The 72089-nt window shown below is 43.5% G+C and overlaps 1 long non-coding RNA gene across 1 annotated transcript; it reads right to left on the minus strand.

The window, feature by feature from the left end:
• Nucleotides 1–19211: 19211 nt before the first annotated feature.
• Nucleotides 19212–38773, minus strand: LOC135577118 (uncharacterized). Its single transcript, XR_010468708.1, has 3 exons — nt 38454–38773; nt 37663–37985; nt 19212–20888 (listed from the first exon to the last, which is right to left on the minus strand). It is a non-coding gene; the product is annotated as an uncharacterized LOC135577118 (long non-coding RNA).
• Nucleotides 38774–72089: the final 33316 nt, after the last annotated feature.

Below are 72089 nucleotides of genomic sequence, written 5' to 3' on the forward strand. Positions count from 1 at the left end.
TCATTTTACAAAACTTTGGGAAAGAAAAGACAAGGTGTCTTCCTCCACAGCCATCCATCTTTTCCACCCAAGGTATCAAGAACTAGATGTTTAAGGCATAACATCATCCTTTGTTTTAATTGGGATGAGGGGAGTGCTTCAAGGTTGTAACACCACCCTGTGACTTAAACACTGGTTTTTGCTTCGTAGATGGTAGTGATCTTTATGTCCAAAACATCTTCTGCCACCCATGGTCCAAACAAGCATCATCTTTGGGAGTGGTGATTCTTACATAGTGAACAGAAGGAGAAAAGAGGGAAGAGGTAGAAGAAAGCAAGTGAGAAATCATGCACTTAATAGCTATGCCAACTGTTAGAAACAGCAATCCAGTTATTAGGGATAGTCCATTTTGTAATAACCATTGTCCCCACGCAGTTAGTCCTAATGACTCTAGGACAGAGGAAAACCGTGAGCCTGAACTCCACCCATTAAGGAGATCTCTAGGTTGCGTTGCTAGAAGCAACTCTCCAGTAACATCTGATATCTCTTTCATTTTTTGTGGGGCTTCCTCTACAGTGGTAGAGGCATTGAGTATAGCCATACAACATTGTCCTTCTGTAAGATTCAGTATTCCACAAACACCACATTCTTTTAACAACATCATATCTAGGGCTAAACGATTCTATAAGGTCATTTTGGATGCTTGTTGTAGTTGTAAATTTAATCCCCCAAAAGCAGTTCTCGACCAATTGCTGAGAACGTGAAAATGTCACATCAAATTTTCTAACACAAGTTGATGTCTCTGTAGTGTAACATACAGGGCAAAGAAATTCTCAAGAAAGAGGGACATTTTCATCCCAGAAGTATAATAGTTAGGTGTTTTGACTCCATATACTGCACAAACAGGTCATGCTTTTGGTCCTTCAATTTCTCGGCGTTTCCTAACAGGGTGGGGAGCTGAGAAGTGAAACGTTTCATATGGACACATGGTGGGAAGACCAACAGAACATCTTAGCCCTGTCATTTCATAAATGTTCAAATGTGAATATGCTTTCCCGTCAGAACATGCCCATATGGTTCCCCATGGAGGAGGATACCGAGTAGTGGAACAGGTAGTCCCTCCATCACTTGCCCAGTGTGTTGTTCCATCAATGGATCATAAGAATGATGGTTTCCCACGTTTGCCTCTTCGTGAGGTTATAGGTATTCCACAATGACAGACAATTTTGTATCCATAAAAATCCATTTCTTTGTCACACAACATATTGTTATTTTGAAACCCCAAATTTGGGTATCCCTAACAGGTACACGTCTCATATAAAAGTTCTCAGTTCTGGAATATACCAGTTTTCTATGGAATTACCAGCTCTGGTAGTACAACTCAAGACATTTTTACAGCTAAATTTGTCAGATTTTGTCCAATTTTTGCATGGTATCGTTGAGAGACGTACATCATCAGGGTTGATCTCCATACTCACGTAGGTCTTCCAAGGTCAAACCCATTTATAGTTGTTGCGTTCACCATGATCGGTGATTTCTGGGCCTGCTGTGTCAGGGATTTCAATGCACCATTCAGTGTCTCATTGAATAGTAAACTAATGATCGTGAAAATCACTCTCAACGTAAGGAGGTCACCATTCTACATAGGTACACCATGTACTGTCCTGGTTTTGTTAAAAACAAGACCAGTTTCTTTTTTAGTGAATTTTCCTCTCGGCTAAGTTCTTCTAAGTGCCTTCTAAGTAAGTGCATATTTTTCTCGGACACTGTGCTCGGTGCTGATAAGAGGACCAATGGAATGCCGAAGAAGCTCATGTTTAGATTTATTGCTATAACAACTAAGAACTGATAAAATTCCACCGTGAGAGGGGCGTGTTTGAGGAGGGGTGGGCAGAACAGGTGACTAAAACTGACCAACTGAGTATTCCATCCCATAATCATCATACATGCTATATAAGAGGGTGATCATGAGGGTCTCTTCCCTCTTCGACCTTGGCCGGCATTTAGAGAGGATCCTGTCTGCCTGTGATCTATAGGCCTCAGGCCCTGCATCCCTGAAATCCAGTTTCTGGTTTGCTGTGAAGTCCCACCCATGACTTCTGGGTACCTGCCCTGCAGCTCCTGGAGCCAAGCCAGCTCCTAGCTCCGTCACTGCTGGAGTGATACCAACTCCATATCGGGAATTCAAGATTGGTTTTGTATAATTTGTATATTTTCTCTATTTTTAGTAGCATTAGTAAAGCCTTTAAAACCTTTCCAACTTGAAGTCTAAGTCTTCCTTCTTCCTTATCTTCCTTATCATCTTTCTGACCTAAAGGAGATGGTGGAGGGAAGGTGAGCGGGTAACAGAGAGCATCTGTCATGGTTTATTGTCACCTTGCTTTAAACCTTGACACGTACTAACTCTCTTAGAAGCATGACTAGAATTAGATGGGTCTGTCCCACTGTCAGAGGATGGCCATTCACAACATGTTTTTTCCATAAATCAATCCAAGTAGAGTTTCTTGGGAGAACGAATCAGGTCCCAGAGGGACCAAACCATGTGCTGTTTTTATCAAGGTGGACGTTTTCTAATTTCTTCGACAAAATTTCAGAAAGGTTTAGGTTAATCATTGCAAACCTAAAACTTTCTCCTGCAGAGGTGGGCAATGTAACACATATTCGCTGGTCAGCTTGATTCCAAAGGTGGACAAATCCTTGTATTATTTCCCAAGCCAGGTTTCGGTTAGTTACATTTTTTGGAATTTGTCCAGCAATGCATCCATACAGTATATATCCATAACACAAAACCCACAAGTTTCTCCCAGCCATTTTTCCCCCCCTTTTTTTTTTTTACTCTACAACAACAACAACAACAACAACAGGCATTTCTTGTCTATGAAGATTTGGTATCCCAAAAAGATGTTCCTGATCAATGAAATATTCCCTACCAATAGCATCCTTCTCCATATATAACTGGAGTTGGCTTTTCTGGCTAGCTAGCTCCATTCCGGTTCAGTTCCGTTCGGGAGTTCCATTCCATTTGGAGTTCAGTGCTAGTTCAGCCTTTTGCTGTTCTGCCATTTTGCAGTTGACCTTTGGGCTTTCCTTCCTTTTGCCTTTTTGCTTTCTCACTGGGATTGGCTTTTTGGGACCAGGGTGCTTTCCTCTCTTGGACTGACTGTTCAGCGAAACTGGAGTTTCATGAGAGATTGCACTGAGTATAATTTATTTTATTTTATATTATTAGTATATTATTATTTTACCAGTAGTATTATTAGTAGTAGTAATATATTACTATAATTTTGTTGCCTTATTAAACTGTGTTTATCTCAACTCATGAGTTTCTCCCTTCCTTTCTGATTCTCCCCCTTGCTTGCGGGGTGTGTGTGGGGGAGTGATCAAGTGGCTATTGTGGTTCTTAGACACTAGCTGGGGTTAAACCACAACAATCAGGCCAGCTGAATATTTCAGAATGTCTGATGGGTTCACAGAGCAGTAAAGGCAGTAAGCAAAGCACTGGCTTATCTGCAGTATTTGAGTATATTAACCAGTGATATGACTCTTACTGACTACATCTTATCAGCATGTGTCCAGATAAAGGAAAGTCATACTTCATTACAATATTTGGAGGTTATGTCACAAAAAAAAGGATGTGAGTTACTACATCCTTGTGTTTCTATTATCATTCCATTTAAAATATTTTTTTAATTCTGCAGAAGTTCGTCATTCTTGAATCTGAAGTACCTGTGAAAGCTGACCCTTTCTGTTATCAAGTCAGTTTAAAAAAATGCACAATACAAGCTCAGAAGCTCATGGCTAAAAAAAATGCTTATACAAAACACAAAACACTTTTTCAGTCTCTCTTTATCCCAAATATTTTCTGTTTTAAATAAATGAGGTGGGAGGGTTTTAGTAAGCAAAACTGTACTAAGGGTTGAACCAACAAAAGCAAGGATTCCTCTCTCAGATGTAGTGGCCAAGACACTAAGTCTACGAAGATTTGGTACCCCAAAAAGATGTTCCTGATGAAAACACACAAAAATTACAAAAATTAACAGGCTTATAATACAAACAACTACTGTACTAATTAAAAACTCCATAGGTAATACACGATTTAGCTTCTTTAACTAGTTAACTCCATATGCTTTGGTAAAGCTGAAACTCTTGTCAGGCGAAGATCTGCTTCTGTACAAAGATCTGTTTTTCTTCTTTCTGCAAGGAAAAAGAAAAGAAAGAAGCTCAGTTCTTTATTGAACTGACTTTTAAAAGAAGGAACAATCCACCTAGTATTGATTTTATGCTCCCTGCCATGGGCATCAGTGGCCACCCAGGTATATTTGTTGAAAGGGGTTTTTAATAGCGAGGGGACTTGTCCCACATTGGGGATTTCAACTAGGACAGGCTGTCCAAAGTGAAGGAGAAGGTTTTTGGTATCTTCAGTTTCTTTCACTTCAGGGAGTCAAGATGGTGATTTAGGGCAAAATGCAGTAATTCGAGCACATCCATTAAACCCCCAGTGGTCATTTACTTTGGTTACAGCTTCTGAGAGCCGCATGAACCATCCAGGCTCATGGTGTTTCAGAAAACATTTCAAGACACCATTTGTTCTTTCTATTATCCCATTAGCTTGGGGCTAGTAAGGAGTGTGAAATGTCCACTGTATACCCTCTGATTTCACCCACTCTTGGACCACCCCGGCAGTAAAATGGCTTCCGTTGTCTGATTGAATTGATTTGAGCTTTGGTAAGAAACTAAACCACAATTTCAGTTTTTCCACTGTATTTTCTCCAGTTGCCCATGACACTGCTCTAGCTTGAAGAAGTCCCAATACTACTTCTACCCCAATGAGTACGTACTGCTTCCCTCCTGATCTTTTAAAAGGCCCTGTGTAATTAATCTGCCAGGTTTCCCATAATCCTTTTCCATCCCGCAGATGGAGTGGCAAATCCTGTAAAGGGTGTTTCTCTAATCTAGTGTGGCATAGCCCACAAGCAGAAATAACTGTGCTACATGGTTCTCAGGTGACAGGCCATCCTCTACTCACAGCTTGCTTCAGAAGGTCTTTGACACGTGAGTGTTCACGCTTGACATGCAGCCACTCTAACAGGTGGTCCCATTTCTCCTCTTCCCCCTCCTTTACCAGCAAAGCCAAGCGAGTAAGTGAGTATACCTGGTTATTCCAGATGTGTGCTGGGTGATTGCCCCCTTGGTGGGTGGCCACTCACCCCACATATATGGGTTTCTGCTTAGCTACAGCTAAAATCTCCTCCCATTTTCCTTTCTGCCAGACAGGCTCTAGATCAACATCCCACTGGTTCTGTTCCCAAAAGGGGAGCCACTCAGTACATCCTTTGAACACAGCATATGAATCTGTATAAATGTACGCAGGTTCAGAACTGTCAGTTCCCTTCATTATTACACTCCAAACCGCTACCAGCTCTCTTGCTTGCGCAGAACCGTCTCCTTCTGTTGTAAGACATTCCCCAGAATCAACACACAGAACTACTGCCTGATACTTCCATGCTTTTTCATCTCTCTTAGCAGAGGCATCAGTGAACCATACATTCTTCAGGTGAGACTCAAATGAAGGGGCTTTGTTTATGTAGGAAGGTGGTGGTTCCTTATCTGGGGAAAGGGATGATCTCTCCTGTATTTGAAGTGTCTTAGGTGCTCCCTCTTCTACCCGATATATGTGACTGTAATGTTCTAACTGGGCATACCACTTCCTGACTGTTTCACATTGCGCCACTCCCACAGGGGGTGGGGTGCCAGTGAATATGGGTTTTAAAACTTTAAAAGACCCCCCATAAGATGATTAGCTGTTGTTGTATAATTCTTTCAGCTTCCTGCAAGGCTAAACTGACTACAAAAAGACCTTTTTCCCGGGTTGAGTACCATTTCTCTGCACCCTTAAAACTGCGTGAATAAAACCCAATGGAGCAGACTGGAATTTCTGATCCATGATGCCACATGTGTATAGATGCTCCATGTATTGCAAAACACCATTCAATTTGGAGTGGATCTGTTGAATGTATTTGTCCCAGGGCTTGATATGCCCCTGCCTCAAAAACTAATAACCTCAAGGCCTCCTCATGGATAGGGGTCCATTCCCAGGTAGCTTTTTTGCAGATTAAATCATGTGGGGGACCAGCTATGATGGAGAAATCTGGGATGTGCTTCCTCCAGAATACCAGTAAGCCTACGGCATGTTTCAGCTCCTTTTTATTCTCTGGAATCTTTATCTGTTCTAAAGTGGTTAAAGTTTCAGGAGGAATACACACTGCCCCTCCTCTCCACCATATACCGGGCCCTCTTGGCTGTTTGGTCCAAAATAGATGATCCCTCGCACAGCTAATTCTCTCAGGATCTGGATACCTCTCTCCATAGTATTCCATTTCCCTAGTGTGCATATACAATCTTCCTTGTAGGGAAATCTTACTTTCATAGCTGCCAGGAGTCGGGTCCAGAGGGTAGTGGCGTTACTCTCTCTTGAAATTGCCCTATCAATGGTAGAATCTTTTGACAGAGATCCCAGCTGCCTGGCTTCACCACCTTCCAATTCAATTGTTTCTGCCCCATTATTCCAGCATCGGAGAAGCCAGATTACAATATTCTCGCCTTCACGACGACTAAAGTCTTTTCGCAGATCTCTCAGCTCACCTGGAGAAAAGAACCGAGTGGTGGTCACTTCATCTCCTCCCTGCGCTGATGATGCCCCTTGGGTTGATGTTGGCCCTGTGCCATCACCTGCTGCACGGGTAGTCTTTCTAGTGACTTTCTTACAACCGGCAACTGATGCTGATATGGGTTCACCATCATTTGATTCATTTCCAGAGACTGAATGACTGTCACAGTGATTGCTGTGGTTACAGCAGCAACACTGACCAGTGTGTGAAGAAGGGGGGGCTGCCTTGTTAGCCTTTGAGGCTGGAGAAGTAATGTTATCTGCAGCGACCTTGGCAGAGGAACTCTGCGGAGGAGCTGTAGCTTCAGCCTGTGAAGCCGTGGTTGGGGGGGCAGTGGCTGCAGCGGCAGCTTTCGCTGTTTTGCTTTTTCTCGAGCAGCTAGGAGTGCTTTTTGCTAAAGCTTCCGAAGACGCACGGCAAATCTCAGGACTAAAAAGAGACACGAACCTCCTATTGAACCTCATTTCTCTTAACAGTAACACAAACTGACACACATTCAGCAAACCAAATAGCACCATCACAGTTCTCTCAAAGCTCCAAGGATATTCAAAGCTCTCTAAAACATTTTCAAACTGTCCTAGCGAAAAAACGAAAGTATTGTTAGTCAGCCTTTCTAAAGATTCGCTTGACAAATTAGCAAACACAGAGCCGTATTGCTCTCTTATCTCTTCTGGAGGTTTTTCAAGGTAAAGCAGAAACGAGTAGAAATTCATTAGTGGCTGCAGTATTATGAAATAAACCAGAGCCAAACCACACAGTATCATCATAATGATCATCCAGTTTCTTGTTGTTGTATAATGAATACTTTGATTCAGAAAGAAAGCCGTACACAGATAATGGGATCACTGAGAACAATGTAGAAAATAACTGATACAACTTATGCCATAACATCTTTAAATCAATGTAATTCACTTTGACTTAATACCACTAAATAATGTCCAAAGCAAACAGACACGTGAGTATCACAACTCTATGAGTTGGCACCATGCCAAGAAAATGGAAAGGTATGTCAGAGCAGTAGAAAAGCCAAAAATCTTCAATATACCCCTTTCTCTCGCCCCACATTGGGCGCCAATTATCTGTTGAGGGTTTAGATTGCGGGGTGACAATAAAACCCTGGCAGATGTATTGTTAACCTCCTCTCCCTCCCCCCAATTCCCCCTTTTGCCCCTCCGTCTCCCCCCTTCCCACAAAGGACAGGCGATCGGGAGGAAAAGAAGGACAGAGAGAAGAGAGTTGGAAAAATTAAAAATGTTTTACTAATGCTACTAATAAGAATAGAGAAAATAATACAAAAAATAAAAAAACAATCTTGAAAGTCTCAGCAACTGCAGAGCTGGCACCTGAAGTCCTGGATTGGACTCTGCAGCCAACTGGTGCTGGATTCAGTTTCTCACTAAGCCTCAGTTCGCAGGGACGACTAGCAAGATCCTCTCCTAATATCGGCCATAAGCAGAAGGGACGAAAAAGGGAAAAGGGATGAGATCCTCTTGATCTCCCACTTTTATGTGAAGTATTCACATGAATGGAATGTTGTACACAGTTGGTCAGTTTCTTGGTCACCTGTTTCTTGTTGCCCCTCTCGCGAGATGTCCATCCATGCTTATCAATAACTTTGCATTCCATTGCTATGTTTACCAAAACACGTATCTGGTTCTCCAGGAAAATGCAGCTAATATGAAGGCTTTAGCTGACAGGCAAATTCACTAAAAGAGAAACTTGTTTTTTAACAAAACCAGGACAATACCTAAAACCTTTACCTCAGGAGAGGGAAGCTGTACTTTCCCTGCATGAATCTGAAGTCCCAAATATTCCAGGTGAGTAATTATTTTTGTCTGAGTTTGTCCCACAGCATCGACATCAGGCCTGCCCACCAATATATAATCGATATATTTGTAGAGTTTAACTCCCTCTTCTGGATTGATTTCTGCTAACGCCTGGACCAGAACATGATGTGCTAAAGAGGGTGAATGTTTGTACCCTTGAGACAAAAGAGTGAAGGTATATTGAATACCTTCCCACATGAATGCAAATTTATCTTGATCACTTTCCTGTATGGGTACCATGAAGAAAATATCTTTCACATCAGTGGTGGCTAGGATTTGATGGGCTTGGTCCTGTATACTGGAGATCAGTTCAGCTATGTTAGGCACAGCTGCTGTTAAAGGACTAGTGCCTTCATTCAAACACCGATAATCAAATGTTAGTCTCCATTTACCATTTGGTTTGCAAACTGGCCACACTGGTGAATTATAAGGAGAGTAATTCTGAATGATTACTCCCTGCTCTTGCAGTTCTCTTATCACTGGAGTAATCCCCTCTCTCAGCATTTCACCTCTTTGATCTGTTTTAAGTTGGTGACAGTAATACTAGTTCCCTCAGTAAAGTGCTTCAAAGTACACCAAATAATTAATGTTTGTCTGGAAAGGCAGCTTAAAATAGCCTCTCATTTGCTGTTCAGCTGGATAGGAATGTGGCAGGATTCCATATTAGAATCATAGAATCATAGTCAAATGTCGAGGATTAAGATTGCGGGGTGACAATAAAACCCTGGCAGATGTATTGTTAACCCCCTCTCCCCCTCCCACACTTCCTCCTCACTCTCCCCCCTTTTCCACTAAGGAGAGGCGATTGGGAGGAAAAGAAGCACAGAGTGAAGAGAGTTGGAAGAAATTAAAGATGTTTTACTAATGCTACTAATAAGAATAGAGAAAATAATACAAAATATACAAAACCAATCTTGAAAGTCTCAGCAACTGCAGAGCCGGCACCTGAAGTCCTGGATTAGACTCTGCAGCCAATCGGAGCTGGATTCAGTCTCTCACTAGGCCTCAGTTCGCAGGGACGACTAGCAAGGTCCTCTCCTAATGTCAGCCATAAGCAGAAGGGAAAAAGGAAAAGCACACGAGATCCTCGTGATCTCTCACTTTTATATGAAGTATTCACGTGAATGGGATGTTATACACAGTTGGTCAGTTTCTTGCTCACTTGCTTCTCGTCGCCCCTCTCGCGAGATGTCCATCCGTGCTTATCAATAAGTTTGCATTCCATTGCTAGGTTTACCAAAACATGTGTCTGGTTCTCCAGGAAAATGCAGTTAATATGAAGGCTTTAGCTGACAGGCAAATTCACTAAAAGAGATACTTGTTTTTAACAAAACCAGGACATTCCACCCCTTATAATATGCCATTCACTGAATGCTTAAACCTTATCAATACAATCTATCAATACAATCTAATTACTCACTACTACTATATATATATATACATATGTACATATATACACAGGAGTAATTAATCAGTCGACCATCCTTTAAAAAGTTCATTAAGTTCATTTTGTCACGACAGTCTCCCAGGGCAGGAAAAATGGTACAAGTGCATCTCATGACCACTGATTGTGGGTTAAAGATATCAACTTTGAAGAAGTTGTCAGGCGCCACTCGAAGAAGCTAGCTCTGGTTTCATCATCATTGTCCTGATCTGGAAGACACTTATTAAACACTGTTAGCATGGCAATTCACAACATGCAGTTCAGTATTGAATATTTTCACCTAAACTCAAATCCTCTTGGGGTACACACTGAACTTCTCCATCCTTAAGCATCACCCACCAGGTGCTGCCAGGTCCCTGGGCAAAAACAATCCCACGAATGGGCTTGCCTTTGCCTGAGGCAGGAGTAACCCAGACTGCCTTTCCTAACATGTTTTTCATGTGTACTACAGGGACTTTATCTCCTTCTACAGTCCGTAGAATTTCTGATTGGGCAGGCCGGGCTCGATTGGTTGATCCCCTGGTGTTGACCAACCAAGTGGCTTTTGCTAAATGTGAATCCCAGTTTTTAAAGGTTCCACCACCAAGTGCCTTTAGTGTAGTTTTTAGCAAACCATTGTACCTTTCAATTTTCCCAGAGGCTGGTGCATGATATGGAATATGATATACCCACTCAATACCATGTTCTTTGGCCCAATTGTCTATAAGACTGTTTTTGAAATGAGTACCGTTGTCTGATTCAATTCTTTCTGGCGTACCGTGTCGCCAAAGGACTTGCTTTTCAAGGCCCAAGATAGTATTTCGGGCTGTAGCATGAGGTACAGCATATGTTTCCAGCCATCCAGTGGTTGCTTCCACCATTGTAAGTACATAATGCTTACCTTGACATGTTTGTGGAAGTGTAATATAATCAATCTGCCAAGCTTCTCCATACTTATACTTTAACCATCGCCCCCCATACCATACAGGCTTTAACCGTTTTGCTTGTTTGATTTCGGCGCAAGTTTCACATTCATGAATAACCTGTGAAATAGTGTCCATCGTTAAATCCACCCCTCGATCGCGAGCCCATTTATATGTTGCATCTCTACCTTGATGCCCTGAAGCATCATGGGCCCACCAAGGTAGGAAAAGTTCACCTTTATGTTGCCAGTCCAAGTCCACCTCAGCTACTTTAATCTTAGCAGCTTGATCCGCTTGTTGGTTGTTTAGATGTTCCTCGGTGGCTCGACTTTTAGGCACATGAGCATCTACATGACGAACTTTCACAGGCAGGCTCTCTAGCCGAGCAGCAATGTCTTGCCACAGTGTGGCAGCCCAAATGGGTTTACCTCTGCGCTGCCAGTTGCTTCTCTTCCATTGCTGTAGCCACCCCAACAAGGCATTTGCTACCATCCATGAGTCAGTATAGAGATAAAGTATTGGCCACTTCTCTCGTTCAGCAATGTCCAAAGCCAGCTGGATGGCTTTCACTTCTGCAAATTGACTAGATTCACCTTGTCCTTCAGTGGCTTCTGTAACTTGTCGTGTGCGACTCCACACAGCAGCTTTCCACCTTCGATGTTTTCCTACAAGACGACAGGGTCCATCTGTGAACAGTGCATACTGCTTATCAGCCTCTGAAAGAGTATTATACGGTGGTGCTTCTTCAGCACGTTTTACTTCCTCCTCATCTGGAGACATCCCAAAGTCTTTGCTTTCTGGCCAGTCTGTAATCACTTCTAAGATCCCTGGGCGACTGGGATTTCCAATTTGAGCTTGTTGCGTGATCAATGCAATCCATTTACTCCACGTAACATCGGTTGCATGATGTGGAGAGGGAACCGTCCCTTTGAACATCCAGCTCAGCACCGGCAGTCGAGGTGCCAGGAGGAGCTGTGCTTCAGTACCGATCACTTCTGAAGCAGCTCGAACTCCTTCGTATGCTGCTAGTATCTCTTTTTCAGTTGGAGTATAGTTGGCCTCAGATCCTTTGTATCCTCGACTCCAAAAACCTAAGGGTCGACCTCGGGTTTCTCCTGGTGCTTTCTGCCAGAGGCTCCAGGTAAGTCCATTATCTCTGGCTGCAGTGTAGAGCACGTTTTTAACATCTAGTCCAGTCCGAACTGGTCCAAAGGCCACCGCATGAGTTATCTCACGCTTAATTTGTTCAAAGGCTTGTCGTTGTTCAGGGCCCCACTCAAATTGGTTCTTTTTACAAGTCACTCGATAGAGAGGGCTCACAATCTGGCTGTAGTCAGGAATATGCATTCTCCAAAAACCTACAACGCCTAAGAAAGTCTGTGTCTCCTTTTTATTAGTAGGTGGAGACATTGCTGCAATTTTGTTGATCACATCCATTGGGATCTGACGACAGCCATCTTCCCATTATATTCCTAAAAACTGTATCTCTCGTGCAGGTCCCTTGACCTTGCTTCGTTTTATGGCAAAACCAGCATCCAAAAGAATCTGAATTATTCTCTCACCTTTCTCGAAGACTTCTTTCGCTGTGTCGCCCCATACGATGATGTCATCAATATATTGCAGGTGTTCTGGAGCTTTACCTTGCTCCAGCGTGGTCTGGATCAGTCCATGGCAGATGGTAGGACTGTGTTTCCACCCCTGGGGCAAGCGATTCCACGTGTACTGAATGCCTCTCCAGGTGAAAGCAAACTGCGGCCTGCACTCTGCTACTACAGGAATAGAGAAAAATGCATTAGCAATGTCAATTGTAGCATACCACTTAGCTGCCTTTGACTCCAGTTCAAATTGCAGTTCTAGCATGTCAGGCACAGCAGCACTCAGTGGTGGTGTAACTTCATTCAGGCCACGATAGTCTACAGTTAGTCTCCACTCGTCACTAGACTTACGCACTGGCCAGATTGGGCTGTTAAAAGGTGAGCGAGTCTTAGTGATCACACCCTGGCTTTCCAATTGACGGATCAACTTCTGGATAGGAATCAAAGAGTCTCGGTTGGTGCGATATTGCCGGCGATGCACCGTCGTGGTAGCAATAGGCACCTGCTGATCGTCAACCATCAGCAGTCCTACAACAGAAGGGTCATCTGAAAGACCAGGCAAATCAGACAGCTGTTCAGTTTTCTCAGTGTCCACAGCTGCTATACCAAATGCCCACCTATACCCTTTTGGGTCCTTAAAATACCCTCTCTTGAGGTAGTCTATGCCAAGGATGCACAGAGCATCCGGACCAGTCACAATGGGATGCTTTTGCCAGTTTTTTCCATTTAGGCTCATTTCAGCCTCTACAACAGTCAGTTCCTGGGATCCCCCAGTCACTCCAACAATGTTGATGGATTGCGTTCCTTTATAATTAGAAGGAATTATCGTGCACTGAGCACCAGTGTCCACTAAAGCTTTGTACTCCTGGGGGTGTGTTGTACCAGGCCATCGTATTTGTACAGTCCAATAAACTCTGTTATCCCTTTCTTCCACCTGGTTGGAGGCAGGGCACCTCTAATTTCTGTTTTGCACAGTCTCTAGGTGTGAATTAGAGGTTCCTTCAAGAGCATCAGAATCTCTTCTGCTCCTTTTGTAAACTGGAGCAGCCACCTTCCTAGGAGTTTTTCCTTTTAGCTCACGTACTCATTCCTGAAGTTCTGAGGTAGGTCTTCCTTGCCACTTATTCATGTTTTCTCCCTGCTCATGTAGGAAGAACCACAGTGAACCTCTTTTTGTGTGCTGCCTCTGTCCTCTCTCTCGAGATTGGAAACGCCTTTTCCTAATAGCTGAAACATAGGTTTGTGCAGGTCGTGAATGGTATGTGTCTTCTCTGAGTTCTTTGATTTCTTGCAACAGCTTTTCAATCCAGTCATCAGATTTTTCACACAGTTTCTCTACAGCAGAGACACAAGCCCGTAGAGAACCAGCAAGGCTGTCCTCAAAGTTCCGAAGCTGCTCAATCACTTCATTAATCTCTTGTTGACCTCCAGCTGACCAGACCATTCCTGCCAATGACCTAGCATATGCAGGGGGTGCACTTTGTACAAATCTGCGCCACAGAGATCGTGTACAATTGATTCTATCTGGGTCTGTCCCCTCTTGGTTGTCTGATCCAAAATAGATGATCCCTCGCACAGCTAATTCTCTCAGGAACTGAATACCTCTCTCCATAGTATTCCATTTCCCTAACTTGGATATACAATCTTCCTTGTAGGGAAATCTTACTTTCATAGCTGCCAGGAGTCGGGTCCAGAGAGTAGTGGCATTAGACTCTCTTGAAATTGCCCTATCAATGGTGGAATCTCTTGACAGAGATCCCAGCTGCCTGGCTTCACCACCTTCCAATTCAATTGTTTCTGCCCCATTGTCCCAGCATCGGAGCAGCCAGGTTAAAATATTCTCGCCTTCACGACGACTCAAGTCTTTTCGCAGATATCTCAGCTCACCTGGAGAAAAGGACCGAGTGGTGGTCACTTCATCTCCTCCCTGTCCTGATGGTGCACCTTGAGTTGATGTTGGCCCTGTGCCATCATCTGCTGCACGGGTAGACTTTCTAGTGACTTTCTTACAACCAGCAACTGATGCTGATATGGGTTTACCATCATCTGATTTATTTCCAGAGTCTGAATGACTGTCACAGTGGTTACAGCAGCAACACTGACCAGTGTGTGAAGAAGGGGGGGCTGCCTTGTTAGCCTTTGAGGCTGGAGAAGTAATGTTATCTGCAGCGACCTTGGCAGAGGAACTCTGCAGAGGAGCTGTAGCTTCAGCCTGCGAAGCCGCCATTGGGGGGGCAGTGGCTGCAGTGGCAGCTTTTGCTGTTTTGCTCTTTCTCGAGCGGCTCGGAGTGCTTCTTGCTAAAGCTTCCGAAGACACACCGCAAATCTCAGGACAACAAAGAGATGCAAACCTCCTGTTGAATGCCATTTCTCTTAACAGAAGCACAAACTGACACACATTCAGCAAACCAGATAACACCATCACAGTTCTATCAAAACTCCAAGGATATTCAAAGTTCTCTAAAACATTTGTGAACTGTCCTAGCGAAAAAACGAAAGTATTGTTAGTCAGCCTTTCTAAAGATTCGCTCGACCAATTAGCAAACACAGAGCCGTACTGCTCTTTAATCTCTCCTGGAGGCTTTTCAAGGTAAAGCAGAAGTGAGTAGAAATTCATTAGCAGCTGCAGTATAATGAAATAAACCAGTGACAAACCACACAGTATCATCATGACCATTGTCCAGTTCCTTGTTGTTATATAATGAATACTTCGATTTAAGAAGAAAGCCCAACACAGATATGGAATCAGTGAGCACAATGTAGAAAATAACTGATGCAACTTATGCCATAACATCTTTAAATCAATGTAATTCACTTTGCCTTAATACAACTAAATAATATCCAAAGCAAACGGACGCGCGAGTATCACAACTCTATGAGTTGGCACCGTGCCAAGAAAACTGAAAGGTACGTCAGAGCTGTAGAAAAGCCAAAAATCTTCAAATTTACCCCTTTCTTGTTGTCCCTGTTCGGGCGCCAATTATCTGTCGAGGATTAAGATTGCGGGGTGACAATAAAACCCTGGCAGATGTATTGTTAACCCCCTCTCCCCCTCCCACACTTCCCCCTCCCTCTCCCCCCTTTTCCACTAAGGAGAGGCGATTGGGAGGAAAAGAAGCACAGAGTGAAGAGAGTTGGAAGAAATTAAAGATGTTTTACTAATGCTACTAATAAGAATAGAGAAAATAATACAAAATATACAAAACCAATCTTGAAAGTCTCAGCAACTGCAGAGCCGGCACCTGAAGTCCTGGATTAGACTCTGCAGCCAATCGGAGCTGGATTCAGTCTCTCACTAGGCCTCAGTTCGCAGGGACGACTAGCAAGGTCCTCTCCTAATGTCAGCCATAAGCAGAAGGGAAAAAGGAAAAGCACACGAGATCCTCGTGATCTCTCACTTTTATATGAAGTATTCACGTGAATGGGATGTTATACACAGTTGGTCAGTTTCTTGCTCACTTGCTTCTCGTCGCCCCTCTCGCGAGATGTCCATCCGTGCTTATCAATAAGTTTGCATTCCATTGCTAGGTTTACCAAAACATGTGTCTGGTTCTCCAGGAAAATGCAGTTAATATGAAGGCTTTAGCTGACAGGCAAATTCACTAAAAGAGATACTTGTTTTTAACAAAACCAGGACATCAAAGGATCAAAGAATGGTCTGAGTTGGAAGGGACCTTAAACATCATTTAGTTCCAATCCCCCTGCCATGGGCATGGATACCTTCCACTAGATTTGGTGGCTCAAAGCCCCATCCCACCTGGCCTTGAACACTTCCAGGGATAGGGCATCCACAACTTCTCTGGGCAAACTGTTCCAGTGTCTCACCACCCTCACAGTAAAGATTTTATTCCTAATATCTAATCTAAACCTACCCTCTAAGAGTTTAAAAAAGTTACCCCTTGTCCTATCACTACAATGCCTGATAAAGAGTCCCTCCCCATCTTTCTTATAAGCCCCTTTTAAGTACTGAAAGGCTGCTATAAGGTCTCCCCTGAGCCTTCTCTTCTCTAGACTAAACCACCTCAACTCTCCCAGCCTTTCTTCATAGAAGAGGAATCACAGAATCACAGAATGTTAGGGATTGGAAGGGACCTCAAAAGATCATCTAGTCCAATCCCCCTGCCAGAGCAGGAACACTTAGATGAGGCTACACAGGAAGGTGTCCAGGCGAGTTTTGAATGTCTCCAGAGTAGGAGACTCCACAGCCTCCCTGGGAAGCCTATTCCAGTGTTCTGTTACCCTTATCGAGAAGAAGTTTCTTCTCAAATTTAAGTGTTCTTGTGTTCCAGTTTGAACCCATTACCCCTTGTCCTACTGTTGGTTGTCACTGAGAAGAGCCTGGCTCCATCCTCATGACACTCACCCTTTACATATTTGTAAACATTAATAAGGTCACCCCTCAGTCTCCTCTTCTCCAAACTAAAGAGACCCAGCTCCCTCAGCCTTTCCTCATAAGGGAGATGCTCCACTCCCTTAATCATCTTTGTTGCCCTACACTGGACTCTCTCAGGCAGTTCCCTTCTTGAACTGAGGGGCCCAGAACTGGACACAATATTCCAGATGTGGTCTCACCAGGGCAGAGTAGAGGGGAAGGAGAACCTCTCTCGACCTACTAACCACCCCCCCTTCTAATACACCCTAGGATGCCATTGGCCTTCCTGGCCACAAGGGCACAGTGCTGGCTCATGGTCATCCTGCTGTCCACCAGGACCCTCAGGTCCCTTTCCCCTACGCTGCTCTCCAACAGGTCATTCACCAACTTACACCAGAACCTGGGGTTGTTCCTACTCAGATGCAAAACTCTACACTTTCCCTTGTTATATTTCATTAAATTTTTCCCCGCCCAACTCTCCAGCCTGTCCAGGTCTCACTGGATGGCAGCACAGCCATCTGGCATGTCAGCTGCTCCTCCCAGCTTGGTGTCATAATTCCATCCCTCTCATTATCTTCATGGCTCTCCTCTGGACTCACTCCACAGTTACTCCTGGGGAGATTCCAATTGAACACAAGAGGGAAATTTGTCATGATGACAACAATCAGCTATTAAAATAATCATGCCAGGGAAGTGGTGGATACCACAACATTGGACACTTTTAAGTTTCAGCTGGAGAGGGTGCTGGGCCATCTTGTCTAGACCATGCTTTTACCAAGAAAGGTTGGACCAGATGATCCTTGAGGTCCCTTCAAGCCTGGGATTCTATGATTCTGTGAAATTAAATTAATTTTCCCCAAGTCAAGACTTATTTGCCCATGCAGGTAAGTGGTAAGTGATCTCCCTGTCTTTATCTTGACCCACAAATTTTGGCATATGTATTTCTCCTGTTTCCTGGCCCTGTCCCACTAAGGTGGGGGAGTGAGTGAACCACTGTGTGGGAGTTTGGCCTTAAGCCAAGGTTAACCCACCACAGTATGACATATCCACCATTCATTATATTTACCAGAACTCCAAAAGCAAAAGTTATTATGTAATGATTAGAAGAGCAAACTTTTGGAGAGGGGAGGAGGACAAAGTATTTGTGGAAGATGCACTCTGTCCTCCCCCCCGCCCTCAAAGCAACAGAAAGTTCTAGGCTGATGGACCACTACAGTCATGCACATGCCCCTTGGTTGACAGACAAGGCCCTTGACCAATGAAATTCCTTGGTTGAGAGAAGTTTCTGGACCACTACCATAAATAACCACAACTCATATTCAACTAGGGTATAAATGGAGCCTGCTGGAGACCCCCTTTGAGTTGGTCTTCTTCGAAGTGGTGGGTATGCAGTTGAAGACTCTCCTCCTTAGACTGACCCCTGATCTAAGGAATGCTCCATGGGGACTGAGATACCTTACTAACTTGGTAAGCAACCTGGATACCCTTGAGAGTCCTCACTGATACAGAGTGGGAAGATGCTCATTTTGAATCATCACTCTAGAGTTTTGGGATCTGATCTCTTTGAGTTTGGATGTTTTAATTGGGACACATAATAAACTTGTTAGAGAGGTACAGTTGACTTTCACAGCGCTATATATGGTGGAGTCCCTAGCGATTTTCTGAGCCTCCAGTTATTACAGTGATGTTGCATTGAGCTGGTCTGCTTACTTGTTACCGCAAGTCAACTACATTGAACCATCTCTTCACCTGGCAGCTTTAGACAGCTAATCCTTGCCAGCAGGGAGTTGTGCCAGTGCTTGTTTAAATGGTCTGGCAAAAGAGCCCACAGTGCAGTGTCTGCACTTCAGTGCTTAATTTGTCCCTGTGGTATGATGGGCTGAACACTCCTATGACAAAACAGTTGGGGGAGGAGGAGGGACTCAATCAGATGCTGCTGCACAGCATACATCTGCAAGAGATGCTTTGAGTAATCGTTGTCAGCTAAACAGTTTCATGTCAGTAATCATGAGTTGGGGCTGTTGCCAGGGAGGTTGATCATGTTATTCAGAGGCTGGTGACATCCAGAGACAAAAGAAAGGCAGTGAGAGGGTGAGTTATGGATGTCTTTGCAAAACATAATCATGACTTGGGAGGGTGAAAGAGACAGAGGTACAGCACTGAACTGCTTTCCTCTTCCCTTCTGATCTGCAGTACATGCTGTGTCAGACATTGAAATGAAAGAAGCCACAATTCCCTCAGATATTTGATGAATTTTCCTTGTCTTATGTGATGGGTTTACCTCGGCTGGCCACCAGGTGCCCACCAAGCCACTCTATCACTCCCCCTCCTCAGCAGTACAGTGGGGAGAAAATAAGATGAAAAAGAACTCGTGAGTCAAGATAAAGGCAGTTTAATACAGAAAGCAAAGGCCACACATGTAAGGAAAGGAAGACAAAAACATTTTATTGTCTACTTTGCAGCGATTAGGAATGACGCATACCAGGACGCAGACAGAAATTCACGCAGAGGCAGAGATCTTGTTCAGGAAGGAGCGCAGAGCCTGGCCAAGCAGAGAGCTGACCTAGGCCTAGGCTGCCTTTATTCACCATTGACAATTTATAGGATTTACAGGTACAGGCCTGGACTAAGATGTTTACAAAAAGGTGCTTTTCCACTGATTGTTGTTAAGAACACACTAAACTCATGTGATGTTTGTCTCACTTGCTTTTCCACTCATTCACAGACCAGGCCCAAGGACATTCACACATCCCATAAACTTGGGGGCGGTTATCCGGCCCAAGATACCATTCTCACGAGTCTGGGCTATAACTTTTTACAATTACAAGAAACGTACTTCAAAGTAATCTGTCCAATGCCCTTTATATATTATTATTTTAGTATTATGTCTTTGACTGTCCAGATGGTCATGTTAGTATTGATCTTCCTTTATCATCCAGGTGGCTGGAACTGCACATCTTGCTTTCCCACATCTTTCCAACATTTTCCCCTTTTTTGTTTTAAACATCAGGTTCTCAATGAGCGCAGTAAGGACCCTGGCTTTGTTCTTCTTTGCATTCTGTATCATTCTGCAGATGATTTGAAGGACTACAAGAAAAAACATCACACAAGCATATCCAATTCCCACAAAAACCCATATATGCAGATTGAGAGCTGAAAATGAAGTTTTAGGGTCTAACCACTTTATGCTATTAGATAATGTTAGTAATTTTGTCTTACAGTCCTAATTTTTACAAACTATGTAATTATTTTGCACGGTACTGGCTAAATCCTAAATCAGCCCTTGCACATTAGCTAAGAATGTTATTTTACTTCATATCACTCATAAACACTATAATTCAATTTCAACGGTATTACACATACTGAGCACTCTGATAACAGAAAATACAGGTTCAGATATCAGCTAAGGAGATTATTTAAATACAATATCATAAGAATAATGAGGATCCACAATGTGCATGTATTCACTCACAAGAAACAAAACTAGAGGCCTTTTACTTCAGGGTACTCACAAGAAACAGTCACTCACTCAAATAAAGAAGTGAGGTGTCATTAATCCCAGTAAGTTTCCTTAGACGGTGTTCCTGTCTAAGGAAAGCACTCCAGTTTACAGACCCGCCGCTCCGAGAAGACCACTCAAAGGGGGTCTTCGGCGGGACCCCTGTTTCATTGTTTGGCCAGATGTGGCTGTGGGCATTACAACATAGTCCAGAAGCTTCTCAGCTAGTCTGGGCACCTCCTTTGTTAAGCACCCTGTCAATTGACCGAGGGTCCCACCCCTCCTGACCCATCAGTTGGTAGAGGTGAAGTTTATTGACAGCACCTTGGTACCATTCTAGGTGTATATATGTGGGGACAGGCACAGTGGGGCACAGAAGGTGCTAAAGAGCCATCAATCTCCTCATTGAAAGCTCCAGATTTCAGGGGAATGTGTACTGCCTCACAATCCAGCCTGTGACCACAGTCATCTGACAAACTACTTTGGAGTGTTAGTACAGTCACCTCTTGCCTCCAAAGTCAAAAGGGGGCATTCTGTTGGTGAGTTTGAATGCCCACGGTGGATCATCATACCTAATGTGTCATTTTCTTGTTGCAAATCAACCTACAATAGAACAGAATAACACAAATTACAATCATTACAGTTATTAACAAATATTGGAGAAAGCTGGTTAGCCGTACTAATAAGGAAAACAAATGCATTGAAAGTTTTTTCGCCAGTTAGTCCCCAGTCCAAATAATGTAAATCTGTATCATTCTGATATGCTAGTGCCTCTTCCTTTGGTCCTGTTGGAAGAAGAACACAAGCATATCCCCTTTCCCAGGTGATTAACTCTACAGGCCCTTGCCACTGACTGTTGTGCAGGGGATCCCGGTATAAAACCTTTGGTTTCTGAGATAGTGAATCTGGAACATGGAAGTGTTTTTCCACTGCTGCAATAGAGGAGGGAGGCATAGTACGATTCAAAAAATTTAAAGTATATGTTGCATTGTCTAATTGTTCCTGAGGCATCATATTCCCCCTTTTTTGTTTTAATAACATCTGTTTCAATGTGGAATGTGCTCGTTCAATGATAGCCTGTCCAGTGGGAGAATGTGGAATACCTGTGACAAGCGAAACACCCCATTGCTGTAAAAAGTATTGCATGGATCTAGCAGTGTATCCAGGACCGTTGTCAGTTTTAATCTGTTGTGGCACTCCCAGCATAGCAAAACAATGGGTCCAGTGACGCTGAACATCTCTGCTTTTCTCACTTGTATGCGCAGATGCACAAAGCATACCTGAAAAAGTATCTATAGAAACATGTACATATTTCAAATGGCCAAAAGATGAAACGTAACATCAGACTGCCAAATGTCATTAGCTGAGAGTCCGTGACGGTTAACTCCAAGGGAGGGTGAGCTTGTAATCAGACCTTGACATTCCAGGCAAGGGCGCACTATGTCTCTCGCTTGCTCGAGAGTGAGACCACCTTTTTTAAGGCAGCAGCATTCTGATGGAAGAAAGCATGTGAAGCCCTGGCAGACTGGAAACGGACTGTAGCTACAGTATAAAAATCTGCAATTGCATTGCCTTCAGTTATGGGACCTGGTAAAGTTGTATGAGAGCGTATATCATCCTTTATCATCCAGGTGGCTGGAACCGCACATTTTGCTTTCCCACATGTTATTTTCCAACACTACTTCCAATCAGCAGGTAATATCCAGTTACTTCCTTGGAAGTAGGGCCTCAGAACATGTAGCACTTGTTTTGGAAGACCAACATCTAAACCACGAATGCCCCACCCTTCCTCCTCTTTTCTCTGAGCTTTTATTTTTGAGGCAGATGTCATGGTATGGAATATTCCTTTAGTCAGTTTAGGTCAGCTGTCCCAGCTATGTCCCCTCCCAACATCTTGCCCACCCCTATCCTTCTGGCCTTTGGGGAAGAGGAGAGTTGGAGAGACAGCCCTGGAGCACTGCTCAGCAGTAGCCAAAACATCTGTGCATTATCAACACCTTCCTAGCTACAAAGCACAGCACTATGAGGGTTGCTATGGCAAAAGTTAACTCCATCCCGGCCAGACCCAATACAGCTATAGTTATCCCAGGACTATAAGAATGTCACTTCTTATATAGGGAATTGACAATTAACTAATTAACACTTAAAAAACTAACACTTGACACTTAAAGGACTAACCCTACCCCACATCACTAAAGACACTTAGAGAGCTAACCCTTTAACCCACATCACTATTGCCTAGCCTTGCTTAACTCTGTGTAACTTATTGTACGAAAAACAGGACTTCACTGACGCCTTGCAAAAATAATAATCCTTGGGTGCATCCTTGGTGCATCCTTGGGTGAACTAGATTACAGAAACTTGGGCACAGGACAGGAGATATGCCAGTCTCAGCAGTCTGAGACCTAACCAACTCATCACACTGGACCAAAGGTGACCGTGTACAGAGAAAGAGGACCCGGGTTCACGATCACTGCGCACCTGCAACCAGGAGGAGCCAGAGGTGGAGACTCTGGAAATGGTCTTCCGGAACTCATTGTAACAAGAACCGCCTTCTCGGGGACAGGTTATGAATATGTATAGGCATTCCTAAATCTTTCATGAATATGTAACACTTTACTGCATTTAACCAAGCTCACAGGTACTGTAATTTTATACACGCATTAGGTGAAATGATTCCCCGTGTGTCCGGCATCGTAAATAAATACATACCTTCTTTATAACCTCAAGGGCTGTAAGGTCATTCCGCGCCTCATTTTGGCGAGCCAGCCAGGAGGGTGTTCTGCTTGCCTTTTTGAACAATTGGGAAGGGATGTCTTAAGCGCGCCCCGAAGATTTTTTTCAGAAAGATCTCCAGTCCCCATTTTTCATTGCAGAAGCAGACAAAAGACCTCTGGCCATGATAGCGGATAAGGTATGTTGTATTAAATTTAATTTAAATGCATTTAATTGCATTTGGTGGCGAGCCATTAAGGCGTGGAGAGGCGTCTCACGCGTGGCCACAGTTCCGCAGTGGGAAAAGGTACCTGGGAAATGGGGTGAGTTGCTGTCTGTTTGTGGGTACAGCCGCTAGCGATCTTGGGGGTAGATCGAGCAACTCCGCGATTTCTGCGTCTCGATTCCGAGAGCCAGGATGGACTTTTGCTAATGACTAATTTTGCTGTTAGAGGATGTAGGAAGGCAGCTAGGATAGCCAAGGCCTCCTTAGAATTACAGCTGGCGAGAGGGGTCAAGGACAGCAAAAAGAACTTTTTCAAATACATAGCAGATAAAACTAATACCAGAGGCAATGTAGGCCCAACGATGGATGGGGTGGGTGCTCTGGTGGCAGAAGATACACAGAAGGCAGAATTACTGAATGCCTTCTTTGTCTCTGTCTACTCCGCCGGAGGCTGTCCTGGGGAGCCCTGTACCCCTGAGACCACGGATGAAGCCAGGTCAATGGAGGAGTTTGCTTTAGTCGATGAGGACTGGGTTAGGGAGCAATTAAATAGTCTGGACATCCATAAATCCATGGGTCCAGATGGGATGCATCCGTGGGTGCTGAGGGAGCTGGCTGAAGTCATTGCTGGACCGCTCTCCATCATCTTTGCCAAGTCTTGGGAAACGGGAGAGGTGCCCGAGGATTGGAGGAAAGCAAATGTCACTCCATTCTTCAAAAAGGGCAAGAAGGAGGACCCGGGTAATTATAGACCGGTCAGCCTCACCTCTGTCCCTGGGAAAGTAATGGAACAGCTTATACTTGGTGCCATCTCAAGGCATATCAAGGATAAGAGGGTTATTAGGGGCAGTCAGCATGGCTTCACCAAGGGTAGGTCATGCTTGACCAACCTCATAGCCTTTTATGAGAATGTAACAAGATGGATGGATGATGGCAGAGCGGTGGATGTGGTCTACCTTGACTTCAGTAAAGCCTTTGACACAGTCTCCCACAGCATCCTCACAGCTAAGTTGAGGAGGTGTGGTCTAGACAATAGAGTAGTGAGGTGGGTTGCAAACTGGCTTAAGGAGAGAAGCCAGAGAGTGGTAGTCAATGGTGCGGAGTCTAGTTGGAGGCCAGTATCTAGTGGAGTGCCTCAGGGGTCAGGACTGGGGCCAATATTATTCAATATATTCATTAACGATTTAGACGAGGGAATAGAGTGTACTATCAGCAAGTTTGCTGATGACACTAAGCTGGGAGGGGTGGCTGATAAGCCAGAAGGCTGTGCTGCCATCCAGCGGGACCTGGACAGGCTGGAGAGTTGGGCGGGGAATAACCTAATGAAATTTAACAAGGGCAAGTGTAGAGTCCTGCATCTGGGCAGGAACAACCCCAGGTTCCAGTATAGGTTGGGAAATTACATATTAGAGAGCAGTGTAGAGGAAAGGGACCTGGGGGTCCTGCTGGACAACAGGATGACCATGAGCCAGCTCTCTGCCCTTGTGGCCAATGGCATCCTGGGGTGTATTAGAAGGGGGTTGGTTAGTAGGTCGAGAGAGGTTCTCCTTCCCCTCTGCTCTGCACTGGTAAGACCACATCTGGAATATTGTGTCCAGTTCTGGGCCCCTCAGTTCCAGAAGGACAGGGAACTGCTGGTGAGGGTCCAGCGTAGGCCAACGAAGATGATTAAGGGAGTGGAGCACCTCCCTTATGAGGAAAGGCTGAGGGAGCTGGGTCTCTTTAGTTTGGAGAAGAGGAGACTAAGGGGGATCTTATTAATGTTTATAAATATATAAAGGGTGAGTGCCATGAGGATGGAGCCAGGCTCTTCTCGGTGGCAAACAATGATAGGACAAGGGGTAATGGGATCAAGCTGGAACACAAGAGGTTCCGCTTAAATTTGAGAAAAAACTTCTTCTCAGTTCGGGTGACAGAGCATTGGAACAGGCTGCCCAGGGAGGTTGTGGAGTCTCCTTCTCTGGAGACATTCAAAACCCGCCTGGACATGTTCCTGTGTGACCTCACCTAGGCGTTCCTGCTCCACCAGGGGGATTGGACTAGATGATATTTTGAGGTTACTTCCAATCCCAAACATACTGTGATACTGTGATACTGTGTTACTGTGATACTGTGAAGGGTAATGCAGAAATCTCTTTTTTCAGTTGCTGAAAAAGGTGATGGTGAAAAAGGAATAATTGGCCTATAACTTCGTGTTATCTTTTGTAAGTGCCCGGGCATTCCATGCATTCCATTCTAAATCGTAAAGTAACTCTTAAATCCTAAGACCAACCAGCCGAGCTGTGTGAGCTGTGTGAGTGTGTGCTACTTACAATAATTGCTGTTTATGGTGGTATGCTTTAGCATGTGACCTGTATAAAGCAGAAGATGAGCTTAAAACACCTTGATTTAAGTCACGTGACATATGAGTTAAAATTACAGTGCGCACGATGTAAGAAAGTATATGCAGATATGTTTTTCACCCTCCGAAATCAGGGACATAATAACAAAATGGGAACCGGTTCCGTTAAAATACTAAAATACCATCTTGCTCTTCTTAGGATGCATCCTTACACATTAGAGAAACTTAGTGGGGAAACCTGATAAAAGAAAGTTTGAAACAATATTGTATTCACTTGTGGTTGGAATGTGGGGCTATATCAATTAGTGGCAATTAAATGTTGTTCTGCAGAACTTGGAAAATAGGATGAGATACAGTACTTTAAGATAATTTGCTTTTATTGTTATCTAATAATTTGGGGACCAGGAAAGGATTTAAGTTGTTAAACTCTGATCTGTATTGAATTTATGTGCTAGTCGGAGATATGGAAAAAGAACAAACTAAATGTTATGATGGATGTGAGCTTGGGAGACTGTATTTAAAAGTGGTTTATAAGTGGCTAGAATATGAACTGAATTGGATCTAGGAAAATAGAAATAATGGACTTATGTTTAGTATGCTGTTTTTCTGACATCTGAAAAAAGTAAATGGGACTGAGGAATGTAACTATCACGGAGCTAATTGTAATTGCATATGAAGTGTATTATGACTGAAATTAAATGGGGAAAAAAAGAAAGCGAAATATCCCAGGCCTGTGTTGTAACATAAATCACAAGCCTGTGCTAAGCTGTAAAATAATCTCAACCTCCCCTGTCTCCGTGGCCTTGCCTGTGTTTAAACTGCAGCAAGGAGAGAAAGAAAAATATATAGAAAAAAAAAAAACACTGCTAGAAGCGGCAGAGGGGGAAGGAGGTGGGGGAGGACAAGCTGTATGCCTCTCGGGGTAGCCTGACACCTGAAATGGTGCGAGCTCCCCTAGAGAAGTTATAGTAACTGAGGGCAACAGAAAGTAGAAATTTGGAAATGTTGTTAGATGAAGCTTGGAGAGTATTCAGTAACAGGGAAAAGGAAGATTGTTGAAAGGATAAGAAAGTATGGAACTGAAGAGGTTGGAAGGCTTTGGAAGCCTTTAGAGAGAGGTCAGTATATATATTGGGAAAATGAATGTTGGGGAAGGTACAGAGGAAGTAGGCAGAGAGAGAGACGGACAGTAGCAAGTTTTGAAAAAGACTGATGGGAACCTGGAATGAATAGAAACAAATGGAATTTTGGTGGATTGACAATAGGTAACAATTACATAGTAGGTAAAGGGAGTTACGGGCCAAAGTGAAAGGGCATATTTTTGTGAAACTTTGAAATACAAATTGGGTAAACAAGTAGATATTGATAAATTTCTATATATGTCAAATTCCTTGAAACCTTTTTGGGAGAAATTTGTCGGAACAAATGGATGCAGTAATCAGATTCAAAAAAAGGAGAAATTACTCTGGAGGTAAATGATCAGCAATATATGAAAATAATGGGCTTGCTTTTAGCAACTGTTCCCACAGAAGGCAAGATTAATGAAGCAGTCGTGAACCAAGTGTATCCCGGGATATAGACTACTGATGTACCTGGAAGGGCAAAAATGCTGTACCCGTCGAGGTAAAAATCAAATATGGAGAAAAGCCGGTAAGGATAAAACAATGCCCTTAGAAAAGGGAGGACAGGGAAGGAATTCGACCAGTAATAGAGAAATTAATATAAATCGGGTTATAAACAGAATAACAAAGGACCTCTACCCTGTGGTAGCAAACACCTTTATGACTGTATTAACTCTAATTTGATTTGGTTTACTGTTTTAGATTTAAAAGATGCCTTTTTGCCTCTCTCTCCGTGAAGCCAGCCAGACAATATTTATGTAAAACCCAGCTCATATGGATGGTGTTGCCACAAGGATTTAAAAACAGCCCGACAATATTTGGAAATCAGCTCACTAAAGATCTTGAATCTTGGGAAGCCCCATCTGATGAAGGACAGATGCAACAATATGTGGATGATCACTACCAGGACACAGAAGACGTGCATAACCTGAACTGTAAGTTTATTGAACTTTTTGGGGCTCCAAGGATACCAGGTATCACAGAAGAAAGCCCAGATGATACAGCAACAAGTAACTTATTTGGGCTATGAAATTAGTGCAGGGCAGAGGACCCTGGGACAGGCTCGAAAGGAGGCTGTATGCCAAACTCCAAAGCCTCAAACTGTAAAAGAATTACGGACCCTTTTTGGGCATGACAGAGTGGTGCCGGTTGTGGATTTATAATTATGGATTGTTTGTCAAGCCATTGTATGTAACAGCAGCCACAGATCAGGAACATCCGCAATGGAATAAAGGAACTACACGAGCCTTTGAAGAACTTGGTAAGGCTTTGATGACAGCGCCTGCTTTAGGACTCCCAGATGTGAGTAAACCATTTTTTTCTTTTCTCTCACAAGAAGCAGGGTATACTGGCACAGGATATTGGCCCGTACCAATGAGCAGCGGCCTATTTCTCCAAACAATTAGATGCAACTGCAAAAGGGTGGCCTGGATGCCTGCGGGCAGTTGCAACAGTGGTACTGAACATACAGGAGGCCTGGAAATTTACCATGGGTCAGAAAATGACTGTGCTAGAATCCCACACAGTGTCTACAGTTCTAGAAGAAAAAGGGGGACATTGGCTTTCCCCACAAAGATTTCTCACATATCATGCTAAATCATCATCACTAACATTGTCAATCCAGCTTCTTTCCTCAGTGATAACATTGGAAAAAGCGCTTCATCATAATTGCCTGGAAGCCATCGAAGCAACATACTCCAGCCAACCAGATCTAAAGGACAATCCTATGGAGAACACTGAGAACTGTTTTACGGACGAAAGCAGCAATATCCTGAACGGTGAAAGGCATGCTGCTTATGCTATAACTACTAGCCATGAAGTGATGGAATCTGGACCTCTGCCTAAAAGTACTTCAGCACAAAAGGCAGAAATAATCGCCCTTCCCTGTGCTCTGGAACTAGCTGAAAGTAAAACTGTGAACGTTTATATGGACTCTAAGTATGCTTTCAGGGTCCTGCATGCGCACGGAACAATTTGGAAAGAAAAAGGACTCTTGAACTCTCAAGGCAAATACATCAAACATGCAGAAGAAATATTGGCAGCTCAACTTCCTAAGAAGGTGACAATCACGCATATCAAGGCGCACCAGAAAGTGAGCTCGGAACTGGAAAAAGGAAATGAGCTAGTGGACAGAGAGGCAAAGCTGGTGCCTAAGCAAAAGGTAAAAGTAGAAAGTGCCCTAGTCCCCGACGGGCAGGTTATTTTAGAAGGTAAGCCAGAATATACTAAGGAAGACTGAAAACTTATAGATTTAGAGGAATCATATAATGAGGAAGGGTGGGCTCACACCCCACAAGGGAAAACTTATTGTTACCTCCTATTTAGTTTGGCCTTTAGTAGCAGAAGCGTTATAGAAACATTTGATCAAAAATAGTAACTACAAATTTGTATACTACTGTAAGACAGGTGACACAGCAATGCGATCTTTGCCTCCAAACTAATCTTAAGAATATACCTAAGCCAGAAATGGGTCAAATTGGGAAAGGAAATGGACCTGGGCAACAATGGCAAATTGATTTTTCAGAACTCACAAGAAAAGGGGGGTGCTGGTATTGGTTGGTACAAACTGATACCTTTTCAGGTTGGCCAGAAGCACTCCCTGACAGAACAGCAAAAGCTCGGGAGGTAACTAAAACATTAGTACAAGAAATAATACCAAGGTTTAGAGTTCCAGCTGATATATCCTCTGATAAAGGGCCACATTTAATTTCAAAAATTGTACAGCAAATCAGTCAGCACGCCGGAATAGACTGGCAACTACATACCCCTTATCATTCTTAATCCAGTGGCCAGGTAGAAAGAAAGAAAGAAAAAATGAAATGAATCATCTAATTAAACAACAAATTTTAAAACTGGGGCAGGAGGTGAATTTGGCTTGGTCTCAATCTTCACCTTTGGCCCTCTTGCATATGAACAAGTTCAAGGGCAAAGGAAGGGTTGAGTCCTTTTGAAATCCTGTATGGAAGACCCTATAGTGTACAGAAGGGGATGTCTGCACAAGAAGGGGATGAAATTATGACTTGTTATATGGTAGTATTGGGTAAACAACTTAACAAAATTGGGAAACGTGTTTGGAACTCAGAGTAGGGGTCTGGATGGGTCAGTACATAACATCCAACTGGGAGATTATGTGTATGTGAAGTCTCTTGCAGAAAAGGACTTTGGAACCACAATAGGAAGGTCCATTTCAAGTCCTCCTGACATCCTTCACTGCTATCAGGATTAAAGAACAGAATGCCCGGATTCATCATTCTAGAGCGAAGAAAGCCTGCAAAGCACCATGAAGGGTAACCCAGGCGCAACCTGGAAAATGGTGTTTCTTAAAGTCATAACCTTAGCACACGGGTGGGACGAAAATTGGCATGAGCAAGATCTGAATAAAACCATGGGGGGATGCTTTAAATTGGTGCTTTGGAATCAAACCCATCAGAGTATATATATTACATTGCCCACTTCTGCAGTAGAGAGCTTTAAATTTGTAGTAATTAACCAAAACCTTTCTGAAATTCTATCAAAGAAATTAGGTTATGTCCACCTTGACATGTTTTGGTCCTTCTGGACCTTCTGAGTAACCCTTTGATCCCTGTGGTCCTTTTGGTCCTTCTGGGTGACCGGCCTGGGTGGCACTTCCTACCTCAGCAAGAAGAAACCCAAAAGAGAAGACAAATGCTACAACTGCAGTAAGCAGGGTCACCACGCCAAAGAATGCAAGCTCCCGTTGCAGCCCAGAAGATGCCATTTCTGCCGGAGCACCAGCCATATGGTTGTCAGCTGCCCCAAAAGAGCTCAGCAGCGCAGTAGACAAACACCAGGAGCATGACTTTTGCATTAACATTAAAAATCTGTTTAAGGACAGAGATGGGTTTTCTCAGGTAGAAGTAGCCTTCTTACCTGTGGCCAGACAAAACATAGATAAAGAATCATCACATTAGTAAAAGAATTTACTAACCTTTTAGAAAAGGGGGGGATGATACAGGGAATTGACAATTAACTAATTAACACTTAAAAAACTAGCACTTGACACTTAAAGGACTAACCCTACCCCACATCACTAAAGACACTTAGAGAGCTAACCCTTTAACCCACATCACTATTGCCTAGCTTTGCTTAACTCTGTGTAATTTATTGTACGAAAAACAGGACTTCACTGACGCCTTGCAAAAATAATAATCCTTGGGTGCATCCTTGGTGCATCCTTGGGTGAACTAGATTACAGAAACTTGGGCACAGGACAGGAGATACGGCAGTTTTAACCAACTCAGCAGTCTGAAACCTAACCAACTCATCACACTGGACCAAAGGTGACCGTGTACAGAGAAAGAGGACCCGGGTTCACGATCACTGCGCACCTGCAACCAGGAGGAGCCAGAGGTGGAGACTCTGGAAATGGTCTTCCGGAACTCATTGTAACAAGAACCGCCTTCTCGGGGACAGGTTATAAATATGTATAGGCATTCCTAAATCTTTCATGAATATGTAACACTTTACTGCATTTAACCAAGCTCACAGGTACTGTAATTTTACAAACGTATGAGGTGAAATGATTCCCCGTGTGTCCGGCGTCATAAATAAATACATACCTTCTTTATAACCTCAAGGGTTGTAAGGTCATTCCGGGCCTCATTTTGACTGCTTTTGGGGTTTTGGTCATTACAGGGTGTTGTGGTTTAACCCGAGCTAGCAATACAACCACAACAGCCGCTTGCTCACCCCCTCCCCCACTCCCAACAGAGGAGAGAATCAAAAGGGAAGGGAGAAACTTGGATTGAGATAAACACAGTTTAATAAAATAACGAAATAATAATACACTACTAGTAATTATATATAAAATAGAAATAGAATATAAAAGATACTCAAGGCACTTCCTCACGAACTCTGTCCACAACTGAGCAGGCAGTCCCAGCAAGCCGTACATAGTCCTAAAGCAGATCCCAGAGAGAGAGAAGAGAGGAAAAAGGCAGAAAAGCCTACATGCCTCTGCAAAATGGCAATCAAAACCTCGACAGGTAATTGGCATCCAACGTGGGGCAGAGAAAGTGTTAAAATTTGGCACTAAAAAGGTGTAAATTTGGAGATTTTTTGGCTTTCCTACTGCACTGATGTACCTTTCAATTTCCTTGGTATGGTGCCAACTCACAGAGTTGTGCTACTCACAGGTCTGTGTGCTTCAGACATTATCTAGTGGTATTAAGGCAGAGTGAATTACATTGGTTTAAAGATGTTGTGGCATAAGCTGTATCAGCTATTTTCTACATTATGTTTGGTGGTGCCTTATCTGTGCTGGGCATTCTTTGTGAATCAAAGTATACATTATATAACAACAAGAAACTGGACAATGATTATAATTATACTGTGTGGTTTGGCACTGGTTCACTTCATTATACTGCAACCACTAATGAATTTCTATTCGTTTCTGCTTTACCTTGAAAAACCTCTGGGAGAGATAAAAGAGCAATACAGCTACGTGTTTGCTAATTGGTCAAGAGAATCTTTAGAAAGGCTGACTAACAATACTTTTGCTTTCTCGCTAGGACAGTTTGAAAATGTTTTAGAGAGCTTTGAATATCCTTGGAGCTTTGAGAGAACTATGATGGTGCTATTTGGTTTGCTGAATGCGTGTCAGTTTGTGTTACTGTTAAGAGAAATGAGGTTAAATAGGAGGTTTGAGTCTCTTTTTAGTCTTGAGACTTGCGAAGTTTTGGCAAAAAGCACTCCTAGTTGCCCGAGACGAAGCAAAACAGTGAAAGCTACCACTGCAGCTGCTGCCTCCCCGATCACAGACACCATGGCTTCACTCTCTCAAGCTACATCTCCTCCGCAAAGCCCGGCTGCCAAGGTCGCTGCAGATAATGCTACTTCTCCAGCCTTAAAGGCTAACACAGCAGCGCTTCCTTCCTCACACACTGGGCACTGTTGCTGTTGTAACCATAACAACGACTGTGATTATGCCAATGCCAGTGACAGTCATTCAGACTCTGGAAATGAATCAAATGATGGTGAGCCCATATCAGCATCAGTTGCTGGTTGTAAGAAACTCACAAGAAAGACTACTCGTGCAGCAGATGATGGCACAGGGGCCACAGGGCCAACATCAACCCAAGGGGCATCATCAGCGCGGGGAAGAGAGGAAGCGACCATGACTTGGTCCTTTTCTCCGGGTGAGCTGAGAGATCTGCGAAAAGACTTTAGTCATCGTGAAGGCGAGAATATTGTAACCCAGCTGCTTTGATGCTGGGACAATTGAAAAAAAGACATCGAATTGGAAGCTGGTGAAGCAAGGCAGCTTGGATCTCTGTCAAAAGATTCCACCATTGATAGAGCAATTTCAAAAGAGCCTAATGCCACTACCCTCTGAACCCGACTCCAGCTATGAAAGTAAGATTTCCCTACAAGGAAGATTGTATGTGCACATTAGGGAAATGGAATACTATGGAGAGAGGTACTCAGTTCCTGAGAGAATTAGCTGTGTGAGAGATCATCTATTTTGGACCAAACAACCCACAGGACACAGACCCAGATAGAATCAATTGTACATGACCTCTATGGCACAGATTTATACAAAGTGCACCACCTGCATATGCTAAGTCATTGGCATCAATGGTCTGGTCAGCTGGAGGTAGACAAAGGATTTCTCACGTGATTGAGCAGCTCTGGGACTTTGAGGACAGCCTTGCTGGTTCTCTATGGGCTTGTGTCTCTGCTGCTGCTGGAGTGACGCCAACTCTATATCGAGCATTCAAGACTGATTTTGTATATTTTGTATATATATTCTCTATTTATTAGTAGCATTAGTAAAACCCTTTAAAACCTTCCAACTTGAAGTCTCTCTTCCTTCCCTCTTATCTTCCCTATCATCTTTCCGATCTAAAGGAAGGGGTGGCGGGAGGTAGGAGGGTAACAGGGAGCGTCTGCCACGGTTTATTGCCACCTTGCCTTAAACCTTGACAGATTTGACTGGCGGTCTATACAGGGAAATGAGACCATACGGGGAGATATAAGAGAAACTGTGACAGGTTTTATTGCTGCCGTGACTCAGATTTGCATGAGAAATTGTGACAGGGTTTGAGTGAGACGGGCTAAGACCGGTATCTGACAATTACTGTAAACAGCTTACCAGTGAGTGTAAGTGAGAGAGCATCAGACTTTGATGTGCACAGTCTGAGTTTGAATTCTCTTTTGGGAGGAAACTTAGGGAAACGATAGATCTGTGTGATTTACGGATCATAAAGCAGACTGTGGTTTGAGTTTGTTTTTGATTTTAAAGGATGTTGTTGCAAATCTATTTGGATTTACTAATGCCTTTTTTGGGGTTAATTCTTCTAGTTAATGTTTTTGTGCAGAACATTTGCTTTGAAAGTAGGGATAAACTTGTTATAATAGCTTTGGTCCTGGGTTGTGTGGTGACCCCGACGTGATCCTGCATGAAGAAGGATCTCGCATGAAGAAGAGACAACGGTGAAGCTGTGACAGCTGAAGACAAGCTGTGTAGACGGAGCCCAGTACAGCTGATAGAGCAGCAGGGGGGAGCTGCCGAAGATCCGGATCCTTGAAAAGACACCATGCCAAGAGTAGGTGAGCTACCGGGAACTTATCTAAAGAAGAGGGTGTTATATTATCTACATGGAAGCTGCTTCTGAAGAAGCAGGGTGTTAGCCTTCCGGAATTGACTTTAAGAAAAATGTTACTATGGGGCAAGATGCAAGGTTTAGAGGTGTACGGCGATATAGCGGAAGATTTGGTGAGGAGGTTGTTTAAATGTAAATAGACTCAAGTGACTTGCACCTGTCTGTAGAAAAAGCACATACATCATACTAATTGTTTTACTGACATTTGGCATTAGTTGGCAGTCGCTAGAACCAGCCATGCTGTGGTTTGCAAAAAAAACGGGGACAGGGGAGGCCTCGAGCGTGACTCCCCAAATTCCGGGATGGCCCAGTATGGAGTGCTGGGCTCCCGTGGCTGCTATCCTGTCCGAATTCGCTTCGCCGGAGGCATGGCCTCAGCTTGATGATGGGGCGGTGATTACCCCCCAGGTAATTCAAGAAGCTATGCTAAAGTTTCCATGGAGAGCGGCATCAACTTCTCGCAAATTAGCAGGGAGATTGGGATGGTTATTTGTCTTAGAGCTGTTGATCGTGACATTGTTGCATTGCAGAGTAAAATAAGAGAATTGGAAAAGGAGGTTGAGATTTTACAGGATGCAAAGGCGATCACACAAGAAGTAATTATTGTTCAAGCAAAGCGGTGCTATGAGCTGCAAGATAATGTAGACCAGTTGCTAGCATGTATTGCAAAGGAACAAAAGGAAAAATATGCCGAAAGTGAGTTTTTGTGTTCTCAGGTTTGTGCTCTTACCACAAAACACTCTTGGAATCCCAAGGAATGGGATGGAAATATTTGGAGTGAATCCTCAGACTCCAATATTGAGTCTGAATTTGATCCTGACTTAAATGGCAAGGAGGTGGTGGGAGCATAGCCCCCCATACAAATGATGCTGCAGCAGGAACAAGCACATGAGGGGGGCAGATCATGCGTACTCACTTTCCGAAGGAGTTAATGGCATTTTCAGAGAGATCTCAGCAGACGAGCGGGGAAGGAATTCCGGCACAGATTTTGCCAGCTTGGGATAGTGGAGCTGCACCTATCCATTTATTAGCAGATGAAAAAGTTTTCTTAAGCCCTATAGGCAATGATGATCAGATACAACAATGATATGCTCAGCTGCAAACTGTCAGAGCTCTGGACAGGCAAGATATTATTGCACCTATGCTATATCAATGTTTGTGTGCAGCAGTCTTAACAGCATATGCTGAACCTGTTGAACCTGTGTTGTCCTGTGGAAACTGGTGCACAATGGAGGAAAGTATTTATTTAGTGCAGCAGATGGGGGTGGTGTATGCATTGATTATGGGATCTGATTCGGACAGGGTAGCAGTGACAAGTGCTACAGGTAATGCAGGCACTCTAGCAAATGCCTTGAGGGGAACTGGGGCTGTAATTTCAGGACCCTCTGTTTGGGTGGTGGATAACGGAAATCTGGCAAAACTGAAAGGAGTTACAGCACAGGTGATGAGAACACTACTGTGGAATGATTTAGTACAAGCTGGTATCCCATGATCAGAAATAAGTGGGATCATACCATCAGAAATTTTTTGCTGCTTGCAAAAGTTAATGTTTGTGCAAAAAAGCCAACCAGCCCTAGCCCCTCTGCCAACACTGCACCCACCCTCCACCTCACCTGCCACCTCAGTGCAAGACCAGTTTGCCTTTACCTGGCAACGAAAGCAATATACTTGCTGAGTATTGCCTCAGAGATACAAACACAGTCCCTCCGTTTGCCGCCAAATGATAGTAGCTGATATAGCACTATGGTCGGGTACTGTTACTGATTGCCATGATACTGATGATCTATTGATTACGGCAGTGTCACAACAAGAAACTGAAGCAGCTGCTGAATTTTTGAAGGTGCATTTGCAGAACCAAGGCTGGGCAATTAATCTGACGAAAACGCAGGGCCCTAGTGCTACTGTACTATTTTTATAAATAGTTTGGCATAGGCAGCTTAGAGAAACACCAGATAAAGTACAGCACACAGTCCAGCAGTTTTCTGTACCACCTGCAATAAAACAATTACATGTCTTTTTAGGATTTTTAGGGCATTGGAGAATTTTCATCCCTACATCTTCTGTGGAGGAAGATTCCCCTTGTGAAGGGTTAAGAGCAGAGCACAATGAAGTTGATTCATTTGAGTCTCAAAACAGTAAGGAAGCAGACAATATGACTTCTGCCGAGCTGCATGCTCAAGCTCTAAATGTGCATCTAGCTTGTGGACATGGATCAGCTTATGCTGCACACACATGGAACATTGGTCACAATCAAACCCCTTTGCTGTTATATACTTGTAAAACATGCTCACATCATTGTGCTGCTTGTACACAGCTACATTTAAGGGCATGGGGAAAGGTAAAATGGGGTCAGTGGGCCTTGAATACCTGTCAGGTTGATTATATTGGCCCTGTACCCCCATCTAGGGGGTGGCAATATGTATACACTTCTGTGGATACTGTGTTAGGACTGACTACCGGGGAAATGGAATTATTCACACCAATGGATTGTGAAGTGGGACTGCAGACTATTGATCTAGATGTGAAAATCCATATGATTCCAGAGAATGCTGTATGGTTTTGTACCCTGACTTCTCCTCTTATGTTACATCCTTTACTAATATCAGATTCTTGAGTTCTTCTATTTCAGGTATCTTCAGTGAACACCTGTGTTTTATCTAGAGGAGACAGCACTGGAAGAATGTTGGTGTCACAGAGTCAACATCCAACTGAAGTCCAATCTGAAAAAGTGCAGGCCACGACTTTCCAGTCTGTGTAGGCAATTAACCCACAACAGGTTGTTAAACCCAGAGTGCTACCAGCTGAAGGAGCTGGAGCAGCAGCGTATGTATTACTGGAAGGTGACAACCCCCATAGCTGTGTTACAGAATTGTGCTATGCTAAGAGATTTTAACACTAATGTTTCTTATTGTTGTTTCTCTGAGTAGGTAGTAGCTGCAAATGCTGCTTTGATTTTGAAGTCATGTATTGCTTCAACACAGATGATGAACTAGCCAGCATGGAAGACAACATCTTGTATCTTTGGAACTAATGCCTGGCTGAATGACTCGTTTAATTCCTTGGCAAGATGAATGGGACACCTGATTATTGTAGAAATACGTTTTTTCCTTTTTCTGTATGTGTTTATTGTGTGCCCCTGTAAATTGCTCTCTGCTACACCTCACAAGCCCAAATGAACAACTCTGGCTTTGTTGGCCCCAGCAGAAGCGAGTCACATGAGCGAGGGGGTGGAATGTATGGCGATATAGCGGAAGATTTGGCGAGGAGATTAGTTAAATGTAAATACGCTCAAGTGACTTGCACCTGTCTGTAGAAAAAGCACATACATCACACTAATTGTTTTACTGACCTTGTGTGCTTGATGAGTAAAACCTCTGTGTTAGATAACATAGGCCTGTGAGAAACTCCAGGTACCTCATCACTATGTATGAGATTCCTGCTTTGTTGTGAGAAAGAGCAGGAAGCTGCGCCTGCCTTGAAATACAGGCGAGCTCAGCAGGCCCAGTGATCTTCCAGAAGGGCTGAACTTGACCAGCGCCTGCATCCCCGCTTCTGTCACCTCTGCCTGGGAGCTTAGGTGCGGCTTCGGAGATCCCCCAGTAGAGAGGTAACTAAAATAAAACTTGCTCTTTGCAAATGCATCTGTGGCCGGTGGCTCTTCTTGCGACGTTCCTGCATATGCGTACACAGAGGTTAATACAGTCACAGCATTTAGTGTGTCACAATGGATGGACTTGAGAAATAAACTGTTTGATAATGCTACCCAAGGGTCCAAAGAAGCAACTGAACTGTTAACAACATGGCACTTGTTATTAGAGACTTTGAAAGAGTTAAAAGAGTAACAGGATCAGGCAGAGGCAGCGGAGGGGGATGGTCTTCCTGGCTCTCCTGGGACAGATTCGGAGGAAAAGGCAAGATTATGTACTATTCCGAGCCCCCCTGTTACTAAGGATTCGTCAACACTGCCCAAGTCCGTGTTATCTGATTATATGGATAAGGGTACGCGGCACTCTATTGGAAAGTTAAAAGGCATAGATGAGGAGCGTACGTATGTGCGGCCCCGAGATCAGGCAAAAATTATGAAAGAGTCGTATACGTATGTGTGGCCCCGACATCAGATAAAAGCCATGAAAGACTCACATGAAAAAGCAGCGTTGGGTTATATACGATCTCAGGAGGGGCCCCCGGAGCACCGGTCAGAGTAGTGCATTCAACCGACTGCGTTGCCGTCATCAGTCACGGTTCAATCATCTGCGCCACCGCCAATAATTACAGTTCAATCTTCTGCCCCATTGCTATCAGTCATGGAAGGAAAAAGTGGACATTTTTCTTTCCTATCCCCCCTTGCCTAGAGATTCAGATGAGGAGGATTTTCCTGTGGTGAGCCAGAGCGAGTCCAACAACGTAATTCCCATAAATTCGGGTCCCTCTAACCTGCCCCCTCCCCCTTCCCGTGCTGCTGCAGAGCAAATTCCTGAGGGTGGGGGTGGAGCTTCAGAGCATAGACCGAACTTTCCAAAAAGCTGGGATTTACCTCCAGCTTTGATTACAGTTAGACCGCAGGACCCTGTACATTTTTGGAAAAAGGTGAAGGCTAAAGCTATGGAAATAGGGGACTGGGATCTATCAGAAAATATATTGGTTTCTTCCCCTGTTACCAAGCAGCCACTTGTTGAATCTGCTGGATCTATGGCGTTTCCTGTAGTATATCATAATCCTGCAGGGAGGGAGCCCCACGAGCACGTTCCTTATTCCTGGAATTTGCCAAAAGCCACTGCCCAGTACGGCCCTAATTCCCCTGCGGTTATGCAGCTGTGTGACTGCTAATCCTGAAAATCAAAGGTCTACGGTGAGACTTTATGTGACCCTGGCCCCACTGAACTTGTGGGGGAGGGATTGCTTAGGGCAGTAGGGAGTACGGATAACTACGAATTTTTAGCAGGGGTCACTGTGATGCAGGGTGTTTCTCGGCCCACTTTAGCACTAAGATGGTTAACTGAAAGACCAGTATGGGTCGATCAATGGCCCCTTGCTCAGGAAAAACTTACAGCCCTGCAATCTCTTGTGATGGAACAGCTAGCTGCGGGACACATAGAGGTCTCACATAGCCCTTGGAATGCTCCTGTGTTTGTTATCAAAAAGAAGTCTGGAAAATGGAGATTATTACATGACTTATGATAGGTTAATGAGGTTACGGCAACTATGGGAGCTTTGCAACCAGGTTTACCTTCTCCTACAATGATTCCAATGCAATGGGAAATTGTTGTAATAGATTTGAAAGATTGTTTCTTTACTATTCCTTTAGCAGAACAAGACATGGAAAAGTTTGCCTTTACTGTTCCATCTGTAAATAATGGAGAGCCAGCAAAAAGGTATCATTGGAAAGTGCTGCCACAAGGGATGAAAAATTCACCTACCATATGTCAATGGTATGTGGCAAAAGCTCTGAGTCCGGTACGTACTTTGTTTCCATCAGGGTATTGCTATCATTATATGGATGACATCTTGTTGGCCGCAGCAATGCCACAAGAATTAGGTGAAATGGAAAATAAGGCACGTGAGCCATTAAATCAGTATGGGCTGGTTGTTGCACCTGAGAAGGTGCAACGACAACAGCCATGGCTTTATTTGGGCAGGAAAATTTTGGATCAGATGGTGACACCACAACCTATATGTTGGGCATTGGCTCAAGGAGCATGGACATGAGTCCACCAAGCAACTGTACGAGCAGAGCCCATTTTAGTTGACATGAGTAGGCCTCAGTTAGCATGAGTCTGGTGTAGCATAGTGGAAAAGTACTGAGCGGTTGCTCTCTGGTCAGCTGAGTGTTTAGATAAACAGGCTGGGGAATTATCTCTAGCAGGGTGAGGAGGTTGCATTCCAGAGAAACCACAAGAAGGTTGAGCTCATTATGTATACTATCCAATCAATAGAAGACGAGTAGGCATAATTATTGTATACTATCCAATTAATAGAAGACGAGTAGGCATAATTACTGTATACTATCCAATTAATAGATGACGAGTATGCATAATTATTGTAAGTCTTATATAAACCAGCTTAGTGCATCAATAAAGTTGAAGTATGCTTTATCACTCATATTGAGTCGGCTGCATTTCTTCCTCCGTCCGCTCGGGTCTGGAACTCTGATGGAATTTTTCTCTCGGCAATTGGCGCCCGAACCGGCGATCCGAAGCGGCGGATAGAAGCAAAAGGCGCCGGGAGAGCAGCGACCGGCGGGCAAGAGCGACCGAACACTGTGCTGCGGTGTGTCGTCTCCGAAGCCTGAACCGACTGAAGTTCGCCAGTGCTGGGCTACAGGAAACAAGGGCTGCAAGAGGTCTCTTAATTTAGCAAGAGGTACCGTACTATAATGATGAATAACGGAGAAATAGATTAAAAATGATGAATAACGGAGAAATAGATAACAGAGAAACGGATTAAAAGTGATAAATAATGGAGAAACGGATTAAAAGTGATAAATAACGGAGAAACGGATTAAAAGTGATGAATAACGGAGAAACGGATTAAAATGATGAATAACAGAGAAATGGATTTAGAAGTAGCCCTAGATTTATTACAAAGCTTTTTAGAAAAGCGAGGGGTTAATCATAGTTGCGTTAAACAGCTAGCTGGTCTAGTAGCAACGGGGAAAAACTAAGGGGTGTTTTCAGGATCCTGATTTATTGTTTGATGAAGGAGAGTGGAGGAAATTGGGGGACGTGTTGTGGGATATGGTCATAGACGAGGATAAAACAGCTAAGAAACTGATGAAACCGTGGAGGGAAGTAATTAATAATATTAAGCGTCATAAAGTGGAAAAGAATTTAGCCGCGGTAGTTTCACAGAAACTCGGCAAAATGGAGCCTTCCGCTCCGCCGATGGAAACGGGCATATCTGCGTTATCAGCGAAGAACCTTAAAAGACTATTAACTTGGTGCAGAGGCAACAGGTATCCTGCTGACTTGTCAGGAGTTTTTCAAATAGAGACTTGGAAAAAGATGGGAACTGTGTTGTGGAAGGCAATTAGTCACCGCGAAAGATATATTCTCGGCCTTGTAACCATCTGGAAACTGATAAATACTACAGTGAAGCAATTAAAACCTGAAAAGACTGTTACGAGCATTAGTGACTCAAAACTTGAACTTTGGGACAGTATGATGAGAATGCTAACAGACTAATATACCAATTGTCACTCTGATCAAGAAAATGCAGGGAATGAATTTAAGGCCATGATCCTTTTGTCATATATGTACCATTTGCGAAATTTAAGGAACCTCTGAATTTGATTTGCGATTTTGAGTACGTAGTCAAGATCCAACACACGTATCTGATTCTGAACTGTGTTTTTGTTTTGTTTTGTTTGTTTTGTTTTGTTTTGTTTTTTAAACAAAAAGGGGAATTGTCAAAAGGATTGTATGTGATGAATCACTTGTATCTAAGTGGTACAGCCTAAATTTGCCCTGTGATGAAACACTTTGTAACTATGACCCAAAACCATGCTAAATCAGAAAGAACCTGCATTAGTTATGGTCAAATCACTAGTTAACGTTCAATGGAAAAGGCCACACCAATTGATAACCTGGGGGAGAGGTTATGCTTATGTTTTTACAGATCAAGAGCTGCAATGGTTGCCAGCACGAAACGTGAAACCTGTGTTATCTTCCTGACAATGATTGTTGCAGCTGCTGTGTTTTGGATGCCTGCACAGACAAAGACTAACATGTGGATTACTTTAGCCAACATGACTGACCATCTATATGCCTAACTACGATGTCTCTGGAAAAAACGTTCCACACATGCTTGGTTGGTGTCTTCCTTGATGACTACAGCAGCATCACACGACTGTTTCAAATAGTGGTTGATGCAGAGGCATTGCAACGAACTGTAATAATACTAACACGGCACTTTGGATTAATTGCCACCTGGAAGCAGACATCGAACCACAGGAACTGGAATTGATGGCATCTATGCCCATGGACACTTGTATCCAGCCGGTTTGTGAAAAGTGTCAGAACAGTATACAAGAACATGAATGGACAAAACTACAAAATGTTAATGCTACTCTTGGTGACTACAGAAATGAAACTCGACGGTGTAATGCTTCACAGAAGAATGCAAGGGATGTCATTGACAGCGACCCTAAAACCTCCTGTATGGTGTATTCTTGATCTGTGAAGATAGAGCCTGACCAGGAATTCCTTCTAACGCTGTTGGAGGACTGTGTATTTTGGGACTATTAACTCTCTTAACGCCCAACGTATCTATGATAATAGATCACAGAAGAGCAAGACGAGAAAAACACTTTTTGCATGTATATGAGTCAAAATGTGATGATAATGTAGATTATTGAGGATCAGGTTAAGGGTTTTAGGATCTCTTGTATCTAGTGTTGGCACAACTAAAGCTTTAAATATTTTAGAAAAATTAGGATGCTGGCTAGTTAAGCAAACAAACAGAACTTCTAAGGCTTTAAGTGGACTTTTGTTAGATGTAGATTCTGTAAGACATGCTACACTGCAGAATACAGTCACAGGAGACTTTTGTTATTAGCCCATGGCCATGGATGTGAGGAATTTGACGGAATGTGCTGTATGGATTTACAGAATAAGCCGAGATCCATCCACGAGGAGATTAAACAACTTACGGACCATTCACAGAAGATCAGAGAGGATGTGGGCCTCTTTGGCTTAGACGGCCTCATGAACTGGTTTGGACTAGGAGGATGGGTAAAAGGGCTTTTGCAGAGTGCTCTGGCTCTCTTAATCATAGTAGTAGTTGTATTAATATGCTTGAGTTGTGCTATATCATGTTTTAAGAAGATTTTAGAGCAGACACTTGGGCAGGCTCTGCTCATTAAAAAAAGAAAAAGAGGGAGATGTTGGGGATTGGCTCAAGGAGCATGGACATGAGTCCACCAAGCAACTGTACGAGCAGAGCCCGTTTTAGTTGACATGAGTAGGCCTCAGTTAGCATGAGTCTGGTGTAGCATAGTGGAAAAGTACTGAGCGGTTGCTCTCTGGTCAGCTGAGTGTTTAGATAAACAGGCTGGGGAATTATCTCTAGCAGGGTGAGGAGGTTGCATTCCAGAGAAACCACAAGAAGGTTGAGCTCATTATGTATACTATCCAATCAATAGAAGACGAGTAGGCATAATTATTGTATACTATCCAATTAATAGAAGACGAGTAGGCATAATTACTGTATACTATCCAATTAATAGATGACGAGTATGCATAATTATTGTAAGTCTTATATAAACCAGCTTAGTGCATCAATAAAGTTGAAGTATGCTTTATCACTCATATTGAGTCGGCTGCATTTCTTCCTCCGTCTGCTCGGGTCTGGAACTCTGTTGGGACTTTTCTCTGCACCTATAAAGTTGCAAGTGAAAATCAAAACAATGAATGATGTGCAAAAATTGGCAGGAATGATCAATTGGGTGAAGCCTTATGTAGGAATCCCCTCTTCTCAATTGCAGCCATTGTTCGACCTATTGCGAGGAGACACTAATATTTCTGCCCCTCACACTTTGACAGTGGAAGCACAGGAGGTAACTGCGGAAATTGAACAAGCAATCAGTAGTAAACATGTATGGAGAATTGATTTGACAGTGCCTGTACAAGCAATTGTTTTGATTGATCAATGCATTCCTTTTGCTATGATCGCACAATGGCATGAGAAGTGGGGAGATCCTTTACATATTTTAGAGTGGGTCTTTTTGCCAGCCAAGTCAAAAAAGACAGCCTCAGGTCTTTTTGAACTGGTGGCTCAGGCGATAATTAAAATCAGATCACGTTGCATGGAATTAATGGCAAGAGACCCGGAAATGATCGTGCTTCCTGTGCAAAGTCATTATTTTGAATGGTGCATGGCTAATAGTTCTGTGCGAGGGCGAAAAATCATGGACTCCACACAATTCAATATGAATTCAAGCGAAGCCATTTATTACAGAAACAAGCCTCCTTATATATGCAGTTATTTCCTGATCACGTGTCCACACTCCAAGCATGCATTAGCTGATTGGATATTGTTCACGATCACGAGCTGTCCACGTGCCCGAGTCTCACTGCTAATAGGTCTGTTGATTTACGTCTTGTTGAGGCCCTGTTATTGTAGAACTGCCTCACTCCCACAGAAGGTCCTGTTTTCAGCTTTCAGTGTGGCCTTGAAATTCCTTTTGGGCCTGGTTAGTTCAGAAATAAATCTCTATCTAATAGAAACCCATCCACAAAACAACCTCAAGAAAATCCCTCAAATCTCCCACAGTTCTGCACTACAAGCAGCTATGACGAATTATACAGATCAAATCAGTTTTCATTTGCTCTCACATTCAGTGGTTAAATTAGGCAGCCAAGTAAGATTTGATCAGAAGCAATTGAATCAATCAAGCCCAGTAAATGGACCTATGGTGTTTACAGAAAGATCAAGAAGGACAGGCAAGGCAGCCATTGTTTGGAAGGATGGGCCACAATGGCAACATCAAGTAGAATATCAGGAAGGATCACCACAAGTGGTTGAACTTAGAGCGTTTCAGGCCTTTCCTGGCCCTGTGAATATTGTGAGAGACTCTGCTTATGTGGCCGGGCTTGTACAACGGTTGAATAAAGCTGTATTGGGACATGTGTCTAATGAAAAGCTATTTGGTATTTTAAAACTGTTATGGCTTGAAATTCAGAAGCATCATGAATATTATGTCATGCATGTTAAAAGTCATACTACATTGCCAGGTTTCATAATAGAAGGAAATGCAAAAGCAGATTCTCTAGTTTCAGCAGTGACTTTAGGACAAGGAGGCAATAGCCTCACATCATTTCTATCACCAAGGTTATCGTGCTTTGAGATGACAATTTGGCATCTCAAATTCTGAGGCACGTGCTATTGTTGCTGCGTGCCCTGATTGTCAAGGTCAGCATATTCCTACTTATTATGGTACCAATCCCTGTGGCCTTCGAGCCTTGCAAATTTGGCAAACCAATGTTACACATGTGCCTGAATTTGGGCGCTTGAAGTATGTTAATGTCTCTATAGACACCTTCTCTTCTGCTCTTGTTGCCACTGCTCATACTGCAGAATCTGCACGAGATGTAATACGTCATTGGCAGTGTGCGTTTTCCTTCTTGGGCATTCCACAACAGGTAAAAACAGACAATGGCTCAGCATGTGTATCCTGGAAAGTTGCTTCATTTCTACAGCTCTGGGGGGGTATCTCATGTTACAGGTATTCCTCACTCTCCCACAGGGCAAGGCATTGTGGAACACGCTCAAGCGTCTTCTTCAAAAACAAAAACGAGGAATGTTGGGTGAGCCACCTGATGCACACTTGGCTAAAGCCACATATGTTTTAAACTTTTTGCAGGTTTCTGATGATGCCCAGATGCCGCCCATTCTACGTCACCTTTTCTCTTTAGTGGCTCAAGAAAGGGTGGGTCCAGGGGCAAAAGTGTTGGTGCGGGATTTGCGCACAGGACAGTGGACGGGTCCACATGAATTATTAACCTGGGGGAGAGGCTATGCTTGTGTCTTTACAGATCAAGGACCTCAATGGTTGCCTGCGCGAAATGTGAAACCTGTGTTGCCTTCCTAATGATGATTGCTGCAGCTGCTTCATCTTGGATGCCTGCACAGACAAAAACTAACATGTGGATTACTTTAGCCAACATGACTGGCCAGGACTCTATATGCCTAGCTATGGCATCTCCGGAAAACCCATTCCACACATGCTTGATTGGCATTCCCCTTGACGACTACAGCAGTATCACGCAACTGTTTCAAAATAGTGGTCGGTGCAGAGGCATTGCAACAAACTGTAATAATTTCAACATGGCACTTGGGATTAATTTTCTCCCAGAAATAGACATTGAACCACAGGAAATGGAATTGGTGGGATCTGTGCCCATGGACACTTGTATCCAGCCGATTTGTGAAAAGTGTCAGGACAATACGCTAAAGCATGAATGGATAAAACTGCAAAATGTTAATGCTACCCTTGACAACTACAGAAATGAAACTCGTTGGTGCAATGCTGTGACAACCTTGAAGCACTCCCCCCATGCTTAGCAGAACAAAGACCTTGTTATGCCTTAAACGTCTGGTTTTTGTTACTTTGGGAAGAAGAGATAGATGACACCTCATCTTATCTTTCCCGAAGTTTTATGGCCATGAAGGCAGACACCTTGGAAGATAAGGACAATTAACAGTGTTTCTGTGAAAGGCCTCATGGCCTAATTGGGATGATAGAGAAGAACCACCTGTCGGACAACCAACTACCAGAAGAAACCATGAACCAACAGCTACCCCTGACAGGCAAGACAACTCACTTCTGGTCAGTACCGTGAACTTTTCTCTAGTTTAAAGACCCCAGACCCATTTCCAGAAGAGTCTTCCTAATTAGCACAAAGAGCAAGCAGAGGGAGGAGACGAACCGCCTTCTCCTATCTCGCATGTAAATGAACTGGGTTATAAAATAACCTCACGTATGATACGGGGCGGCGGCATGTAAATCTTCAACACGCCTCCCCTCCAGAGGTCGTCGCGGGACCAATGTACCTGTGGAGTGGTGATATCTTACTCTCCCTCTCTGTCTCTCTCTCCCTTTCTCTTTCTGATATCTTAGTTTTCCTCTTCTCTCTCTCTCTTCCTTTTTCTTAAACATATAAAGTAATACCACTGGAAGTTCTGCTGCTAAAGTCTTGTTAAGTTTTGCATTACAGTTACTAATTGTTGCCAATCCACTGCTTTTAGAAGGGTCTTTGCCGTCAATATATTGATAAGTTTTGTGGTACTATAACATACTTTTGCCAAGTCACTGATTGCTGTAATTTGTATACCACCATGTGCTTGTAGTAAATTCATAACTGGACCCCCGGAGTGATTGTCTGTCATTCACTTCGCATTGCTGCGCAAAATTACCCGGAGTTAACTCACACCTGATCTCATCTGTTGAGTCAGGGCACGTGTCGTGTTCAGAGTTAACTCATACCTCATCCCATCTATTGGGATGGGACAAATGCCTCGCAGAAGAGTCCAAGGGGTGTCGTTAACAATGTGGGACAGTGACCCCAAAAACTCCCATATGGTGTATTCTTGATCTGCGGAGATAGAGCCTGGCCAGGAATTCCTTCTAATGCTGTTGGAGGACCATGTAGTTTGGGACGATTAACTATCTTAATGGCCAATGTACCCATGATAATAGATCACAGAAGAGCAACAGGGGAAAAACGCTTTTTGCATGAATATAAGTCAAAATGTGATGATAATGTAGATTTTCGGGGATTGGGATCAAGGGTTTTAGGATCTCTTGTACCTGGTGTTGGCACAGCTAAAGCTTTAAATACTTTAGAAAAATTAGGATGCTGGCTAGCTAAGCAAACTAACAGAACTTCTAAGGCTTTAAGTGGACTTTTGTTAGATGTAGATTCTGTAAGACATGTTACACTGCAGAATAGAGCCCAAATAGACTTTTTGTTATTAGCTCAAGGGCACAGGTGTGAAGATTTTGATGCTATGTGCTGTATGAACTTGTCAGATCACTCTGAGTCAATTCATTAAAGCATACAATTGTTGAAAGAAGGGCTACAAAAGTTACAAGTTGATGATGGATGGGATTGGTTAAATAAATTGTTTAGTGATTGGGAGCTTTCATAGTGGTTGTTATCAGTAGTGAAAACGGGACTGATTGTTCTGATGATTGTTGTGGTTGTGTTACTAATGTTGCCACGCATGATTTCTCTGCTGCAAAGGGCACTGCAGCGGACAATGAAGGCAACTTTTTTAGCACAAATACAAAAAGGGGGAATTGTGGGAAACTACAGCGGGTCTGTGGAATCCTTGACAGACAGTATGGGAACAGAGATCAACCTTGAAGATATTACGGTTTACCCTTGAGAAGGATGGGAGTAAAGGGGTATCCAGAGATACTAATTTGTACCCGTGAGAGAGAAGGGATGTACCCATGAGAGAGAAGGGAATAGAAGAGTAACATGGATGATAGCAAAATTAGCCAATGAGATGTTACTGCTGTAACTTGTAATCAATAGTGAAGAGACACATTAATTGTTAGAAGTGTATAAAAATGCACTTGTAGCAATAAATGGCATCTACTACTTTCATCCTGGAAGAACTTGGTCTATGTCATTTGTCTGTCTCAACCGTGACAGTTGTGTATCACTGATTTATGTGACTTTAGATAAGTTGATGTATTTCTACTCATTGTTATCACACTTTGGGAATACACATTTTTGGAAATCTTCGGTAGAAGCAAAAGAAATTAATGAGACCTGTGCCTTTTGTTTTCTCAGTTTCAGGAGTGAGATTTTAGGAGAGCTATTTAACTATCTTCTGCCTGTGTCATTAGAGCAAATTACAGATGCTTTTGGGAATTTTGAATATTCCTGGACCTTTGTGTGAAGCTTGTTGGTATTATTGGGTCTCTGGAATGTGTGTCAGTCTTTGCTGGTGATAAAACTATTTAGGAGGATCGTAGGGATTCTAACTTCTGTGGCAGGAGTTGCCACTTTTAAAGCTACAAGCACTGCAGTCACTGAAACGCCCATGAGAGCTACTGCACCCCCCTCGGCAGACTCTGCAGCAACTCCATTTCCTAACTTGGATACAGCAGCCACTACAACTGCAACGTCAGTTTCTGCATCCACTCAAGCCTCCACAACATGTGATGTGGCCATTCAGTCTTCAGCAGTATTAGTTGCCCCAACAAAGAGGAAGCAAAAGAAAGCACAATTGGAATCCATTGTGAAGGAAGATGAAGAAGAGCAGGGAGAGGAAACAGAGGGTCCTTCTACAACAGAGCAAGGAGAGGTTGTTTCTGGAATAGAGCAAGGTGATGATGAAGAATAATCAGAGGAGGAAGAAGAGGGTCCTTCTACAGCAAAGCAACCAGAGGGCCCTTTTGCAGCTCCTCCTACAGCCCTTTTTCAACTCCATCCACTGCTACCCCTGGATACTACAGGAAAACAACCAGTGGGTCCTTCTAAAACAAAGCAACCAGCAAAGGACAAGCTAATAGAATGCTCCTTATGTCTGAAGGAGCTAAGGACTGTGAAACAAGACTTTAGCTGTCATGAAGGTGAACCAATTGTCACTTGGCTCATTTGATGCTGGAACAGTGGGGCCAATGGTTTGCACTTAGATGGCAGTGAAGCCAGTCAGTTGGGATCCCTGGCCAGAGATGGTGGCATTGATAAGGCAATTGCAAAGAAGCAGCAAAGTCAAAGCCTCTGGAGGAGAATTTTGTCAGCAGTAAAAATCAGGTACCTTTTAAAAGATTATATCATATGCCGCCCAACGAAATGGACTACTATGGAGAGAGGTATTAGGTATCTGAGAGAACTGGCTGTGCAAGAGATAATTTACAGTGACCCACGGACAGTTATAGATCCTGATGAAGTGCCATGTACCCGAAGTATAATGTGGAAGTTTGTGCAGAGCACACCACCATCTTATGCCCGCACTTTAGGATTACTCACCCTTTCAAAAGATGATCGATCAACTGTGGGTGAAGTAGCAGACATGTTGCAGCAGTATGAAGACACTCTTTCTTCTCTCCTACAAGCCTGTGTCGCAGCTGTGGAGAAACTGTGTGACAAACTGTCCAAGAGGGAGGACAGATCCTACTTGTCACATACACGGGCAGGAACCACAGCTATTGGGGAAGAGATGCCCTCCTGCAGCATCAGCCCGAGAGAAATGCAACATGTCACAAGGTGACCAGGGAGAAGATATGAGTAATTAGCATGGCAAGCCCACTGCTGACCTACAGGAACGAGTACATGAGTTGAAAAAGAAAGCTCCCAAGAGAAAAGCTGCTCCAGTTTCCAGTGGAAGGCTTTCCAGCCAGAGTAGGAGGGATTCTTGTGTCTCCCTACCAGAAACTGTGCAAAGCACCAATTAGTGTGGCCCTGCCTCCAGCCAGGTGGAGGACAGGGACAGTGACAACCAAGTTTATTGCACTGTGTGGATTTGGTGGCCTGGTACATCAGAACCACATGAGTATAAAGCTCTGGTAGACACTTAGACACTGGTGCACAGTATACAATGATGCTATCGAATCATCAAGGGTCAGTATCTGTCAGTATTGAAGGAGTGACTGGGGGATCTAAGGAATTGACTTTATTAGAGGCTGAAGTGAGCCTAACTGGAAATGAGTGGGAAAGGCACCCTATTTTGACTGGTCCAGATGCTCCATGCATCCTTGGTATAGACTACCTAAGGAGAGGGTATTTTAAGGACCCAAAAGGGTATCGATGGGCCTTTGGTATAGCAGCTGTAGAGACTGAGAACATTAAACAGCTGTCTACTTTGCCTGGTCTTTCTGATGACCCTTCTGTTGTAGGACTGCTTAAGGTCAAAGAGCAACAGGTGCCGATTGCTACCACTATGGTGCACAGATGACAATATTGCACCAACCGAGATTCCCTGATCCCCATTCATAAACTGATCCAACAACTAGAGTCAAGGAGTGATCAGTAAGACTCGCTCACCTTTCAATAGTCCTATATTGCCTGTGCCAAAGCCTAATAGAGAACGGAGACTGACTGTAGATTATCATGGCCTAAATGAAGTTACGCCACCAATAAGTGCTTTCGTGCCGGACATGTTAGAACTGCAATATGAACTGGAGTCAAAGGCAGCCAAGTGGTATGCCACAACTGACATTGCTAACGCATTTTTCTCTATTCCTTTAGCAGCAGAATGCAGGCCACAGTTTGCCTTTACCTGGGGGGGTATTTAGTATACCTGGAATCGACTGCCCCAGGGGTGGAAACACAGCCCTACCATCTGCCATGGACTCATCCAGACTGCACTGGAACAAGGTAAAGCTCCACAACATCTGCAATACATTGATGACATCATTGTATGGGGTGATACAGCAGCAGAAGTCTTCAAGAAAGGTGAGAGAATAATTCAAATTCTTTTGAAAGCTGGTTTTGCCATAAAGAGAGGTAAGGTCAAGGGACCTGCTGAAGAGATTCAGTTTCTGGGAATTAAAAGGCATGATGGGCGTCGCCAGATCCCGATAGAGGTGATTAACAAAATAACAGCTACATCCCCACCAACTAGCAAAAAGGAAACACAAGCCTTCTTAGGTGTTGTGGGTTTCTGGAAAATGCATATTCCAGATGACAGCCGCATTGTGTTCCCCCTTTATCAAGTGACTCGAAAGAAATGTGACTTTCAACAGGGCCCTGGGCAGCAATAAGCCTTTGAACAAATTAAACAAGAGATTATACATGCAGTAGCCCTTGGACCAGTACAGACAGGACAAGGTATTAAGAATGTGCTCTATACTGCAGCTGGGGACAATGGTCCTACCTGGAGCCTCTGGCAAAAGGCACCAGGTGAGACCTGAGGTCGACCTCTAGGATTTTGGAGTAGAGGATATAAAGGCTCAGAAGCCAATTACACTCCAACTGAAAAAGAGATACTGGCAGCATATGAAGGAGTTCGAGCTGCTTCAGAAGTGATTGGTACTGAAGCGCAGCTCCTCCTGGCGCCCCGATTACCAGTACTAGGCCGGATGTTCAAGGGTAAGATTTCTTCCACGCATCATGCAACTGAAGCTACATGGAGTAAGTGGATTGCATTAATCACACAGCGGGCTCAAATAAGGAAACCTAATCGCCCAGGGATCTTAGAAATGATCACAGACTGGCCAGAAGGCAAATATTTTGGAGTGTCATCTGAAGAAGAGGAGGTGATGTGTGCTGAGGAAGCCCCACCATTTAATGAATTACCAGAGACTGAAAAGCAGTGTGCCCCGTTCACTGATGGATCCTGTCGTCTTGTAGGAAAACATCAAAAGTGGAAATCTGCTGTGTGGAGTCCTACACAATGAGTCACAGAGACTGATGAGGGACGAGGTGAATCAAGCCAGTTTGCAGAGGTAAAAGCCATACAGCTGTCATTGGACATTGCTGAAAGAGAAAAGTGGCCAGTACTTTATCTCTATACTGACTCATGGATGGTGGCAAATGCCTTGTGGGGATGGTTAAAGCAATGGAAACAAAATAACTGGCAGTACAGAGGCAAGCCTATTTGGGCTGCCCCATTGCGGCAGGACATTGCTGCTCGATTAGGGAACCTGACTGTAAAAGTACGGCATGCGGATGCCCATGTGCCTAAAAGTTGAGCCACCGAGGAACATCAAAACAACCAGCAAGCAGATCAAGCTGCTAAGATTAAAGTAGCTGAGGTGCATTTGGACTGGCAACATAAAGGTGAACTTTTTCTAGCTTGGTGGGCCCATGATGCTTCATGGCATCAAGGACGGGATGCTACATATAAATGGGCTCGGGACCGAGGAGTGGACTTAAGCATGGACATTATTTCACAGGTTATCCATGACTGTGAAACATGTGCTGCAATCAAGCAGGCCAAAATGTTAAAGCCTGTGTGGTATGGGGGGCGGTGGTTGAAATATAAATATGGGGAGGCTTGGCAGATTGACTATATTATACTCCCTAGAACACGCCAAGGCAAGCTCTATGTACTTACAATGGTGGAAGCAACCACGGGATGGTTGGAAACATATCCTGTGTCTCATGCCACTTCCCAGAACACTCTTCTGGGCCTTGAAAAGCAAGTCCTGTGGTGACATGGTACTCCAGAAAGAATTGAGTCAGACAATGGGACTCATTTTAAAAATAGTCTCATAACCAACAGGGCCAAAGAACATGGTATTGAATGGGTATATCACATCCCCTATCATGCACCAGCCTCTGGGAAGACTGAGCGATACAATGGTTTGTTAAAAACTACCCTGAAAGCAATGGGAGATGGAACTTTTAAAAATTGGGAGAAGAATTTGGCACAAGCCACCTGGTTAGTTAACACCAGGGGATCAACCAATGGAGCTGGCCCTGCTCAGTCAGAGCTTTTACATACAATAGAAGGGGATAAAGTCCCTGTGTTGCATGGAGGGAACATGTTAGGAAAAGATGTCTGGGCTATTCCTGCTTTGGGCAAAGGCAAACCCATTCGTGGGATTGTTTTTGCTCAAGGGCCTGGATGTACTTGGTGGGCGATGCTGAAGGATGGTGAAGTCCGATGTGTACCTCAAGGAGATTTGATTCTGGGTGACAATACTCAATTTCAAACTGTATGAGGGAAATTGCTGCATGACACTAAGTGTTCCAAAAGTGTCTTTCAGGTTGATGTAGTAGTGGTGATGAACCCTGAGCTAACCTCATCGAGTGGTGTCCAGTAACTTGCCTGAGACTGACATCTCTGACAATTCATGGGCACGAAATGCACCAGATTGCACATCATCTCTCCTGCCTAGAGAGAGAGAGACTACTGTGACAGAGAGACTTGCACTCATGAACTAGTGATATACATATTTTTGTGTGTGTGTATATACATTTGAACACAGGCAGAAAGCAGTAGTGATTTGGGTATGACTCAAATGGTATGGAATAAGGGGTGGAATGTCCTGGTTTTGTTAAAAACAAGACTGGTTCTCTTTTAGTGATTTTTCTTTCAGTTCAGTTATTCTATGTGGCTGTACTTTTCTGAGTTTTAGCCTGCATATTTTTCCTCGGATGCTGTACTCGGTGCTCATAAGAAGACCAACGGAATGCTGAAGAAGCTTGTGTTTAGATTTATTACTATGGTAGCTAAGAAAGACTGATAAGTTTTCTCATGTTCCGTTGTGAGAGGGGTGTGTTTGAGGAGGGGTGGATGGAACAGGTGACTAGAACTGACCAATGGAAGTATTCCATCCCATAATCGTCATGCTCCCTATATAAGAGGGTGATCATGAGGGTCTGTCTCTCTTCGACAATGGCTGGCATCTAGAGAGGACGCTGTCTGTCAGAGCAATTTACAGGGGCACACAATACATATACAGAAAAAGGAAAAAACATATTTCTACAATAATCAGGTGTCCCATTCATCTTGTCAAGGAATTAAATGAGTCATTCAGCCAGGCATTAGTTCTAAAGATGCAAGATGTTGTCTTCCATGTGGGCTAGTTCATCATCTGTGTTGAAGCAATACATGCCTTCAAAATCAAAGCAGCATTTGCAGCCACTGCCTACTCAGAGAATCAACAATAAGAAACATTAATGTTAAAATCCATTAGCATAGCACATTTCTGTAATACAGCTATGAGGGTTGTCATGCTAGTGAAATACGTTAAGAGATCTGCAGCCATTAATTTCTCCTAAACATTAAAAGCATATTATTAGGGTAGAGTAGCAGCTGAACAAAATTAAATTTACCAGGACAAATCTAAGTTAATCAACAGAAGTGTTGTCACCTTCCAGTAATACATACGCTGCTGCTCCAGCTCCTTCAGCTGGTAGCACTCTGGGTTTAACCACCTGGTGTGGGTTAATTTCCCACACAGACTGGAAAGTCGTGGCCTGCACTTTTTCAGATTGGACTTCAGTTGGATGTTGAGTCTATGACACCAATAACATTCTTCCAGTGCTGTCCCCTCCAGATAAAACACAGGTGTTCACTGAAGATACCTGAAATAGAAGAACTCAAGAATCTGATATTAGTAAAGGATGTAACATAAGAGGAGAGGTCAGGGTACAAAACCATACAGCATTCTCTGGAATCATATGGATTTTCACATCTAGATCAATAGTCTGCAGTCCCACTTCACAATCCATTGGTGTGAATAATTCCATTTCCTCTGTAGTTAGTCCTGACTGTATCCACAGAAGTGTATACATATTGCCACCTCCTAGATGGGGGTACAGGGCCAATATAATCAACCTGACAGGTATTCAAGGCCCAGTGAGCCCGTTTTACCTTTCCCCATGTTCTTAAATGTAGCTGTGTACAAGTAGCACAATGATGTGAGCATGTTTTACAAATATATAACAGCAAAGGGGTTTGATTGTGACCAATGTTCCATGTGTGTGCAGCATAAGCTGATCCCTGTCCACAAGCTACATCCACATTTAGAGCTTGAGCATGCAGCTCGGCAGAAGTCATATTGTCTGCTTCCTTACTGTTTTGAGACTCAAATGAATCAACTTCATTGTGCTCTGCTCTTAACCCTTCACAAGGGGAATCTTCCTCCACAGAAGATGTAGGGATGAAAATTCTCCAATGCCCTAAAAATCCTAAAAAGACATGTAATTGTTTTATTGCAGGTGGTACAGAAAACTGCTGGACTGTGTGCTGTACTTTATCTGGTGTTTCTCTAAGCTGCCTATGCCAAACTATTTATAAAAATAGTACAGTAGCACTAGGGCCCTGTGTTTTCGTCAGATTAATTGCCCAGCCTTGGTTCTGCAAATGCACCTTCAAAAATTCAGCAGCTGCTTCAGTTTCTTGTTGTGACACTGCCGTAATCAATAGATCATCAGTATCATGGCAATCAGTAACAGTACCCGACCATAGTGCTATATCAGCTACTATCATTTGGCGGCAAACGGAGGGACTGTGTTTGTATCTCTGAGGCAATACTCAGCAAGTATATTGCTTTCGTTGCCAGGTAAAGGCAAACTGGTCTTGCACTGAGGTGGCAGGTGAGGTGGAGGGTGGGTGCAGTGTTGGCAGAGGGGCTAGGGCTGGTTGGCTTTTTTGCACAAACATTAACTTTTGCAAGCAGCAAAAAATTTCTGATGGTATGATCCCACTTATTTCTGATCATGGGATACCAGCTTGTACTAAATCATTCCACAGTAGTGTTCTCATCACCTGTGCTGTAACTCCTTTCAGTTTTGCCAGATTTCCGTTATCCACCACCCAAACAGAGGGTCCTGAAATTACAGCCCCAGTTCCCCTCAAGGCATTTGCTAGAGTGCCTGCATTACCTGTAGCACTTGTCACTGCTACCCTGTCCGAATTGGATCCCATAATCCATGCATACACCACCCCCATCTGCTGCACTAAATAAATACTTTCCTCCATTGTGCACCAGTTTCCACAGGACAACACAGATTCAACAGGTTCAGCATATGCTGTTAAGACTGCTGCACACAAACATTGATATAGCATAGGTGCAATAATATCTTGCCTGTCCAGAGCTCTGACAGTTTGCAGCTGAGCATATCATTGTTGTATCTGATCATCATTGCCTATAGGGCTTAAGAAAACTTTTTCATCTGCTAATAAATGGATAGGTGCAGCTCCACTATCCCAAGCTGGCAAAATCTGTGCCGGAATTCCTTCCCCGCTCGTCTGCTGAGATCTCTCTGAAAATGCCATTAACTCCTTCGGAAAGTGAGTACGCATGATCTGCCCCCCTCATGTGCTTGTTCCTGCTGCAGCATCATTTGTATGGGGGGCTATGCTCCCACCACCTCCTTGCCATTTAAGTCAGGATCAAATTCAGACTCAATATTGGAGTCTGAGGATTCACTCCAAATATTTCCATCCCATTCCTTGGGATTCCAAGAGTGTTTTGTGGTAAGAGCACAAACCTGAGAACACAAAAACTCACTTTCGGCATATTTTTCCTTTTGTTCCTTTGCAATACATGCTAGCAACTGGTCTACATTATCTTGCAGCTCATAGCACCGCTTTGCTTGAACAATAATTACTTCTTGTGTGATCGCCTTTGCATCCTGTAAAATCTCAACCTCCTTTTCCAATTCTCTTATTTTACTCTGCAATGCAACAATGTCACGATCAACAGCTCTAAGACCAGTAACAAATAACCATCCCAATCTCCCCACTAATTTGAGAGAAGTTGATGCCGCTCTCCATGGAAACTTCAGCATATCTGTTTGAATTACCTGGGGGGCCCCATCATCAGTTTGAGGCCATGCCTCCAACAGAGCCAGTTCAGATAGGAGAGCAGCCACGGGAGCCCAGCCCTCCATACTGGGCCTTCCTGGAATTTGGGGATTCACTTTCGAGGCCTCCCCTGTCCCCGTTTTTTTTGCAAACCACAGCATGGCTGTTTCTAGCGACTGCCGACTAACGCCAAATGTGTGCACTTACGCAGGCACGTCGCAAAAAGAGCCAGAGGCCACGAATGCATTACAAAGAGCAAGTTTTATTTTAGTTACCTCTCTGCTGGGGGATCTCCAAAGTCACATCTAAGCTCCCAGGCAGAGGTGACACAGGTGGGGATGCAGGCACTGGTCAGTTCAGCCCTGCTGGAAGATCACTGGGCATGCTGAGCTCACCTGTATTTCAAGGCTTCAGGTAGGCATAGCCTCCAGCTCTTTCTCATGACAAAGCAGGAATCTCAGACATAGTGATAAGATGCCTAGAGTTTCTCACAGGCCTATGTTATCTAACACAGAGGTTTTACTCATCAAGCACACAAGGTCAGTAAAACAATTAGTGTGATGTATGTGCTTTTTCTATAAACAGGTGCAAGTCACTTGAGCGTATTTATATTTAACTAATCTCCTTGCCAAATCTTCCACAATATTCCCATACAGGCCTATTTTGCACTTCGCTGAGAAGAAAGGATTTATTCAAACAAAACAGTACCTGCAAGATTATGGACAATAAATAATGTCTACAGCTGAACAAAACAAAGACCCACATGGAATCAGAGAAGATCCAATGAGAAGCAAGAGGACCCCAAGTGAAACATTGCTATTGGACTGAATCATGGTATGAATGGTTTGTAAAGATATAAAGGTCTGTGTTTTGCTATGCTCAAGTGGACCTCTGCACAGGTACCCAGCTTGATACAGCACTCCTTCTATTCTACTCCATTAATTTTTTTTTTCCTAAGAATTTTGTCTATTGAAAGTCTGCTCTGCATATGGTTATCAGGCCTCGCCTGAAAGTTTGCCTCTGGAGCTTTAAAAGACAGTGTCCTGGTTTTGTTAAAAACAAGACTAGTTTTCTCTTTTAGTGAATTTTCCTTTCAGCTAAGTTCTTCTAAGTAACTGCACTTTTCTGAAGTTGGCTACATGTTTTTGCAGACAGGAGCTGATAACATAGCAATGGAATGCAAGGTTGCTGATAAAACCGCAAGTTTCGTAAGTGAGAGGGACATATTTGCAAGGAGGGGCGAACTGAACAGGTGACTAAAATTAACCAACTAGGTATTGCATCCCATCCACGTCATACACCCTATAAAGTGGGAGATCACGAGGGTCTCGCTCTCTTCAACTACGGCTGGCATCTTAAGAGGACCCTGCCTGTTTTCCCTGCAAGCTGAGGCATAGTTCCAGTGAATCCTGAATCCATTTCTGGTTTGATGTAGAGTCCAGCCCAGGACTTCCGGGTGCCTGCCTTGCAGCTGCCGGAGCAGCCAATACCGGGCATTGCTTAGCTGTGCCGGGAAATTCAAGATTGGTTTTGTATATTTTATATGTCATATTATTTTCTCTGTTTTATTATTAGCATTAGTAAAATATTTTTAACTTTTTTCCAACTTGCAAGTCCCTCTCTCTTTTCTTCCTATTGCCTTTCCTTGGTGGGAAGGTCTGGGGTAGGGGGAGGGGGTTAACAGAGAGCATCTGCCACGGTTTATTGTTGCCCTGCAATTAAACAGTGACATACAGACTCTGGAGCCAACGGTTGTCAGGGAGAGAAGAATCTTGAAATTTTGCACAATGGCAGATACAGTCCCCACCTGAAAGTTTGCCTCCAAAGTTCCAAGACACAGACTCCAGAGTGAACGGTTATCAGGGAAGTAAGGTGCCTGAAAGTTTGCTTTGTGAAAGGGTACAGGCTCCTGGAGAAAAGTTAAGCAGCATTTGGCTTGGCATATTTCCCCATGCAGTAAAAAATAAAGTGAACCAGCCACCCAACTTTTTCAAGTCACATTTTTCTTTAAGAAATCTAAACATTGTTCTGCAGTAAGCAGAACCCTAAATTACTCCCCCACAACAACTATTATACACTTTTCATGCAATTTCAATCAATTAGGAAATAGTCATTCCCTCAGCCCCATCCACTTTTTGCAATTTCTCATGGATGTCTGGAGTTGATTGTCCAAAAAATAACATACTAAACACCATTTATTATTTTCATTCTCTGGATTCAAATTAGTCCTTTTTCTAACAAATTCACACAGTCTCTCATAAAAAGCCAAGGGATTCTCTCTTGGTTCTTGCTTTGCCTCATACAATTTGGAAAGATTTTTCTTTTTTGGAACCCTGTGCTATATTCCATACAAAATCAACTGCTGATATTGTTTAGAATCATAGAACCACAGAATGACAAAACAGTTTGAGTTGGAAGGGACCTTCAAAGGTCATCTAGTGCAATCCCCCTGCAATGAGCAGGATATCTTCAACTAGATCAGGTTGCTCAGAGCCTCATCCAGCCTGGCTTTGAATGTCTCCAGGCATAGGGCATCTACCACCTCTCTGGGCAACCTGTTCCAGTGTCTTACCACCCTCATTGTAAAAAATGTCTTCCTCATGTCTAACCTGAATCTCCCCTCTTCTAGTTTAAAACCATTACCCCTTCCCCTATCATAACATGCCTTTCTGAAAAGTCTGTCCCTATCCTTCTTATAGGCTCCTTTTAAGTACTGAAAGGCCACAATAAGGTCTCCCCAGAGCCTTCTCTTCTCCAGGCTGAACAACCCCAACTCTCTCAGCCTGTCCTTATAGGAGAGGTGTTCCAGCCCTCTGATCATTTGGTGATCCTCCTCTGGACCCTCTCCAACAGGTCCATGTCTTTCCTGTGCTGAGGGCTCCAGAGCTAGAGGCAGTACTCCAGGTGGGGTCTCACCACAGCTGAAAAGAGGTTTGCAAACTCCATGAGCGTGTGATCACTGCAGCCCAGGCTGCCTCCAATCTTGACATCACCAATTAGCTCTATTCAATTGCTGACCATAAGGTCCAGTATTACATCTCCCCTGGTAGGTCTGTCTACTACCTGGCTGAGGAAGTTATCCTCGTGCACTCCAGGGTTCTTCTGGATTGCCTACAGCTCGCCATCCTATTTTCCAGCAGATGTCAGGGTGGTTGAAGTCCCCCAGTGTTGAGCATTGATAAGGATCATGTCTGAAAACATTGTGACTAAACTAGTTCAGCCAGAAGACACATTCAGAGCAGGGGAACCTGCGATCTACACATCAACGACAAGCTAAGGAGCCACAGATCAGGCCGGCTGACCGATGGAGGATGTGCTGGAGGGCACATAGCCCCATCTCCTGATATGCCCAGCTGGGCAAACAAAGGGGAAAAGTTGAGACCATTTTAACATGGCCTGGGGCTTGTTGAAACTTGTTCATCTTTCGCAATCACCACTTCCCCCCCCCCCCGCCCCGAATTTCCTTTACTCTGGGAACTATAAAAAGCTCACAAAAAACAGCATGGTGGAGGGTATATCAGTCTCATCTAAGGGCCTGTCCAGTCACCATCAAGGGAATACCAGCTCGGCCTCACCAAGAGAATACCAGCACCCTGAAGACCCTCACTCTGAACCAGACATCGGAGGACGCTGTGCTCCTGACCCCAGCATCCTCGCCGTGGAACACCGAAGCCATACATCATCGTACAAGTCCTGTCAACCACACTGTGGGGCCATAAGAGACTGGATCCCTCACTCTTTTCTTTCTTCCTTTCTCTCTGCTATTTCCTTCTCTCCTTTTTTTTCTATACACTCATTTCTTTGTCTCTCCTTCCGTATATATCTTTCTCTCTCCCCTATACCTTAGTTTTCCTTCCCTCTCTACCACTCTCTTTCTCCCTTTCCCTTTTGAACATATAAGGATAACACCATCTTTAAGCTCTGATGTTGATTGCTGGTTAAATTTCATATTATAGCTACTGATGGTTACCAATATACCACTCGTAGTAGGACTTTCGCTGTTAATGTGTTGATAAGTTCTGTTATACTTTTGCCAAGTCACCATTCGCTGTAACCAATATTCCAACAAGTACTTCTAGTAAAACTCACAATTGAATTGGACCCCGGAGGTGATTGTCTGTCATTCACTTAACATAACTGCGCAGAATTAACCCAGAGTTAACTCACACCTGGTTTCATCTGTTGAGCCAGGGTGTGTGTCACATCTAGAGTTAACTCATCCCTCATCCCATCTGTTGGGACGGGACACCCAGCAGGACAAGAGCCTGTGAGCCTGATGCCTCCTGTAGGTGGAGTAATAAGGCTTTGTAAGGAACATTTAACTAAGAACTGTTGTTTTTACATAACTGAGGACCTGGCGCCTGACCCCAGCAGGGGGGAAGGACCAAGAGACATCAGACTATGAATTCTTAATGTAATACACAGTTTCTTCCCGGAATACGGACTGACACCTGTATACATACTGATACCTGTATTGACAAACTCATTTAGAGGGGAAGGACCGAGAGACATCGGACTATGAATTCTTAATGTAATGCACAGTCTTTTCCCAGAATATGTACTGACACCTGTATACGTACAGATACCTGTATTGATAAGTTAATTTAGGGGGAAGTGTAGCCAAAGTACCAGGAATCCATATCTTAAATAGACTGATAAGGGGAAGGGTATTGTGTGCATCAGAATAGTCTGTAAACCCTGTAGTACTCAACCAATGGGGAACAGGGGAGGGAAATTGTGGCCGGGATTTTGGGGAGATATAAGCAGGGGCTTTTTGCCCTATTAGGTGTGCCTACCTTTAGGTAGAACACCCGGTCTTGCAAAATTGTTATTAAAATATGCTTTGCCGAGAGATCCTGCCTAGGCCTATTACATTTGCAGAATAATTGTTTCTTACAGATTTGGGGGCTCGTATGGGATAAACGTCATCATCTCGGGGGTCCCTATCGCCGAAGGACAGGAAGGCGCGTGGATCATCGGTAGGGACTCCAGGAGAGACCAACAGAAATCCTGAGGCTGTATTGAAAACGGCGGATCTCTGCAAACCGTAGGGGAAAGGGGAAAGGAAAAAGTGGTAGGCACAACACAAGCGACCAGACAACTCTGTGCACAGACCAAGGTAAGAAAACAGACTGTTAAGTACTACCTTGGTGGTCGGGGGCATTCTGAGTGGAGGGATGAGGTGGAAGGAGAGGCCTTGGGACTCAGAATGGGAAATGTAAAGGAAAAATGATAACATTCTTCCATACAGTCCTTTAGGGAGGATGTTAAGGTATTGGGGAAATGTGTGATGTACAAAAAGGAAGGATAAATAGAAAATGATAAAGTATCGTGTTTTATATGGACAAAATAGCCCATAATAGAGTGGTATTCTGGCCATAATACAGATACAATAACAATTAGCTATGCAAAGATCTAAATTGGTACATAAAACCAAAACTGTAGGGGGTTTAAATCTTACTCCATACCAGGGTGGGTTCCAGTCCCCCCCTTGCTGCAGCATGTTTATGAGTGTAAAGTGTGTGGCCTGATCAATGTAAAGTGCACATAAAAGGGGGTTCATGTCTCTTTTGAGAATGGGAAAATATCCTTTAGACATAAACCGTTGACCAAGTCTGAGACTAGGACTGGATCCAGCCGCACCTAAACTCCTCTCTGAAGGAGTTTAGAAAGCAAGGGGGTCCTTTCTGAACCTCGTGACTCAACGGGAGGATCTCCCTGAATTTTTTAGTGATGGGAAATAAAACTCGGCATAGAAAAGGTGACGCCCTGGGCCACAGTATTGAAAAATTGGGAATTTTAGCTACAGTTGGGAATAATTTAACTAAGGTGCTTGCAGAGCTGGTCTCTGCTCTCTGTATCACCTCTTGATTCCCTCCCCAACTGTCTTTGCTGTCTTTGTTGTCCTTACTGCTTTTGCTGGACTTTACCCTGGGATTGCTAAAGTTATTTTGCAGTACATCCAGCAGCAGATGTGTGTATGTGTATGTGTGTGTAGGGGAAGAAGTGTGAAAGGGGGGGATGTACATGTGAATGCCCTCCAGTGTTACATGGGTGCACTCCCTGGCACCCTGGGGATTTGATTATGTGAGGAAATCAAACTCTTAAGGGAAGATGGGGTTCGATGTGCATCATTATTTTCTAATTTTTTTTTTCGGGATATAATCCATCCTGAGCCGATATTAACCTGTTATTGAGAGAGTTGGTCTGTCCAGAAAAATCATTTAAAAGAATGTAGAACTAACCCTACAGACAGGGGGAAACTGCCTGGCCCCAAGGTGATTCTAATTGAGATTATAATAATCAAACAAATGGAGATAATTGCCAAACAGTGGTTAAAAATCTGATAAAAGCTTTCAAGCTTTTGAGGAGAGAAGAGTAAATTGAACTGAAGTGCAGGAATGTAGACAGAAGCCAGAGGAGCACCGACTGGGGAAGATTTTTGGAAGGCTTTGTAATGAACTGGTAGCAAGTGTGTTTGTGGATCTATGGAAGTATTTCAGAGAGCATGTGCCAAGTTGGCAGGAAGAATTTGCAAAAATTCTGAGTGTGGTCATGTTTGTGTATGATGGTCGGGAAGAGAAGCGAAAAGTTGAAGGAGATTGATTTGTTAGCAGCAGCTTTAGCTAGGAATTTGCAAGTGAAAGACAAAGATTGGAAGGAAAAAAAAAAAAAAACAAAAACATGCAGAAGATTTAGACTGAAGTCAGTGATAAAAGTGAGAGAATGAAAGAAAATGGAATGCTATTATTGTGGAAATCTGGAATATTTACCCCTAGTGTAATAATTTTCTACTTAGTCTTGTAAGTAACAAAAGTTTTATTTTTAATCAAGCAATAAGCAAAGACAGCGCTGGGTGTGGCCTAGAGACCTCAGTCTCCCTTGCGGCACGCGCACGCAGCTAATTCAGTTCTCTGGTTTTTATAGTCCATCTCTGGTCCACAGCTTCCGGGTGTAACTTTTCACTCATGCTGAAGGCTCGTATTGTGGTGCAACTCACGTTGTGGTGCAACTCACGGTGTGTCTTGCATCATGTGAGGTTGACTGCTGCGTAGCCAGTTTCAATCGCCTTACTTTGGTTACTTATGAGGTAAATACATCAATCAGGACAAAGCAAGTAAGAATCCAAACAAAAATCTCCTTGTTAGGTAAATACATCAAGCAGGACAAAGCAAGTAAGAACCCAAACAAACATCTCCTTGTTAGGTAAATACATCAAGCAGGACAAAGCAAGTAAGAACCCAAACAAACATCTCCTTGTTAGGTAAATACATCAAGCAGGACAAAGCAAGTAAGAATCCAAACAAACATCTCCTTGTTAGGTAAATACATCAAGCAGGACAAAGCAAGTAAACATACAAACACTTCTCAGAACTCAAACAAACATCTCCAGGAGCTTTAATGAACAAACATTTCTCGGAACTGCTTGTTACAATTTCCTCCTTTTCTATTTTTTACTTATTTTGTTCGTTAAAGCATTGCAACTCTTGACCACTTAATACTAATAATTCGGTGTCGTTTTTGTGAAAAATGCAGTTGTGATTCGTGCTAAGATGTTTAATGTTTACAGATAGAACCAAATGAGGCACGGGCTCTGAACTTGGAAAAAGGTGGTTAAGTTCTATGTAAAAAGTTATGAAACTTGCTTATGAAGTTATATTGACAGAGGGAACTAACATTTTAAGGGTTAACTAAACTTATAATGGGTGCCTACTAACAAGCTAACACTTTAAGGCTTAGTCACACAATAAATGCTTAGTTTAGAGCTTTATGTTAAGAAGAACAGAACCCCATCGAATGCCAAGATAAGAAGTTTTACTGCACCTAGCTGTAAACTTGAGGAGACAAGATAACGAAGATTTACAGCAAAAGGGGGCGCCAGTCTGGTTTCATTCAACTTGGCAGCTTGGGTCCCAGTCAATTCAACATAATGAGCCAAAGGTAAAAAGTTCACTGTGATGAAGCTGAAGGAGCCTTCATCCAAAGACCCCCAAAGACTCCTCCTCAAATTCACCAAGTGGCACTGCGCAGGAGCAACAGGGGAGGGTCTATGGAAATGGTTCTCTGAGACTCATTTTAATCAGAAGCGGGGAAAGGTTATGAATATGTATAGGCGTTCCTGGGGTCATTATGAATATGTAATACCTTACTGTATTTAAGCACACTTCTTATTGTTTAAAGGGGTGCGTGTTGGGCGGAGTGAATCCCCCGCACACCCAGCGCTGTTTTGCTTATGCTCTAATGAACACGTGTTTAAGGAATACAAGGAATTGGATTAAATGTTTTTTATCCATAGAAAAAGCGTAAGATATTTATTTCAATTGGTGACCCCGACGTGATAACCTTGGATAGCTCTGTGTTACCTCAGGTTCAAGGGAAGCGCCCCACTTTAATAGTGGCCCTTGGACTCAGGTGTGCGGAGAGCTACCAACGTTATTCAAAATTAAAGCATAAGCAAAAGAATAGAGAAGAATTGAGCTCACTCCCCCTGAATGCTGCAGTTTACCTGTAATCCAGAGTGCACGAAGGTCCCGACGGGAAAAGTGGACTGTAAGTACCGCCGGGTCGGGTAGGTCCTGATGGGAAAAATGGACTGTAAGTACCATCAGGTCGGGTTATGTGATTGTGTGACTGGTGTTGTTTGAGACGCAATCTGGTTGCGAAGCAAGTGCGGAGTCCTTCTAAATGCAGTTCCAACACCCCACGAGGGGCTTGGCCACTGAAGGGACAAAGTGAGTGAAGCACTCTCTCTGTGTTGTGGGTTTGAGCCCCACGTTGTAAGCTAGTTGTAGTGGGTTTGATCCCCATGTTGTGAGCCAGGTTTCGTGGGTTTGAGGTTCCCACAAGAGGTCGAAGGGGAGCGATCTGCTGGAGATACCCCCCTCTCGACAGTCCCTTGGCGGGGGGGGGGGTCATGTTAGAGTTTTGGACCCCCAACAGTCCCTTGGGGGGGGATCATGCTATAATTCTGGGATGAAGAGAAGTTCACCCAAGGAAAAAGCAAAGGATAAATGGACTCAAGGAGTGGACCCCCCAGTTTGTAACAAAATCCTGGGGAGATATAAGAAAGAAACTAGAAAAACTCGAAGAGATAAGGAGAAACAAAGAGTTAACTCATCCCTCATCCCATCTGTTGGGACAGGACAGTTTATTTGGTGTCAGAACTGGGATATTCTGTGAGAAGCGGTTTGGGGGGGGGATAGGAGCCACAGGCTCTAAAGGAGGACGGATCGGTCTGTGCTGTGTTCTCCGGCAGTAGGTCATGGCATCCTGGGTCAAGCCAGGCCTGGACTGCTCCCTGATATTGAGTTTGCTGAAAGATTATAAGGTTTGCCAGAGTCCTGAGGGTCTTAGGTGGGCTTCTGGACATTGGTCGTCTCCAGATATTGTAACTGAGCAAATAAGGGACTTGGCAAAAGAAAGCAGATTTGAGATTTCTGCTGTTTTGGAAGCAGCCTTGATAGCTGCCCCGAAAGACAAGCAAACTGAGCAAGAGATCATTAAATCACTGTAGACAGATTTACAAGCAGAATGGTTTGAACTTCAGCAAGCGGAGAGAGAATTAGCTGATAACAAATGAATCACAGAAAAACTTGCAGAACAGTCTGCAAGATGCCTTTTAGTACTAGCTTTTTTTTCTTTGTGGGTATATTTTCGAATGTGTTGCAGTTTCGTAAGTCTTTGCCTGTTGTATGGTATAGTAAGATCACAGATTGACCCAAAATGTACATTTTGTGATGATGAGCAATTTGGCTCTTGACTGTGTGAATGTGGTGATGGGGTTTTGTGTGTGATAGCCATTGCTTTTCTTTCTGGCATGCTGGCTTTGTTCTGGCATCTGGACTTGCACGGCTCTGTGATAGGCTGTGTCTCATCTCGGTGTGCTGGATTTGGCTCTTTTGTATGCGCACCGGATGGGGGGGTCCTGGTTTGGGGATGGCGGTTGTGGCGCCCCAGATGAGACACTGATAAAAGCCTTGCCCGGTCCAGCTTGCTGCTGTGGGGGCGGTGCGTGCCCATGGGCTCCAGCACGCACTGACCTGTTTTGTCAGGGAGACCCAGCCGTGCCTCCACCTGGCTGAGCAGTGAGTGGTTCAAAGGTGCAATGCTAAAATTGAGATATTGTCTTGAAGAAGTGTAATTGTGATCTGTTCGCATATTTGAACTTGGTATTTGGTTTGCGTGTCTGAGCTCAGTATTTTAGTTAGTATATTTAGATTTGGTACCAATAGAATTTGTTTGGGGAGATAATTACAACATGAGAACCGGTTCCATTATTAAAGTACCACCTTGCTCCCCCTTAAGATGCATCTGTACACATGAGAGAAAATTAGTGGGGGAAGTGCTTTGAATGTGAAATTCTGAGTTAGCTGTATTGCAGTTAGTGTTGTTCTGTGGATAGACTGATTTGGATCTAAAATTAATGTAAGGGATTGATGCTTAATATGCTGCTTATTGACATCTGTAAGAAATTACAAAAGGTAGGAGCTGAGGGATGTAACTATTGCTCAGCTAATTGAAATTGCATATAAAGTTTATAGACGCAGGAATTAAATGAAGAGAGAAAAAGGGCAAGAGGAGCCCAAGCCTGTGCCTGGCAGCTTCCCCTTGATAAGCTGCGGCGAGAAGAAAAAAAAAAAAAAAAAGGTGAAAAGCTGAGTGCCTGCTAAAGCGGTGAGAAAAAAAAAAAAAAAAAAAAGGTGGGGGGGGAGAGCGGCGGCTGCTGGAGCTGGAGCTGCAGCTCCTCTCCTCCGGGCTCCCCGCCCGCGGGGGATGAAGCGGGGGGGCAGTCGCCGCCTGGCCCGTTCCTGCTGGGCTGCTTTGTTGTGTGTAACGCGTACAGAGCACGCGGATTTCCCCTTAGATATCCACCTTCTGACCCAGGTTCAGAAGTAGGAATTCAGCCAGTAATAGAGAAATTCCTGCAAATAGGGTTATTAAAGGAGTGTGAGTCCAATTACAACACCCCTATGTTGCCTGTCTGCAAGCTAGATAGGTCATATTGGGTGGTTCAGGACTTATGAGATATAAACAAAATAGCTGAGGACCTCTACCCAGTGGCAGCAGACCCATACACCCTTCTGAGAGTACACCTAATTTGACTTGGTTTATCGTTTTAGATTTGAAAGATGCTTTCTTTTGCCTCCCTCTCCATGAAGCTAGCCAGACAATATTAGCATTTGAATGAGAGAAGCCTAAAAATAAAGGTAAAACCCAGCTCACTTTGACGGTGTTGCCACAAAGATTCACGAATAGCCCGACAATATTTGGAAATCAGCTTGCTAAAGATTTTGAATCCTGAGAAGCCTCGTCTGATGAGAGACAGATGCTACAATATCTGGATGACATTTTCATCTCTACTAGAACCAAGGAGATGTGCGTGACCTGGACCATATGAACCAGAAACACCTGCAATGGAATAAGGAAGACACACGAGCCTTTAAGGAACTTAAAAAGGCTTTGATGTCAGCCCCTGCTCTAGGACTCCAATACGTGAGTAAACCATTTTTCCTATTCTTTCACGAGAAACAGGGAATAGCCTTGGGTATATTGGCACAGGATCTTGGCCCATATCGACGAGCAGTGGCCTATTTCTCCGAACAGTTAGACGCAACTGCAAAGGGGTGGCCTGGATGCCTGCAGGCAGTTGCTGCAGTGGTACTGAATATACAGGAGGCCCGGAGATTTACCATGGGTCAGAAAATGACTGTGCTAGTATCCCACACAGTGTCTAACAAGATGGTGTAGAAATTATCGTCACTAACGTTGTCAACCCAGCTTCTTTCCTCAGTGGTAACTTTGGAGAACCAGTTCATCATGACTGCCTGGAGACCATCAAAGCAACATCATCCAATTGACCAGATCTAAAAGACGTTCATATTGAAAACTCTGACAACTGTTTTATGGATGGAGGGTTGTGCATGTGCACAGAGCAATTTGGAAAGAAAAGGGACTTTCAAACTCTCAAAGCAAACATATCAAACGTGCAGAGGAGATGTTGAAACTATCGGAAGTAGTTAAACTTCCTAAGAAAATGGCAATCATGCATAATAGGGCACACCAGAAAGTGAGCTCGGAATCAGAAAAGGCTGGTGGACAGAGAGGCAAAACAAACGGCTAAGCAAAAGGTAAAAACAGAAGGTGCTCTAGTCCTTCGGGGACAGGTCTCTTTAAAAGGTAAGCCAGAGTATACTAAAGAGAATCGAAACTCATCATAGATTTAGAGGAATAATATAATAAGGAAGGGTGGGTTCACACCCCTCAGGGAAAACTTATTGTCCGCTTTCATGCAGTTTGGCCTTTAGTAAGGGAAGAACATAAGAAAGGATTTTGGGGAATAGAACCACTATGCAAACATTTGATTAGGGAAACAGGAGCTAGAAATTCGTCTATCACTGTAGAACAGGTGACAGCAGTGTGATCTTTGCCTCCAGACTAATCCCAAAATATGCCCAAGCTAGAAATGGGTCAAATGGGGAAGGGGAATGGGCCTGGACCACAATGGCAAATTGAGTTTTCAGAACTCCCAGGAAAAGGGGGGTACCGATATTTGTTGGTATTAACTGATACTTTTTCAGGCTGGCCAGAAGCATTACCTACCAGGACAGCAAAAGTTTAGGAGTCTTTTGCAGAAAACTTTGGAAAACTACAGAAACAGCGGTTCGGACTGCAGAGAAAGGATGGACACATGCGTCTCGAGTTAAAGGACCCCTGACGGAAGAAAGAACCTGGAAAGTAACTCAAGGATAGGGGGAATTGAAATTAACATGGGATCGGTGATGTAACTACTATCAGTATTGTTCATATGAATGTCCAGTATAAATGAAAATCTGAATGTTTTAATAGTTAAGCATGTTGGACTAAGTTGTATATGTAATTCTTTTATCTGTATTTGATGTTTAGGTTATAATGAACTGTGGTATAAGCATATCCACAACGGGAAATTACCAACAGGATTGTGTAATAAGCATTTAAGAATAGAAGATAAGGAAACCAAAGCTAGCTTGAGAGTTCTAACAGTCACTGGAAGAATACAAAAAGAATAGTGAAGAATGATGGGAGGTATTTACTAAAGGGGTGTATGGGAATTTAGAGAGTCCACCAGTGATAGGAAGAATAGAGTGTAAGAAGAGAAATCAAATTTCATGTTGTCCTGTTGCTCCTGGGAAGTGAAGGCCAAGAGTTTGGAATACAATAAAAAGTCATCACATAACGGCAAAAATAGGAAGGCGGGGACACTACCCTTGCTGCCGAGAAGATTATGAACTCGGCTGCCAGCTGCAACCTGGTAGGCCAGAGAGGCAGAGGGCGTAGAAACCTGGACCTGATCCTCTTGCTAGGAGTGGTGACTTATTGTTCCCAACTTAGCCTGGCCAATCCCTGTACCAAGCGCTATGAGCATGTGAGAATAGGACGACTGACACAATATGTTCTCAATTATCACACTCATATTAATTCTGGATGTTATGATAGAACAAAATTGGAAAATGTGAAATCCAAGGGCAGAAGTTATGGGTAGCAACTAATCTAGGGAAAGGTGTACTCGGTGTAGGCTCTGTCTCCTGCCCTAGGGGAGAACAGAGTATCTGTTTTTCACAAACTGGTATGTGGGGCTATTCAGATGGAGGGGGAGTGCAAGATCAGTATAAGGAGGAGTTAGTTAAGAGTGCTACTCATGAATTGAAAAGAAGGCAAGAGAAACAGAAAGTGGTACAGAAAAGCAGTGATTGGTATGAAGAAATAAGGCAAAAAGACAAGGGATTGCAATTACCAACGGTAGGGAAAAACCTGTTTATAGATCTTATGGAAAAGATAGCCCGGGAATTAAATGTCACATCATGCTGGATATGTGGGGGGTCTCAAATGGTAGAACAGTGGCCTTGGAGAGGAAAGAGTGTAAGCCCAGAAGGATTACTGGTATGGAACAGAACTCATGTAACTCGGGAAAAAAGACCAGAAGGACGGGTATTAAGTCACTTAATAATAAGGCAGATATGCATATCAAGGGATGATGGTATACTGGATTTTACTGAATACATTGGGCAAACCCCTTGTAAGTTAGTGTTACGAGTAAATTCATCAAATACCTCTATTCCTCCCACTTGGTGGCCAGGTCCACCTAATGGATATTGGTCTCGAAATTGTAGCCTGGGAAACAAAACGATATGCTGGAAGAATCGAAGCAAAGCAAATCCTTTTGAGGAAATTGGGGATTTAAGGAGATATTGGCAGAATCCTGGCTCTACCGATGTAAACGAACCATGGAAAGCTCCTGATGGATTATTTTGGATATGTGGGAATAGAGCTTATAAGGAGTTAATGCCTAAATGGAGAGGGTCTTGTACAATAGGGATAATTCAACCACCATTTTTCCTTTTACCAAAGGAAAAAGGGAGTCATCTGGGGAAACCTCTGTAGGAAACTTTAAACAGAGAGAAGAGGGGTTTAATAAATGTCCCCATAGGAGGAATGCAAACTTGGAAAGATGATGAATGGCCTGCGAAAAGGATAATTGAATACTATGATCCAGCCACCTGGGCCCAAGATGGAAGCTGGGGATACCGTACCCCAATATATATGCTAAACCGAATTATCCAGTTGCAAGCAGTGGTTGAAATAACAAGCAACCGGACAGCTGAGGCACTGAATCTTATAGCAAGACAATTGTCTCAGACCAGGGCTGCAGCGTACCAAAATCGGGTAGCCTTAGATTATCTTTTAGCTGAAGAAGGGGGTGTCTGTGGGAAATGGAATACTTCTGAGTGTTGTTTGAAAATAGATTATAATGGGGAAGCTATAATGAAAATAGCAGAGGAGATAAAACGAGTTGCACATGTACCAGTACAGAAATGGAATTCTATACTTACTAGCCATTGGTGGGATAACTTATTTGGGGGAGCCTTCTGGAAGAAAATAGGGTTCATGATAGTATGTGCATTTCTGGGTTTACTGTTTGTACCATGTATGATCCCGTGCTTTATTTGGTTGATACATTCAGTAGTCCAAGGCATGCAAATCTCAGCTATGCCTATAGATCCTGAAATGGCAACAAAAGGA

The sequence above is a fragment of the Columba livia genome, chromosome W (genome assembly GCF_036013475.1).
Source record: "Columba livia isolate bColLiv1 breed racing homer chromosome W, bColLiv1.pat.W.v2, whole genome shotgun sequence".
NCBI classification, from domain to species: Eukaryota; Metazoa; Chordata; class Aves; order Columbiformes; family Columbidae; genus Columba; species Columba livia.